Here is a 58950-nt window from a genome sequence, read left to right on the forward strand (position 1 = left end):
CCAGAAATACCATATTGCTGTAGTCTTCCTAATAGCAGTTAAAGTCAAAAATAGAGTCAGGGGTCTCTCTCATAATTTCTAATAACTGTGCAAAGATTCTGGCCTCTATCCCTTTGAATCACCGTAATGTTAAGGACAGATAGTAATCTAGAGAGATTTTCCTCGTCTTAATATAATGTTCATTTGAAAAGGGCTAAAGCATTGTCCTTATGTTACTTCTGAGATCAGGCAGGGACACATATATCATGATCCAGCCTGATCTTACACGCAAAACATACATATGTAGACGCAAATTAAAACGGTCCAATGTGTATATAACTTTACGTATTTACAGTGCCATAGAACCTGCTTTGACCAGTTACTTATTTAATAACAAGACATTTGATTATGAAGTCACCTTTAATTGAGCATCTGCTTATAATACTTTGTTCACCATGAAAAAAACAATTATTTGCGTCGCCATAAATAACCGTCGTTTATTTGAATAAATGATGGCAGTGGCAGATTTACACACAAGCGGAGATGTGGTGTTTGAACCATAGCCAGTTACAGTTACAGTTCTGTTGAGTCTACCCAGGAAGCAGAAGAGCAGGAGAGGGCAGTCACGGCCAAGAAAGAGAAAAAAACAATCAGATCCTCTTCTTGAGCTCCTGAAGGAAGACGTGGCACGCCAGAAGGTTCTGTTTGTCAACATTTCTCAAAATCTTTAAAGTAATGAATTCTAAATGGCTTAAACAATCGTTAATGAATAAATATCTTTGGTTACACATTAACAAAAATAAAAGATAAGTCGTGAAAAATATGTGTTGTGCCGTGTTGTGTGAGCTCTCATGCTGACTTCCTAGTAAGCCCAAGAACAAAAGAAGTGTTAAGGATTATAGGTTAATAAAGCTGTATAAACTAAATTAACCTTAAGTATACTGTAGGTAAGTATACATTTAATTTTAAAATAAGTATTGGTAGCCAAATTAAATTAAATTGTATTTAGTTTTCAACTTACTATTTTAATTAGGATGATTTCTGTAGTCGTGGTCCTGGTTGACATCCTTTAAGGCAGACACTTGGTTGCACAATATATATACACAGACACACAAATATGAAAACATAAATTGTCACCATAATTAGTAAATTCTTTTATCTGATATTGTGTGTTAAGTAAAGGTCAATTATAGAGAAAAAGAATGCAGTCTTTGGTGCAAATGTTGGATGCACTTCAAGTGCCTGAAGAAAGATGGCTCTAAATCACGTCTTCATCATTCCAAAAGTATGCTCAATAATTGAGCGGATGTCATGGTTGCGATTGGCTTCTCTGTGCAGGGGTACCCACCATCACAAGGAGGAAAAAGCCCTGAGCTGGATATTTTGCCTGGTTGTAAATGGGGCTGTTCTGAAGCCCAGTGAGTCGTGGACACTCCAGGGGTACCCTACAAAAATGTCTAAAAATGGTCGCATATCCATTGAAGCAGGATTTCAGTTTTTATAACACTGTCCATCAGGGCCAGCTGGTGGTTTTATTCTCACATGACATCCATCAGTTGCTCCAACAGCTTTACCAAATGCCTGGTGATTGGTGAGAGAAGCAAAGCATGCACCAACCTGGAGCAGGTGTTCTTCTGACTTTGGTTGGGCCACAACCTCTGGCAGAATTGCCATGACTTCATCAGCCACTGGCCATGGCACATCCCAAAATCTGCGACACAACCCTGTAAGATGCACCACAGGCCAACCAATACAAAAACACCAATGTCTGGAGTGCTGTACCCCAGCCATGTCTCCGTTGCTGATGAGGCAGCTCCAAAAGTTAACAGAGGCTCTCTCTCGTCAGACGAAAGTCTGCTTTTGTATCCCCTCTTCTCCAGAACGGGGACATGAGGATTGAGCCTGCAATACTTGATGTCTGTCTGTATAAAACAAAATAATAAAAAGTATATTTACAACTACATACTAATGTGTACAATCATGTATATATAATATAGGTTTTCAGTTCATTCTTTGTGTTCAATATTCAATATTGCTTTTAATCATGAATATATAACAGATCTACAGCATTACATTGGGTTAATCTTTTAATGTGCTGTATTGTGTTAAAACGTATTTATAATCTAGTTTTACAGCATTACATTTAATTCATGTATGTTTAACATGTAGTTTAAAAGACATTTAGTTCAGTATTTATTTTTCGGATTTTGTTTTTTGCTTAATAGCTTTACTAAAATTATCTTAAAATTGTGAATGCTGGTTTAAATCATGATAAATGATGTAATTTGTAGCACTTTTAAAGACAGTGGTATCACAATAATAATAACATTGGGTTTTTAATGGGAATGCTGCATCCCCTACAATGGTGAATGGCATATTCCCCAGATGCTCTGCTCCTGGTAGCTGCTGATTATCTGCCACCTCCAGCTTTTTTGCATCCAATGCCTGCCCTATGGCTGAGCCAGCAAAGACACCCCCATCACTTGACCGTCCATACTCTCCAACATGGACTAGACGGAAGCGATACTCAGCATCGACCACAGCCAATAATACTACCAAGAATGTTTTTTTGTAATTGAAAAAAAAGAGGTGCAAAGAGGAGGATGTGCTTCCTGTCTATCGCTCCTATGCAGTTAGGGAAATTCCACCTAGAGGAAAACTTCGAAGCAATCTTCCTCCACTCCTGCTCAGTAGGTCTTGCTAGGTGTGTATCCATCATGCACCTGTTAATTGCAGCACATTTGTCCTTGATGGCTTTAGCCACTGTGCTCTCTCCCATACGATAGTGGAAGGCAAGCGTTCTGACAGAATTTCCTGAGGCCAGATACCTGTAAAACAAACATTAATATAAACATTAATTTATTTTTCTTTGCAGAAAATGAGTGCAGGACAAGATGGAAGTCACTTCGAGACAACTACATCAAGTGGAAAAAAAAGACAGCAATTGCCAAGTGTTTCTGGAGCAGTGCGTCAAAAGGAATGGAATTATGCTGCTGTGATTTCCTACCTGAATGTATTTCTACAAAATAGAAGGTTATATTTGTAGTAATTTGTAGTAATGCACTTTCAATTAGCTTTGTAACAAAGTGCATATGACTAAATTATGTCTTGAAGAACACTTTTAAAAGGATAGTTTACCCAAAAATTTAAATCCTGCCATTAATCATTCACCCTCCTGTCATTTTATTAAAAATATCTTAATTTGTGTTCTGAAGATGAATGAAGGTTTTAGAGGTTTGGAACAACATGAAGGAAAGAAATCAAGGACAAAATTTTCATTTTTGGCTGAACTGTCCTTTACCTGGTGGTAAAAATAAAAAAATGTCCCTCTGTCTTTTCACCAGTACAATCAGTAATGTGGATTTCGAAAACTTTATGGATGGGTCGATCCATGAAGGTGATTTAGACACACAAATTATATCAGAAGAGGAAAGCCCAGTACCAGAGACAGCAGGGACTGAAAGTGAAGAAGTTTAAGAACGGCCTCAGAGACCCAGAAAAAAGAAGAAATGACTCAAAAAGTCCAAACACACAAACTAATGAAAAACTTACGGACTTTTTAGTAACACCAACAAGTGCCACCAAAACAAAATGATGAAACTTGAGCTTTTCCTTCTTTTCCCTCAATTGGTGTCCAGTAATTTATAGACATCCCTGTGATGTCAGGTCCAATTATTGACAGCAGGTCAAAACTTAAACTAAAATACAGTACATTTGTTTCATTGAAATAAAACAAAGTTTTTGGTTACATTTTCATGCTTTTTGTCAGGTAATAGCTAGTTTTTGGCTGGTAATCGAAAAAGTGCATCAACTGAAATGATGCTAGGTTTTGTGATTCCTGTTAATTAATGATTCCTGTTAATTATAAATCTAATATAAATGAATAATTATTTGATGCATTTTTTGTGTTTATATGTTCTCAAATCACATGTTATTACACTATGGCACATACTGACAAAGAATGAATCCAGTTTCTCAGAAAAGGACGCAATGTTGCGGCATCCCTGGGAAAAGGACTGTCTTTGGACATCCAAATGTCCACTGGGAAAAAAAAAAAAAAAAAAAAACCAAAATGGCCCAAAGGTCAGTCTTTTTTGAACATCCAAACTTTGAAGCAATCAGAGTTTATAAAAACAAAGATGGGTGGATCAAAGGATATAATTTATTTATGCATTTATATTGTGTTATTAATTTTATGATTAGAACAGTAACAATCATTTTCAATCTTGATGTGCAAAACAAAATGTCAAGTTTTTGTAACAGAATATGCATGGTGCATAGAAACGGTGTAATGTTTGAAATTCACGGGCAAAGAAAAAAAAGGATCAAGTCCAATGCTAAAATCAAACGTCCACAACAAGCAAAACCTTTTACTTCACATGGTAGGGTTATTTTGACCTAAAAGAAAATAATTGATTGTATTGTAAAGCATTTGTTTTGAAATAACAAAGATGAATTGACTCACTTTTACATAGTTTTTTAGAATATACATGGTCTGAGAGCTCTCAGATGAGATCAAAAATATCTTAATGTAAACAGAGTAAATAGCAAGGGGGTGATATTTATTGGCTTTACGAACGTATTTCATCACACGAACAAAAGAAAAATCTGGTTGAATGTGTTTTTGACTGCTTCTGGAAGTGGTCAAAAGTCAACTATTTTGTACATTTGTAAACAGAAAATCATTGTTGAATGGTTTTGCACTGTTTTGGTTGAACATGGAGGTCCATGATAATACTATTCTGGCTGTTTAATGCTTTGGTCCCCAGTATATTTAACTCATAGAGGATTATACGATGAACTAGACTTGGACACGAAACATTACACAATTCTAGACTTGTTCATTGTAAGTCCAACTGTTTTATACTATTATGACCTAATGTTTTATGTCAGTAATAGAAAAACCTTGGTCACAGCATCTTTGAATTACCATAAAATTATTCTTACATTTGTGTTCACTGTTGTTTAGAAATTTGATCTAAAAGAATGCTGCATATTCCATTCTGGAAGAAGTGGAACAAGGGAATAGCTCTTCATCAAGGATATATGTATCAGCTCTAAGTTCATGACCAAAGAAGGTACGTGTTATTTAAATAAAATAATTTCCACTCTGTGATGGCTACAGTCTTCTTGAAAAACTGGAAAACTCCCAAAACCCCTGAGCTAAAAGAATGGGTCAACATAATGACTAAGACGTCTTCGTACGAACGTTTGCTCTACAAACTACGTAATACGACCAGAGCAGGGGTCACTGTGGGTTTTCCGGTTTGGGAAGATTTCTGGTCTTACGTGACGCTGTCTTTCCATGTAACACAATCATTTAGATTTTTTTTTCAATCTCTGTTAGTTTCAGCCACTGTATTTATCCTGGTCATACATGCAGTATCTGTATAAATCTATATTCTGTGTCTTGTATGATATTGTCATATAACGAATAAAAACAATAAAAACTTGAATTATTAAAAAAAAAAAAAAAAAAAGGATATCCACTCTGACCTAATCAGAGCTAATTAAACATCATCTTAATTGTTGACCGTGTTCGAGATTGTTTCGGAAAGCTGCATCATGCTGATTTGGTGTTTGGATAACATTAGCTCATCTATGCAGCTAAGCATTTTAATACAGCATTAGATTTGAAAGATTTCAACAGATCGTAAAATGAGAAAACACATATCAAGTGAATACCATTACAGATTAACTAATATAGAAATACTAAATGTATACTGTAGTTCACTTTTAATATGATATCAGGTGACAAGTATTGTAACAGAAGCAGAAGTTTTCAATGTCATGTCTGTTAGAAACCAAACTTGCCAAGACCTTTTTACATTTTCATTTATCAGATAATAAATCAGGCCAATATGTATGATTGCATGAATAAAAAAAGAATCCACCTCATAAACTTTGTACGTAACAAACTTTGATGCAATAAATAGGGTATGATTTTAAAAATTACCATCCCTCCAAAACATCTACATTTCTTCTCTTTTCATGTGTTGGTGTATATAATTATTTGTATTTATAGGGGTTATTATAGCACAATTCTATAATAAGGGGGTTATTATAGAATCCCCCTGGACCTCACTAGTTTTCAAAACCTGGCAATGGCCATGAAATATATGTTTTCAATATGTACGTTCTTGCCTAATCAGTGTGATTGAGCTGTTGAAAAGCGCCATCTTTAGGAGAAACACCAAAATACAACTGCAAGGGCCAATCTCAGCCATTTTACAAATGTCAACAATGAGAAAGATTCGATTATTTTAACTAGTCCACCTCAATACATTTTAATTGTAAGATGACTTGTAAAGAGCAACTGTAAAGTATTACTTCAACTAAATTACATTTTGACTTTATTTTAAGTTGGGGTGAAATATTATGTATAGTATGTATGTAAAAATAACCTATGTTTTTCTTACATGATTATTGTTGTAAAATACTAACACAGATGATGACAATAGGGTACCCAGAATCAATAATTTATATACATTATGATCAAAATGTTTGAGGTTGAAGTACAGAGTGGGTCAAGCACACATTTTGATTTTAGGACAACTTCAATGAAAGGTTATCATCCTCTTCAAATGTCGACTAGTATATCTGATTTGATTTATTCTTGTAAATTAAAAAAAGTAAAGTGTTACTTTGTTACTTGAAAAATAAATCTGATTACATAACTTGCGTTACTTGTAATGCGTGAACCCTCACACTGTTCAGCTGAAGAGAGAAACAATCAATGATGCATTTCTTGATCTTGATAGCCAATCCAGCATTTATTACACACCAGAATTCATTTCTGCTTTGGCCGAATACCTCGTCCCAGATGCCACCCTGTGGTCTGGTATGATGCTAGATAGATTTAACTCAAGTACCTTTCATTGATTTAAGACAAGTGGTTATTAATCAGAACACCAGTACAGCATTAGCTTACTTTCACAATGCTTAACTTGCTTTTAGAAGATCTAGGACTAATGGGACAAGTCCAGTCTACCAGAACTTGAGTACATCTTGTGAGAAAGTCTGAGAGTCACAGAAACAGGGAAATTGTTGCAAGAAACATCTGAAATATATTATATTTATAGTTGTTCTTAGAATGCGAACAGATAAGAGATAAATAAATTTTCTCAGAACTTCACACAAGATAACCATACACAGGGGTTAAGGGAGAAAAGCCAATGGGACCTAAAGACAAATTAGGTTCCAATGAAAAAAGGCTGAGCAGACTCGATGACTCTGTGCAAATTTACAAAAAGATGCATGATGCGCTGCTTCTTGAGTAAGAAGTTGTGGAAAGATGCAGGAAGAGGTTGTGGCTGTGTTTTAAAATGTTTAGGTGTTTGTTTTTGTAGTTATGCATTGTTGGGATTGTTGGGTAACCCAAAAAAAGATTTTATTTCTATTTTGTTAAACAGAAAACAAGAGAGGACTCTGCAAAGCCACAATTACCAGATGAACTTACTTAAATACTCATGCAAACACGTGTATATTATATCAGAGCACATTAACAATGTCTACATAACTTAAATCTGTCAAATACTTGTGTATATCTAGAGCAAATGTTTTCTTGACCCTCAGCTAAATTAATTATTAGGAGGGCGGGGGGGACAAAGAAGTGTTTGTTTTGGTGGTCCCCTCACAAATAAGAGGGAACAGTTACATCATCCATCACTCTGAGCTCCGATCACTTAGACAGCACGATTGGCTCCCTTTTGTTTTTGTTAATATTTGTGGAATAATCCAATTTTCTTGTGGTTACAGTACATCAGTGCAGCAGAAAGCAGAGTGTACTTAGTTGATCCATCATACAAATCTGCATAGCAGGCAGAATCGGACCTTTCTGACAATAGATTCAGGTACTTATGCAATTTCAGCTGATAAACCTAAGCCTTTACATTGCATTGCATATGTCTATTTATCTATAGGCATCTTTACACAGCAAAGGTGGCACAGAAACCTATTCTGAAGCAGCATAAAAACATGAAAATTTGCATTTGCGCAGACCGTTTAATGCAGTAGAGCATTGCAGTAGTCCAGCCTAGAAATGAGAAGGGCCTGAACAAGAAGTTGTGCAGCATGCTCTGTTAGAAAGAGCCTGATCTTTCTGATGCCAGCCAGCTTGAGATCCATTCAGCTTCCGTTGGATCATCTGGTTGAAATTAAAGATAGAGCTGTGGGTCATCAGCATAGCAATGTTAGGAGAAGCCATGTGTCTGTATGATGGGACCCAGTGTACTGTATATGGAGAAGAGGAGGGTTCCAAGGACTGATCCCTGAGGAACCCCAGTGACAAGTTGATAACCTTTGAATAACTCCCCTCCCTAAGCCACCCTGAAAGACCAACCATTGAGATGGTCAAACCAGTGAAGTGGATTCCCTGTGATGCCCAGTGATGAGAGGGCAGACAGGAGGATCTGATGATTGACAATTAGAATGCGCTAAAAGGCTAAACCCATTACAAATTATTGGACAAGAAAACAAGTCGATCAACATTTTCGGGGTCCAGAGCAGAGCGTTTTTTATTTCACTATATGTCCAACTGTTGAGAAGACGCGCTCCGACTGCACTGATGTCCCAGGGAAACTCAGGTACTTCATTGCCAGCTGCGCAAGGTGGGGGTATTTCCTACTGCCAATCTTCCACCACAAAAGAGGGTTGCTGTCAGCTGGCAATGGTGGCTTCTTTTCATAACTCATCATCTCCTGTAAGAGGTCGCTTTCGACGTCATTAGGTCTTTTTCTTGGGTGGCGACTTTGAAAGGTTTAAGTGTCTCTTGCACCTGTTCAACCAGGCACCTCTCAGTTGTGGTCAGTTCTAGATTAGACATTTTTTTGTCAAATATCACGGCTGCCACGGCTGCTTGTTGCTCAGATGCCCTACAAAATCATATCGTAGGTAGAGTTTCGTCACACAATCAATGATTAAATTATCTGGCTTTAGACCTAGCATACGCTGCTTATCCTCCAAGAGGCTGCTGCCTGTAGTGAATCTGTGAAAATGAGAGGCAGATTTTCTTAGCCTTGCCAGAGTTGTGTCTATGGCTCTGACATCTAACCCTTTGCTGGCTCTTCCCGCTCTAGGTCTTTATATTCATCTGGATGATAAAGCTGCATATGCTCCCTCATAGGTGTAGTGCTGCTGTGATATGGGAACTCACGATCGCACAGTTTGCATACCACTTTGTCCTTCTTCATATTTTGATTTTCAGTCCAAAACCCGAAGTGCTTCCATATCGAACTCCTCAAGTTATTCGGGGTTATCACTCGTCTCTCGTGTTGCACAGGTTTATTGCCGTTGTGCTCCATTTTCTTTGCAAAACACTAGATGCAGTGATTGAAACCGGCGTAAAATTGCTGGGTATTTTCTGTCTAGCTTTCGCAACGCCTACTTTACTTTTGGAATTATTTTTTTTCTGCTTGTTTGTGAGTTTTGTTACATATATTTTTTTTATTGTTTAATTATTTTAAAATTAATAGTGTATATATTTTGTTAAAATCGATTCCCTATTAAAACACCCAACGCGACACGTCTTTGCATTACAGAAATAAATTCAGTTAGCTAATTAAGATTGATCATTTAATGCAATATAACATTGTGAAATAAAACCACAACACAATTTCTACAATTTAATTAAGTATTAACACTCTATAAAGGAATCACATTGAGCTGTATGGGCTACCTGAGTTACTTGGATAGGTTAAAACGAAATGCACAAACTGTAAAATTTTATTTGAGCCTAAAGTCCGTACTGCTTGTTTAAACGTACGAAAATAATGTTTAAGAAGGTTTATGAACTGACGGTACGGATTGCAAAAAAAAAAATTTCTCCTACAGGTGACGTGCGGGGGTCCGTACATACGAACCAGAAAGACATAGCTCAAATTTGACTAAAATGTTTTTGTCTTTATGCTGAACTAAAGTAAAATAGTGAGCATATTTCCACTCATCTTGCACTCACCTTGACTAGTCGACATGATTGCCGCACATACTTGAATAAACGGAAACACGCCCACATTGCGTCTTCGTGTTCACAGTGGTTGGTATCCACCAATCCTGACCTACAATGCGTCGCTGCTGAACACAGGTTAGGCTGTAGGCTATACTTCAGTCAAAATTAATTAATTTAAAAAAAAGTAACGGACAATGCACCATGTAGTAACGGTAACGGAGTTAATTTATTTAAAAAGTAATGCGTTACAGTATTTGTGCTTTATTACAAATAGTAATCAGAAACTTTGATCCAAAACAAAGCATTCTGGTGCATTATGTTTACATCTAATTAAGGTTCTCTTCAAAACTTCACGCATGGAAGCCACTAACCTATGAACTAATCCAAAGAAATCTGCAAAGGTATGTGCAGTTTTGTGTACTTTTTTTTTTTTTTTCATTTCAGGTACTTGTAATGATGGATTCATCCACTGAGCCAAGAAAGACAAGAAAGACTCAACAAAATCTGTAATTAATTAATTTTATTTCTCATTTTTGACTTATAATTAAAAAAACCATCAGCCAAATGTATGAGACATATATATACACAATAGCCATAGATAATGCTGTAACTTAAGCCCTGTCTTCTAAATGAATGGGGGACTACTAAAATATCAAAAACATCTCCCTGTACTCGTAAATGAACTGAAATTAACTTCCCCATGAATGTTGTTTTTTATTCTCAAATAGAACGTAAAAGTCATTATTTATTTTTACTGATAAATATTTAATATCGATTCAAATGCGTAGTTCCAACCTCTGCTTCTAAGGGCCACTGCAGTGATGCAATGACTTTACCAATCAGCAATTGTCTCTTTCATTTAGAAGGTGGGACTCCCATTCATAATTATAGGAGTGAACCATCTTTGTTGTTATGTAATCTTTTTTAAACTTGCATTAATTGCATTTATGGGTGAGGTATTCTTATAATTAATGGATTAAAAAAAAATCTCACTTTGTAGTGATAAGACAAAACAGGCAGCCACACACATGGCTGATGCTCTGAAGGAGGACCTGAGAAAACAAAAATTACCTGATCCCAACACAGCCCCACCACTTTATGACTGACGCAAAAGCTATTGATGCAGAATCTTCTCCCATGATTTTGTGCATTTTGTAGTGCTAAATCAACAATTTGCATTAAAATTGTATGGATGGTAACCCATCTATTACTGTTTTATTAAACACAGAACATGACATTTAAAAAACAAATGAAAGAAATATTGTTTCCTCGTTTCTTTGATTTACAAATTGGTGCTGTAGATAAACCAGTGGAGCTTCTTAAATCAGAAAACAGTGATTATCATAACATAAAAAGTTATTATTTTTGTGTTCACAGATGATGTGATTGCTCGTTTTCAAGGGACAACTCCATCTCAAGTCAGGGCTCTGCTTAGGCAGAAGTGTAACAATGAGAGCTATGCAAAAAAAAAATAAAAAAAAATCATCAGTTAAGTGGTGTCAAATGATGAGAATTAACTGACCTTTATGTAATAGACTCAAGAGACCTACCAAAGGGGTAGTTCATGCACTGCAGTTCTGTATTTGTTGTTTGTAATGTTAGTAGTTCTGTCTGATGTTAAAATTTAAAATTCATACTTTAACTTTAAAAAAATTTTCCTAAGGGATTTAACCGTGTAAGTTTAGTAAGCTAGTTGTAATTTTAAAATATTCCACTCTTAAGATTTTGCTTTTATTTGTTTTTGTTTTTTTTTCTCTCTCACTTTATTTATCGTTATTCATTTATTAAAAATAATGTACATTTATTAAGTTTATGTGAAATAAAAAATCACTTTCCTTAATTTTAATGTTGCAATAATATTGTTGGGTTCATAATTTTACATACAAACTTTGTTTTATTTTCCGTGAAAGCATTGCGGTTTTGTTTGATAGTAATTCAATATATATTTTAATATTTTAAGTTGTTTAAAAAAATCACTCAATGAATTAAATCTGTGATACAGCGGCGAAAATAACATTTAATTTGCACTTATGTGTGTTCTTTTAAAGTATATTATTTCCACAATAAGTACACTTTATTAAGCATACTTAAGTACACTACTTTTTCACAAGGGACTGCCATATTTAAATACTTAATCTAAAAAGTCAATTTCCATTTCTATCTATGTTTGAAGCAGTGTATTCAGCAGCCAAACAACCAAGTAAAGGGTCTTCCATGACTGACCAGGTAAGGTGTTATTTGTCATTTTGCACTTGATTGATTGATTGATTGAAGCTTCTGAGTACAAAGTTATGAACCCAACAATAGCGGGGTCAGTAAATGTGTTTTGTTGTGTGGGCCGCGTGTTGAATAAGGTTGGGAACCACTGGCTTAGAGGAAATGGCTGCTCGCCTAGGTCTTATTTTGCGGGTGGTAGTCTTGCTTCTCATTTGCTGTCCAGTCAGGGGACGCCAGATTGTGATATTCCTCCTAACCTTTGAATTGAAGCAGGCAGTCACATTTATGTTTTCACTTTTTGATTGTGAATACAACTCTCTCTCTCGCTCGCTATATTATATATATATATAATATTTTAAGTTTGTATAAGTAAAAAAATATAAAGATTCCGATAGATTACCGAAATAATCATAAACACACACCTTAGACTGTATATTTTCGTTGCGACTTTGACTAGCGCAAAACAACAAGATAACTTTAATGCGGCCTGTTTTTGAACAGTTACTTTTAAAATAGCCTGTCTCAAACTGCAGGGATATGTTTTGTTCATTTTTGTGCCGTATTTTTGCGCTCTCATCTGAGTGAACACTTCCGGTATTTGAATCCACACTTCTACAGCAAATGCTGTTGTAGTAATTATTAAATATAACAAATCAATTTGAAATAACCCAATAAGTTCATTAAATAATAATTATTGTTTCAGATTTCTGTCAGATTAAAAGTCTGGGGCTGTCCTAAATTTAAGAATTATTTACGATGATTTTTAAGAAGATTCTTTTTAAGAATTTGAATTCTAAGGTTTTGTCTGAAAAACTATTTTAAGAAAAAAGATAAGAATATTCTTAGAATGAATTTTTGGGAATAATAAATATTCTTAACTTAAAAAAAAAAAAAAGCTTAAACATGCCTAGCAATAAATATTCAATAACGTGTGTCCACCAAAGAGTTTCCAGCCAGCTGAAAAAACATCAGGCGCTCTTCTGTAAACGATCAGCTGATGGCGCTTGAGAATGCTTTTGTGGCACAGTGTTTTTCCAGCTGAGACGCCTTAGTTGCTATGATTTGGAATATCCATGGCTACAATGTATTACTATAGTATCTCATTTTAAAGAATGTCACTAAATACAGAAAAGCAGTAACATGGAATTCTTCATTGTTGTAGGCAGTTGTTGTACAAGCAGAATGGCTGGTAGCTATTTGTCCCATCTGTCCTCTATTTAAAAGTGAAAGTCATGACATTTGCCAAGTATGGTGACCCATACTCAGAATTGGTGCTCTGCATTTAACCCATCCAAGTGAACACACACCCGGATCAGTGGGCAGCTATAGATCCAGCACCTGGGGATTCAGTGCCTTGCTCAAGGGCACTTCAGTCATGGGTATTGAGAGAGGAAGAGATTACTGTTCATTCACTCCCTCCACCTACAACTCCTGCCAGCACCTAGACTCAAACCTGCAACCTTCAGGTTACAAGTCGAACTCTCTAACCATTAGGCCACAGCTGTCTGTACTGCAGAGTAAATACTGACAGTGACAAGCGTTGTTTTACAGTTATCATATAAAAAACCAAAAAACGGGGGATGGGCTATTTTTTGTAATTACTATGGCAGTGCATCAAAATTCAGTGTTTGCAGTTTGCCAGAAATAACAGAGTTTTACACACCATTTACACGTGGTAGGGAGCAGGTGTGTATTTCTTTTGTACCAACTAGTTTTTAGTACCAACCTCATTAATGAGGCCCAATGTCATTATAATAAAGTACACAGTCTAAAAATAATGGGAACACTTTCACCCAAAATATGGTTAGCAGTTAATTTGATATCAATGCAATTAATCACTAGGCTACTGAAGATTTTAACATAGTTGAAACAGACATTTGGATTTCACTTAATCTAAGGCAGCAACCAATTATTGTACAGTGTATAAAGACAGATAAAAGCTAATTTACCAGTGCACCAAGGAAGAGCTACTCCCTCAACAATGGGTCGGTGGACATTAAAGCTGTGGTAGGGAACTTTTGACGCTCTAGTGGTTAATAAACATAACTGCTTGCGTCTTGCGGAAGAACATTGTAGCCGGATCTACTTCTCTCTGTTTATGTCTATGAAGAATCACAAAGGTACTGGGTTACTCCGCCGCGGTATCCCCGAAGCAATCTAAAATAGTCCGAATATAAACACTTATTATAGGTGCACCCTAGTGATTCAGGACAAGCCAAAAACACGGTTTGGAAAATGGATTCATGGTGTACTCGCTTATTATATACATTTTTCTACATTTTGAAAACAAACAAAGTTACGGACCGCAGCTCTGATTGGTTGTTTTTTACCGGGAGCGGATGGAGTTTCTGCAAATGGCAATAGGACACTGGGAGGAGCCAGAGGAGCTTGATTTTTTCACAGATTATCTGTCTCATATTCTACTGTCAGGACATAATGACAGGTTTAACAAATATGTAAAAAAAATATATTTTTACAAAAGTTACCTACTGCAGCTTTAAACCCAAGGGCCAGCTCTTCAGCCGCAGTGTAACATGGGGGGCACCACCACTAATATTATTATGTTTTTTTTTTTTTTTTTTTTTCTTCAACCTTTATCTTAGTGGCTGTTATAGGTGACTCTTACATTAGCTATAAAGTAGTATTTTTTATTTACATTTTAATTAGTGAGACAAACATATAGTATCGTTAGTACTTCATCATAATTGTTCTGTAACTTTTTGCCAGCCCTCTCTTCTGGCTTTTACAGTTTTTGAGGTGTTCCCTGGCGTTTTAAGTAAGGTTTGGTAAAAGTCTTTTCCAGTAAAAGCTATTGCTCTGCTGAAGAAAAAAGGTGACCTTTTAAACCAATTATCTTAGATAACTCAATCCAGCCATGATGAACAGTCAATAACAGCGTTGCTGATCAGTTACTCTACTATTGATACATAGCCCCTTTTAAACAAACCCATGAACACACAGTTATCTCATATAACACAATCCAGCCATACTAAACATCAACAACAGGTGCGTTCGAAGAACCGAATTAGCCAGATCCTGATTAGCGTGATGATATCATCTTGGCTGTGTAGCGATGTACGAAGAACGGGTCCCTGGCCAGTGAACGTGATTTCACAGAGTGCAAAATGTTCCTGGATCAACATCCTTGTTGAGGGATAAGCAGGGGCGTAAATTCATCCCAGGGGTCTTCATCCCTACTCCTGGAGCGCTACTGTCCTGCAGAGTTAAACGAAACACATCTGCACCAGTCTTCAGGGTTGCTTGATAATCTCAGACAGGTGTAGGGTTGGGACTAAGGTCTGCATGAAGGTCGATCTCCAGGAGAAGACCTCAGATGATGCTAACCCTAGAACAACATATAATCCCAATCACAAAGTTTAATCACAACATATAATCATAGCAGTCAATAGCGTTTATCGTCTGTTTATTTGATTATGTGTCATTTGTAACGTTTCTGCCTTAGCCACCACTAATAACTACTCCTAAATATAATGTAGAAACTTAATATATTCTGTTAAGCTGCTTTTAAATGATTGGTGTTGTGCATAGTGCTATACAAATAAATCCTTTCTTCAATACACTTACTGTATGTGGCAAATTTAGCTTTTAATATCTGGTATGTGGTCTTTTTATTTTTGCAATTACAGTGCTTAGTTTTTGTAAATATAATTGTGGCCAAACAACTCCACCTTTGATTAATCTCTTCAGAGCACAATAATGAATGTTTCTTATGTAGGTGTTGGTAACATTCTTTGTTGAGATCAGGATCTTTTCAAAAATATCAGTAGATCAGTTCTGGCAGGGTTTTTTAATGTGCAAAGATACCAGCGATAACTGCTATGATATGTGAATCAAATATAGGCTTTGCCTCAAGCTTAATATTGGTGTCGTTTCAGTGTTTGGTGTTCAGTTTGCTCGTGGTGTCATCTTCTACACCCACTCCATCAGGGCTGGGTCCTGCAGCAGGACTTTCTCAGGCTGTGTGGTCCAGAACAGTGGAGAACCTAACCCTTTATCAACAGAACATCAACTCCTTCTGGGGATTTCAAGCACTTCCCTTATGATAGTTCAGATCTGAGGCGTCCTCCATACATGCTGGAGCTAGTCCCAGATTGGGGTCACAATGGACTGAAAGAGTAGGCAGGAATGAGAGGAAATGCAGAGGTTTATTGATGATGCAACAGCAGGAAACTGCACGGTTGAGGGGATCGCCGAGCACAAGAAATCCTGAGCAGATTCAGATGTCAGGGAGGAATTGAGAAAACCCCAGACCAGTGGAGGTGTGTCTACAGTGACCCTAGAAATTATTTGAACCTTGCAGTAACACTTGATGATTTCTGAGGCTGCAATATAATAAAACAAGTGTCATTCATCTTTACAGAAAGATATCACAAGCGCGCTTTTCACAGTGAACTTAGTTCTGAGAAATGCGTTTTACATTTTAACAGAGGTTTAGCTGTAGTGAGTAGTGTTGATGTTTTATTGATAACTTCATTTGAAGTCCCGTTTATGGTGATTGTTTCTTAAACGTAAGACATTTGACTTATATTGAATTAAAATTAAGCAGAACAAAGTACAAGTAGGGTTGTATTACTGTATTACTGAATTATAAAAAATGTAGCCACTATCATCGGCTGAAATCCTCTTTCAAAGATACAAAAATGTTTTGGAGCAAGAATTTTCAACTAGACACCGAGACACATTTTAACACTCAACATGCCTCAAAAATATTGGCAATCAAAACGTTTACATTAAAAAAACAAAAAAAAAACAAAATGTTATACAAGTCAGATGCACATTACAAAACAAGCTATAAAAAGGCCCCCAAAAGTTGTTTCTTTGAGAGTGCTGCACCAGTGACAAGCTGGTTTATTTTTTGAACATTTTATTTTCTTAGCGTGTAAGGCGATTTAGCTGGATAATTTATTCATGCTGCAATGCATCCTGGATGTCATGGATGAGTTTTAAATCATGCACGCATGCAATCATGCATGAAGCTTTTTAATGATTGTCACCACTGTTGAGATTCATTTATAAAATCCTAAAGAATAACTGATTGCTGCTGGATCTTACATTGAAATATCTTGGGTGATGGTGTAAAATCTATAGAGATTAAAGACAAATAAGACAAAGACAAATAACAACACAGTCAACAACAGTGATTTTACTTTAAATGAGATCAGTGAATCAGGCCACTTTATGATGACTGTTGACACCACCCATAAATAGCCAACATTACCCAATCTAATGTCATCTTGGTATTTATTTGTTGCAAAACGTGTTACTAATACAATAGCCAATGACCATTTTTTTTTAAACATTGACTAATCGTACTGAATTCAAAAATGTTAAATGTTGACTAATCGTACTGAATTCAAAAATGTTAAATGTTGACTAATCGTATTGAATTCAAAATCCAAATTAAATGAAATGAAACACTAATTCCCATACTGGTAACATGCAGATTTCTGAGATGTGGTATATATATATATATATATATATATATATATATATATATATATATATATATCCACCATCCATCTGATTTGAACATAAAATCACACTGTTTGTATTTGCCTTGATGAAATTCACACTAGCCATATATGCTTCATAAACTCAACATTGCATTACTTTTTTTGATAATCCATCTAATTAATTATATTTTATTTTGTAATATAACTTGTATGATTCCATAGAATTCATTATTCCATAGAATTTTCCCATTGTTTTGAATAAGGAATTTGGAAACCTGGAATGAAAACGGTATACTATGACAGGATCAGGAAATACAGTGATGTAGCAGAACACAAAAAGCAGATTTCAAAAAAAGGAAAAAAAAAAACATCGTCTAAATTGACTAGGGGCTTTAAGACACACCAAGCAGAGACTTTTAAAATTAGGTGATAATATATGTTCATGGGAAAGGGTGATTTCAGCTTCCTTTTAAAAACTGAGCCAAATTCCCTGTGAAGAACCACACTACCCATAATCCTTAGCAGAGAATTTGCATGAAAACCATATCAAGCAAGAACTGAGCTCAGCAGTAAGACGCTTTGCACATTATGTAATCACACAAGTCTCCTTGCTCTCTAAAACTACATTTTACCGCAAACCCTAAAAGATCCCCATGAAGAACATGAAAAGGATAGGAATAAAAATAACACTCTGTTCGTACCAGGCTGAACTTTATTAAAAGTTCAAGAGTTCACAACCACTCAGCTCACAGCAATAACACTGCAATTCAACCTTGTTTATAAAATGTTAGATGATTCTGTACTGTAAAATACATTGCTAAAGTGTGTAATGCAAGTTATCAAGAGACTAAAGCGTTACTATTACAAGCAATCATGTTGTGCATCGCTAGAATTGCCGGGGGAAATAAATATCAAATGATGTGTAATTCAAATAATGACAGACTGCAATGATTTCATATACTTAAAAAATTTGCTTAGTATTTTTGTCTTGTTTTCCTCTAAATGTTCTTGAATTAAGTTGCAACTTGACTAGCAGAAGTCATTTTTCCTTTTTTAATAAATGTTTCACTTTTGCTTAAAACCAGATAAAATTATCTTTAAAATATCTAAATCCAAAGTCAAAATAAGATTTTTTTTTTTTTATGTCCATAGGCAGATATTTTTCTTGTTTTAAGCAACTAAGTAACTACATTTCAATCATTTTTAATTAAACAAGACGAAAGGGTAATTTTGCTTATAAAGTAAATGCTTCTTGATTCGTGAATGTTTAGACATTTGTACTGGAAAACAAGGCAAAAATACTAATAAAATCTTTTCATATTTGCAGTGCTCATCTAAACACTATAAAAAGCAGAATATGTTGAATATGACAAGTTTTATGGCGCTGTTAAAGCAATAATAACAACACCGCATGACTAACAGGTGGCATGAAAGCAAATATGCAAATCTTTCACTTTTTGCATGTCACTTTGCATCCAAAACATCCTTGATGGCTGGGATAACTTCCCCGGCAAGGGCTCCTGGGAGTGGGGAAAACGGAGCAGCTTTGAATAACAAATGAGCCCTATTTTCACTTGAGCTTATCACACAGTCATAGACAGCCTTGCGCGGCCCGTCATTTGTCCATGCAAAGCGTCTCCACTTGCTCACAATCATTATCATCAGACTGTATCATCAGTGACAGTTTCATGTCATTTTGTGAACTGAGCCTCTAGCTTTGCAGTCCCATAGAAATCCATAAGTTAACTCAAAAAGAGGAAGGAGACATGAAAACAAACCACAGTACACTGCTTAGATGGAAAAATGTATGTCTTGACTAGAGGTGTAATGGTACACAAACATGACGGTTCGGTACGTAACACGGTTTTGACGTGACGGTTCGTTATGGTTTCTGTAAACTGTACAAATTAAATTAAAATAAAATTGCCCTTATCTTTAAAAGTGGTTTACTGAACACATTGCTCTTTCTTTAAATACTGTAAAATCAATTATATTTAAAATTCATAGGGATAAAAATCTACCTCAGCTTAGGCTTATTACATTACCTTATTACATGAGGTTACATTTAACAATAGAGCCTAAACTTATATTTAATTACTATTTTATTTTAAATCAACACTGCATACAAACATTTTATGCAAACATATAATTTGAACAGGGTGAAGTTTTTTAATTTCTATTTGTTGTTGAAATATATTAATTCACAGACTGGCTGTCAGAAGTTGTTTCAAAACAGATTTATTTAAACATACACTAATTAATTAAGAAATTATTAACAGGAAAAGTGAAATATAATGAGTATAGTCTAATATTTTGCGAAATGCTCTTCTCTAGACTTCATTTCTCTAACGAAGCTGTAGACACTGACGACTTCGCCCTGAGGTAACTGAAATGCTACTTGATATTTAGTTTACTAGCTGTTTTATTGATGTATTTCTGTGGTTGAAGCACTGATTAAGTGATTACATGAGTCAAGAGTAGCGATGTTCATTTCTGTTATTTCTCCTAGCCGACACTCGTTAACCGATTATTACTTTCTAATTAAATTAGAAAGGATAAGTGTCTGTGACTACTTAAAAATGCTAACATGTGCAACTTGTAGCCCAGTATGCAGAGTTTTCGGTTTATTTTTGTGCTGTGCGAAAGGAAACCAAGACGACAGAAAGCAGCATCTTATTTTCTTTAGGCCTATTTTACCAAAACACAAAGATTAGTTTTTAATGTGAATGTACACAATTATCTTTATCTGTGCCGTTAATTAGATTTTGTCGAATGAGAGACTGTTGTTTTCAGTCTAAATTAATATGTTTTAGCTTTTATATAGCTATCGCTTCTTTTGTTGTGGAGTGAGGTGAACTAAATAACCTATGTTTACAGTGTTTATTATTTCTAATGAAATAAAAAAAATGTGACTGAATATTTGTTAACATATTTTTTTTGCATATAAAAAACAATCGAAATTTTGTAGCATATTTTAACAGATTTTGCAGCAAATCTTTTAAAATACTTTGATAAATTAGGTCTACTTAAAAAGAAAAACCACCTATTAAACCATTTAACTGATTGTAATAATCAGTCAAAATTCTTATAGTCAGTTTATGGTTAACTGGTTAAAATTAGCATCCTAGTCGAGAGATGATCATTCATGTTGATTTCATGTTTAAACACATTTATACAGCCATCTGTCATGCCACATCAAAGATTGGCAAAATGGCATTTATTATTTGAATGTCCTGTAAAAACATGCGTAGACCCAAGCTAACCATTACACCTTGTACGTTTAAGCCCCATTCACACCAAAGACATAACTATAAAGGTCACGATATTAGCATCCGCACTAGCATACAGTATTGTCAGCTTTAAATTCCTGAGCTCGTAAAAACAGTGCACTCTGAAAGTGATTCAAATGATATCGTTTCTCTGTGCCTTTATCGTTATTGCTTTGGTGTGGAATATTTATATTCTTTAATATTGCGACGATTTCTATTTTTTTACGTAATCTAATTTCGCCCTTAGGTGGCTCCATAAAAAGTACTTTTTTGCTCATGTCTCAACAACCGTAGTTCAGTTTTTCTTCTGGTCATCACATAACTCCCCTTTGATCCTGCCGTTCTACTGAAGCAGTTTCTGTTTATAGGCTTCATCATTAAAGCATGTGTGCGTACGGGTGTTGAGGATGTGGCCTACATCCCCCTGCGAGAATACTAAGTGTGCCGAAAACACTGGAGTCTTTCAGGACCCACAGGGACCGCTGGGCAGGGGACGTCTCTCAGCCATAATGTGAGCAAGCAGAAGTGATGACAGAAGCCCGCTCTCATCACAGATGCCACAAAAAAGGCCGAGCTGTGAATACACTGTGAGGAATTGCTCACGGCCAGCGGCAGAGACACTGCTTACACTGGTAACTGGTGAATGGTTAAACACCCCCTAGCCACTTTCCCTGTTCCTCATTTCCATTGGCTTTTATAATTATCAAAGAACCGGCTTATGGCTAAAAAGTGCAGAATATCTGTTAAATGGGAACAACTGTCCTTGTCTCATCCAATCCTTTGACAGCATCTCCTGTTGTTTGAGACTGTGTTGAACATATTTAATATTTAATTTCACAATACAGGTCTTGTTAGCCATCTCTCGTCTCTGTGCAACCCTGCAACTTGTTAACATGCCAAATTCACCTGACAGACTGTTTTGTTGATACACAGCAGTGACTGCAGTTTTCCTAAAAGTGAACGTGGGTAACCAAACAGTTGATGGTAGCCATTGACTTCCATAGTATTTTTCCCCAGTTTCTACCATCACTTGTTTGGCTACCAACACTCAAAATATAATTTGCATTAGACAGAAGAAACTCATACACGTCTAGAATGGTTTGAGGGTAAGAATAAAAAAGGATAACATTTTTGCATCAAAGGCCCAGAAAGGTAGCAAGGACATCATTAAAATAGTCCATGTGACATCAGTGGCTCAACTGTAAGTTTAAAAATCAGCAAGAATATTTGAACCAATGAAGTTCCGAAGATGAACGAAGGTCTTATGGATTTGGCTTGACATTAGTGTGATTAATGACAGAATTTACCTTTTTGGGTGGACTATCCCTTTAAGATTCAAAAAGCATTTAAGTTTAGAAGAAACAAACGTGGTTTCTTCTGTAGACTCAAAATGATACATGTTTGTGTTTACTACACTTAGCTAAAAATGCCTTACCGTAGCCTTCATTTAGGAACATCTTGGGTAAAAAACAACAACAACAAAAAAATATTCTAGAGGCTGTTTTTTTTCTTCTTCTCCTTCTCTAGGGCATTGGGTTTTGGAATGGGTCAGTATGTAGTCATTATAAATAGCTTTATATGTAAACAATAGGTGTCCTCATTTAGATAACTCAGTTAACGTTCTATTCTGTTCCACCGCATGTTTGTTACACCATGGTAGGTGTGTGTGTGTGTGTGTGAGTGCAGTCTGATATTCTGGGAACGGAGGGGTCGTGTTGTTGACCCACCTGCTCCCATCTCTCTTCAGCTGGATCTTGTCGCATTTCAGCAGCTGCAGCCGCTCACAAAGCATGTCTTTGTAATCCGTCCTGAGTGGACACAAGGCGCAGAGGAAACACAGAGAGGCAGAAACGGCTCATCTTGCCTTCTTCACTGAATTTACACTGACCGTCCTTCATGAACACATACCCTTATGCCTAACACACACACACACCTGTTACATGAGCTTTATGCAGAGGGCCAAACTAACGGACATATCCAAGTAACTGAAAAAAAGTGCTGCACATAATTTCACATGCAGATGACAAATATTCAAACCTGTGTTCCTCCAGCAGCATGCAAAGCACGTTTGCAAATGTGACCAAGGCAGAAATAGCTGAGCAGCCTGTTTGCTGCACTTTAGTCAAATTTTCTGAATGTGGCCTACGATGTGTAAGGTGACCAAACCTGAACCTTCATAGAGGGTAACAACCTGTGAGTGTGTGTGGTGCAGGTTTTGCCACCACATGTTATTACTCTACTGACACAAATGCATTAAAAAGTATCTTGTTACAAATTACAAATACCTGCACAACAAATCATGGTTTGTTTATAGGATTCAGACAATATTTGGCCAAGATACAACTATTTGAAAATCTGAGGGAAAATCTCCTTTAAAGTTGTCCAAATTAAGTTCTTAGAAATGCATATAACTAATCAAAAATTGAGTTTTGATATATTTACAGTAAGAAATTTACAAAATATCTTCATGGAACTTGATCTTTACTTAATATCCTAATGGTGATTTTTTGGCATAAGAGAAAAGTCAATAATTGTGACCCATAGAATGGCTATTGCTACAAATATACCCATGTGACTTATGCCTGGTTTTGTGCTCCAGGGTCACATTTAACATTAGAAGAACACCACTAAGTGATTAAATCATGACTGGCTTTTCATGTTTTTTTTTTTGTTGGGTGAACTGTTCCTTAATGGCAATTTACACCAACCACAAATATGAGTTTCTCAGTCAGAAAATGGACATGAATGGCCATAAAGTCATAAACTCAGAGATCATTTTGACACCTGAGATGGGTGGGTCATAAACTTGGCAGAGAGGTTTATTGCGTACATTGCGTCAACAACATTCATTAGGAAAACAGAAGAGAACCATGGTTAGTTCTGTAAAGTTTTATTTGTTTATCCAACAAAATATGTCTTTCCCCTGCTATTATAGTTATTTATGTATATGAATAACCATTTAATGCATCACTGTACCTATTGAGCACAGCAAAAATAGCCTTTATTTGACCAAAATGTAGAAATTGTAAGCCTGTTGGATATCTAATTTGGACACGGTGTAATAATGAGAATTGGGCCTTTTCCTAAAGTGTACTAAACATATAAAAAATTATGGTGGACGGTAAAAATGAATGGGACGCAACAAACTTGCTGGATATTGAATAAAAATCTTCCACATCTATTGCTTTTAATGGGATTTCCCTGAGAAACAGGCAAGAATGAACTCATGAACCACCATGACTTTTTATATCAAAAACACTTTAGTAAATGGCCCAATTCTCATTATTACACCGTGTCCTAAGAATCCGACAGAATCAATCAAACATCACAACCAATCAGAAGTGCGTGTGGGCGGGCTCTCTCTGGAAGCACACTGCACTCGCAAGGAACTTGATATGCTTATAATTAACTATCTTACTAAATACTAACAAGCAGCAAATTTATTGAGGCAAAAGTCATAGGTAATGGTTTGTTAATAGCGAGAATTGGACCTTATAATACCACTGAGCTACTGCCACACATCTGAGAAATGTCGTGAAGTAGGTAGTGACTTTACTTTTAGCATTATTCTTCTAAACCATTGTTGTCACAAAGATGGGTTAAATTGAACAGTATTCTGACACCTTCAATTAAAAACGTTTGTTCATTAATAAAGTTAATCCATGTGTACTCTGAAAATCTAATTTTAACCCAGCATTTTATCGATTTAATATATTGGTTTCTTCACTTTCGAAATGAAGTCTTGGTCACAAACCGATTGATAGTAACTAGAAGAGTTTACAAAATAATGCACAAAATGAAAGATAACTGGTACTGAAAAATGCAGAAATTTAAAAGCATTAAATGATATTGAAGAAAATGTGGATAAATCAGGAAACACGTTGCTTGTCCCTTGTATTCATCTCACCTCCTAGCAGCTCACAGGAAATGTCCAGGAAGTGACATCTCTCCCACACATGTCAGCTGGACTGGGCTGCCGCCAGTCACACACACACACACACACACACACACACACACGGACACCATGCTTCATCAAAAGACTTTAATATCACTCTTAAGAAGGCTCATAATAATGTCATAAACAGACAGAAGACCTCTCTCACAAACACTTTTCAGGCCCTAATGAAAATTCCTCGATGCCTTAATGGTCTCTCCACAAGCATGTGCCAATTTCTTTTTTCCATAAAAGGTGAAAAGCAGAATTTGTGATTCAGTATGAGTCAACTGGTAAATGCTTTGAATACTGAAGACAGGCTGTGACACACACGCATATGTTTCAGGTAAAGATTTGCATCCAGTGAGAGCGACCGTCAGCAGTTCAAAATAGTGAAGTAAGAGCAGCAGTATACCGTTTGAACCAACTGACACATTTAACTATCCCTGATGCAGACCACACAGAAGAGGAACAAACAATACGTGATCATTCAAGCAGGAAGTGTATCTAGGACCAAAGGGGTCTAACTATACCCAAGGAATAAACTCAAAAACTAGTGAAAGTCTAATAACCCTCCAATAGAAGATATAAAACACATTTATACATAGAGCTCTTTTTTTTTCTTTGTTAAATGTACAATGTGTTCAGAAAGATTTTCTGAAAGCTTTCTTTTTCACATCAATATCCATTTCATAAAGTAATGCCTTGGGATATATTTAAATAACATTTATTCCATAGTAAGTATATTTTTAAATAACCAAACATTTACTGACGTATCACTATAGCAATCTAGTCTCAACTGAATTATACAGTTGAGTATAATTCAGAAGTATAAATGCAGACACTCATAGGAGGAGTTTTGAAGAGCTTCAAATGTTATTTTCGAATCTGAAAAATAGCTGGCTGAAACCAATAGTATATTGACCCCAAGCACACAGCCAAAACAATGCAAGAGTGGCATTAGGACGACTCTGTGAAAGACCTCAAGAAGAACCCAGAACCCAACTTCTCTTGAGAGTCTTCATCCAACTGGACAGAGCTTAAGATCTGCAGAAAAGAAGGGGTCTAACTATACCCAAGGAATAAACTCGAAAACTAGTGAAAGTCGAGTAGCCCTCCACTAGAAGATATAAAACACATTTATACATAGAGCTCTTTTTTGGATCAAATTATAGACAAAGAATTCTTTGTTAAAGGTACAATGTGTTCAGAAAGACTGTTGCAGCCTTTATTTTTCCACATCAATATCCATTTCATAAAGTAATGCCTTGTAATATATTTAAATAACATTTATTCCATAGTAAGTACATTTTTAAATATCCAAACATTTACTGACGTATCACTATAGCAATCTAGTCTCAACTGAATTATACAGTTGAGTATAATTCAGAAGTATAAATGCAGACACTCATAGGAGGAGTTTATTTTTTTATTATGAAAAATAGCTGGCTGAAACCAATAGTATATTGACCCCAAGCACACGGCCAAAGCAATGCAAGAGTGGCATTAGGACGACTCTGTGAAAGACCTCAAGAAGAACCCAGTCCAGCTTCTCTGGAGAGTCTCCATCCAACTGGACAGAGCTTAAGATCTGCAGAAAAGAATACCCCCCAATCCAGGTAAGCTTCTCCTATCATATTCAGAATTAATTGCTCAAGCATGCTTCAACTAAACACCAAGTTTTCTCCTTCTTCTTCTATCTAATACATTCGTATTTTAGTTTAGCGTAAGGCTGCTGATAAGGCTGTTGATGGGAGTGCTGGGTTTGCGATGGAACGAGACAAGCCTGTGGAAAACCCAGCAGTCCCTTGTGATCGTGTGTTTGTGCGGAGACATCCCGTTTCCCGTAAAAAGCACAGGGGTGGATCGCAGTGCTCGGAAACAAACGTCCCATGCAAATTAAATTCAACATGAAAATTAGGAAGTTGATTTATGAGAATATGAGATCAAAAAGACAGACGAGTTGGAAGACGGAGGATGCCGCAACTTTTATCCGGACCATATGGAGTGGGTGGGGGTGGGGGGGTGATGATAATATGTGTCCTTAGCTGTCCCACTGACGCTGAATTTACTACACTCTTTCAAGGACTTAACCTGTAACATTTGGAAAATAGAGCGGAGGCCAAACATCTTTCAGATATCGGAAAATCAAATGAAAACTGCCGACTGGATGTCAACGCAATGCGAAAACGTTTAATTAGTAAAGAAAGAGAACATGTCTGCAGACGTCTTTCCGTCGATTCACGGTTATTGATCGGAGTAATCTGACCTGTGGCTGAACATGATCCCTTCAGCATGAGCTTGAACAAACAAGACAGTGAAGTATCTGGGAATAAACACATTCAACCAATAAAATCTGGAAGTGGTTAGTAAAGTAAAATGGCTTGAAGCCCGTTCACACTAATTGTTTCCTTCAGTCTGAATCCTCAATCCCCTCCCGCTCCTCTTAAAGTCTCTCACTAATATGCTTAAACAAAGCCTCTAATTAGAACAGTAAACCTTTCATTACGACGAATGAGTTTAGGTTAGTGTGAGGTCAGAGAGCAGTGTGAGGGTCAGACACATGGCTCACTATAGTTTGGGCAGTATTTACTGTATTCTGGACTTTTTCTATGCAGTAAATGAAACGGTAGGTAGTATGCAATGATAAAAATGAGTAATATATGAGAATCTTTTCAAAATGGACAAACATGAGGGTTTCACATTACAGACTATGACCTAAAAGAATAGAGTAAAAGAATAGAGAGGGAAAGACAGAAAAACAAGGACATGCTAGTGTTCAGAGAACGGGTGACCTCAAATGATGCGGTTTGGCCTGAAAGAGCAACAGTGACTTAGTTATGTCACAAACCTTTGTGTTTATATACTATCAATGCAGAGATGCATGCTTACAACATGCATGAACTAATGCTTGTGTTATACTTTCGGCGTCCGCTAATGTCCACTATGGTATGTGTGATGTAAAAATTGTCATCGGACTTCAAAAGCATAATTGCACAAATTATTCTGGGCAATTGTTTGTTCAAATGTTTGTTGCAGAGCGTACCATCATTGTTCGCTTTCGGGAGTATAAATACAAATCCACATCCGTGCTGTCCGTGTACTCATTTAGATTATTCATGCTAAATTTATAACACAGGCTTTAAGGTTCTCTAAACAATCAGAAAGCAATCAGAGAACACAAAAGGAGAAATTCAGCAGAACGTTCTCATTGCTCTTTTCCATACAGTGAAAGCATACTGTAACCAGGAACCATCCAGTAACCAAGAAGTTTAAATAAAAATGTGTTTTATTTAGGTTGAAACAAGATACCTTCATATGTTCATTCATGTTTATTTCAAGCTTTAACTAGTAAAGAGAAAGAGATCGGTTCATGTACCATTGAACTGAGGTGCTACAGCGATCCGACGTATTAAAAGCCACAATAAAAAGCCACAAAAAGGTATTTGTTTAAATCTCTTTAAAAATGACAATATTTTAAAGCCGAGACTTTGTTTTATACCAGAAGAAACCTGATCTTTCTTGACTGACGGTAGGCAGTACCGTTCCATTACTCTTCAAATTGCTCAAACTGAAATTGAAAATATGCCTACTGGAAATCCTTCAATTTTGCAAAAACGCCCATATATCACGAAAAAAGTTTTTACGCTCGCATGAGGGCTTTTTCCAGGCAATGCAAAAAAGGAATAATTTGGAAACTGCAATGGATTTTGATATTCATATGATAATTCCTCAATGTACTGTAACCTCCAAGAAACACTTCAAACACGGCCACTCTCCAGTATAAGTTTCTGAAGCGGCTCTCTGTGCTGCTTCTATAAAGATACATCCATACGCCTCATTTGAATAAATATAGACAAAATCCATTGCCATGAGTTATCACGAGAGACAAAAGGTTAAGTTTTAGTCCGATAAGATTGGTTAATGGAAACACCATCATTTCTCAATACTTTTTTTATCGACATTTATAAAATATTGCCAAAGTTTTGCACAAAGCTTACATTTGCATTTATTTATGCATTTAGCAGTGTAGTGTTCAGGAATGGTTTCCTTGCTGTAAACAAAAGCTTGCAATGCGTTTTCTCATTGGTTGCACTGTTTTAAAACTGACAGCATCTTAAAAATATGGTACTCGTGTGAGACACTGCAAAAGACGTGGGATGCAAAGGACAAGCACGTCTGTCTAAAGAGTTTACATTGAAAAACAATGGTAAAGTAGTGCAGTGGAATGGAAACATGTTCTGTGTGAATAGCCCCGTATGTCTTTGGATTTATATATGTTTAATTGTGGGGTTAAATATTAGTTTAATCTCTGCAAAAAGCAGAAACATAACTTTCTGAACAAAAGAGTAACTGCAAGATAAACACTTCCATCCACTGACTGAAAATGGTTTTGATTGTCGGGGTCTGACAGGAACTGGTCAGGACAAAGACATATAGCTGGCAGACACAAAACCAAGACCATCCCCTGAGAAATGAAACCCTTCTGTCTCACTGGGACACGGTAAGTTCATGCACTCCTCTTTTCCTCATCTGTTACTCTTTCGTTCTTTCTTTTTTTCTCATATTATAACAATAAAGCAGAACTATTCCCCACAATACAGAGCGCTGTGACGACTGGATTCATTGTTGTCTCATGTGTAACCTCTATTGACACTCGTACTCTTAGACGCTTTCAAACCAGTTCCAGCGCTTGTCATCGAGTGAAACCAGCTGTGGCCAGTGTTTCCTTTCATTTCCAAGACTCTGAGCTGAAGCTGAATATTCTTTCTTTTTTCCTCCTGTGTTTGAACATAAATATGTGTGAACATGAATTGACTTTACAAGCATGCTGCAGAAAAACTTCTACTTTTTTGGTTGTACTCTATAATAACAGTTCAGTAGCTCATGCACAAATAATGAACATGTATTTTCTTAAACATACATGCCACTGAAAATACATAAATCATCTGAAAATCTGTTTTTGAGTCCCAATTTGCATTCAGTGTTTCTTAAGCTATTGCAACATTTCTTTAGTTGTGATGATTGTCTTTTGTATTCTGAAACGGACCAACCGTCTTTGCATCTGGGACTTTCAGTGGATTTATCTGGAAATTTTCAATGCTCTGATGCTCTTGAAGGAATGGGATCTAACCCTTATACTAATGGGTTATTATAAGGCATATGCAATGGTTTAGGATGATGTAACTTATTCTGGCGAGTCCTCAAAAGATTCATTTAAATATATTTTAATATTTAGTTTTGCAAGTTTTAAGACATGTCTATAAATTAAACAAATGAACAACAATAAATTGGACAACTTGTCAAAAGACCAGCTAATGGGGTGATAGAAACTGTGCTGCATTTTCACGGTAAGCTAGAGAGCAACTCTCATTGTCTTTTATTGCTCCCTTTCTACATATATTGAACTGTATATAAAAATGATGACCAGCCAAATACATCACAATAGTCCCATCTCACAGAAAACAAAACCTGTTAAACACACGTCTCTCACCAAAGACGTAAATAAAGACTCAAGATGGTTCATTCATTGCATCACTCGCTTTGGACACCACTGCTACGATAAGAAAAGATTTCCATGTTTTCTTCTCTATCGTGTGCAATGATATCAGATTTACAACAGTACAAAAACCCACTTACCACACCTCAAGCAATCTCCAATTAATGTCCGCAAATGAATAAATCCAGCAGTCTCCCATACTCAAACACTTGTTGTGGCTCAGAGCAAACTCAAATGTCGGACAAGCAAGGCATTGTCTTTCCATGAGAAAGACGCTTGATAAAATCATTTGCAATACACTGGCACAAAGACAGTGATTTAGCCTCTGCTATTATCTACACATGTCCCCCATAATACACATAGTATTAAGCACCAGTTTCATAAGTGTGCATTTAATGATGATTGTCAGATTTAAACTTTCTGTAGGAAAACCTTGAGTTTTAGAGGCCTTTCATATCATAGACTTCCAGGTTACCTCATTCCTTTGGAAGAGTAATATTATTTGGCTCATTTTGTGAATCCTGGTCCTGTCTAATTTTTTTTTTATTCAAATACTGTGTGAACCACAGAGGAACGTCTCAAGTTCAACCCTGCTATCATATAAACAGAGAGAGAAGAAAGGAAAGAGAGCAGAAAGAAAGATGAGTTATGAGGTTGAATCTGGATTTAAAAACTGGGATGAGAGGAGCAAAATTTGGATGCAGAGTATAAAGCTTCAAAATATCACAAATTAAGTTCATTTAAAGTGTTTTTAGGCTGAAAAAAAGTTTTCAAAATGTTAACATTTTAAATGCTCTTATCAGTTTTGGGAGCCTACTTGTTGTTGCATGTGTATGCGTCACATTTCTAAGGTATTGTAGATATCATTTTCAGCAATACTTTGTCAGATTTAGTCAAATTTAATGTCAACACCAGTGTTGGGAAAGCTACTTTTAAAAGTAATGTATTACAATATTGCATTACTCCCTAAAAAAGTAACTAATTACATAGTTACTTTTTGTGACAATTTACTTTTTTTTGGGCAGGGCTTGCTTGTTTGTTTTTAATCTAAAAAGTTCTTCTTTTACAAATGTAAAAGACTACACACCGAAAGTGATATAAATATGCCTCAGGCTGAAGGAAATGTAAATTCACGTCTGTACAGTAGAGGGCGCAGCTCAAACAAATCGCAAGAAGAATATGATGCAGGAGAAGAAAGTTCAACACAATTCAGCAATCAAAAAAATAAAACACGTGTTGTTTTTTCTTAGTATGGTTGAACTGCATCACCGAAGGTCAAAAGCAAAGACATTGGTAAGTATTTTGGGATTAAATGCATAAATGATATTTGTCTTATTTAAATATATTAAGTTATCGCAGATTTGTATAATAGTTTGTATTTGACTGTTTTTAATCATTTTGAGGATTTGAAGGAGCATGGGCATAACTGCCACAGAGCGCATAAAGTTGTGTTCAATTTCAGCAGCATCTGATTGTAGTGTAGCTAGCCCATCAGTAGGCTAACACAAGAGCGATTCGCGAACAGATGCAAGTTTCAGTCATAGCAGTTCTCCAGCGCGAGCTGCACAAGCTTTGATGAAGACAGCTAATTCACGGTTTACCAGACTCACTCTCTGTATTTCATCCTGTGGTTTAATTGGGTTACAGACTCTAATGCATATTGTGGTTATCAAAGTAAAATCGGCGTTGGACCCCAACTGATGTTCCCTGGTGCTGGTCCTGGTCTAGAACTACAGTAAGCTTCATGTTCACACAGTGCACACAGCACCTCTGCACTTACTCCTGATTTCTCTCAACTTGGCAACACGAGAGCTGTCAGTCAATAAATGGGAAAATAATGTAACTCGCGTTACTTATTTAAAAAAGTAACTCTGATATCTCCTAAATCAAAAAGTAATGCGTTACTTAACGTAATCTGATTACATAACTTGCATTATGGTCTATCGGTACATTTATGCATTTAGCAGATGCTTTTATCCAAAGTTACAGTGCATTCAGGGTATATTTATTACATTTTTTACCAGTATGTGTGTTCCCTGGGAATTGAACCCATGACCTTTTGTGCTCGCGAAAAAAGAAACGTTAACAGGATGGGAAAACTAGCAATCATTCATGTAAACATCCATATTAAAAATAATGCGATCATCAGCAATAGAAAGCCTATAAATGAAAACTGCATAATGTTATGGAGTAAAATGTTGATACACAAAGTAATATTTGTCTGTGCAAGCTTTGGAGGTGTCGATGGAAGCGATTTACTGGATTTATGCTTCGATAATCATACTGAATATTATCCAGATGTAGTTTTTGATTAAAATGTGCTTTTCTCAACTTTTTGGCTCAAAACGATAAATGTTTATGAAACCTATTATTATTCATGTGCTCATAAAAAAAAAGAATATTTTAAGCTTGAATAAAACTGATTGTTTTTTTGTTTTAATTTTTAAAGTAGAGGCACTGATCTTTATTTTGGTGTATTGCATATTCAAATATTCATACAGAAAAATATACTGAAGACCATACAATTTTAGTGAAGATCATCAAAATCACCGTCAGTGCCTGGCAACCTTTTTCAAAAATGCTGGCGGGGCAAGAGTTTTACCTGTGTATAATGAAATTCTTGAAAAGAAAAGAGAACTGGGTATCTAAATTTCAAGTTTAACATCAATTTAAGTGGCCAATGCACTTTACCTGAATTCACCCTACACAGCTTGCCTGGATGAAACGTATCAGATGACCTTATTATTTGTGAAGTGTGCTTGACCAATCGGAGATGATCAGGACTGAAGAGTCCACCAACGAGAGTCTGCGGGAGGAGCTGCTCTTCATCCGCGTGTGGAGGCGGCTCAAAGTCCTGCTGACCGTCATGAGCTCCGTCAGTGCGCCTCTGTGCTCCTGGATGGACTGCAGCAGTGTCTGAAACTCTCGGGCTGCGGGAAACCTCACTGAAGCAGCTGAAGCGGCGATCATGACGGAGGAGCAGGAGAAGTCCGGCGCGGAGCCGCCGTGCAGTCCAGCCGGCTCATGCAGCTCCATGTCCCCGGAGGAGTCCGACTCTGACGCGCCCGCATCCCCCGCGGCGCTCATGATCACGAAGCTGGAGCGCGAGGACGAGCGCTTCCCCGTGTGCATCCGGGACGCGGTGTCCCAGGTGCTGAAGGGCTACGACTGGTCCCTGGTGCCCATGCCTGCGCGGGGCAGCGGCGCGATCAAGAGCAAGCCGCACGTCAAGAGACCCATGAACGCGTTCATGGTGTGGGCTCAAGCCGCGCGCAGGAAGCTGGCGGATCAGTATCCGCACCTGCACAACGCCGAGCTCAGCAAGACCCTCGGAAAACTCTGGAGGTGAGACATCACTTCAGTCACTCTTATACATATAAACAAACATAAACACAAGCGAATCGTTATTATTAATAATGCATTTTAATATTACAAGAAAAACTCGGATGTAAATGCTTTTTAAATAAACAAGCATAAGGATGCACATAAGCAACGCCCTATAATAATTAATCATTAAATAATGAACTAAAAAATTTTTATTTTTGGTTACACTCTATTTTGAGGTGTAATTATACAATTAATTACTGAGTGATATTAATTAAACACATGCACTAACTTTAGAGATAGGATTAGTTGTAATTATGTAATTATGCATAATTGATTGTTATTATAATTGTAAGTACATGTGTAACAAAGACACCTTCAAAAAAAAGTGTTACGAAAATTTTCTGCAAGTATTCTGAGTTCCATAACGAAATGCATTATTAATTAGGAATTATAAAATTAAATATATACATATTTAAATGCATTTATTTAATGTAATATTTGGACTTAATATTAAGCAATATTTGAATAGTTCATATGCAAAAGCCTTTAAGTCCCATCTGAATTATTTTTCCTAAAATTAGAATTTTTCTCATGTTCCTTTGTTTATGTTCAGTTATGTTCACTTTAGTGTCAATGAAAAGAACATTCTTTGCTATTAAAGCAAAACTACTGAACCTACACATAAAAGTATGTAAAAATACATTTTTGAAGAATATTTCAAACAGCACTTAGAGGCTTTTTTATCTGAACTCTTTATTTATACTTTTTGTAAATTATTCAGTATCTTTTGCTCTTAAAGTCTAAAGTTATATTTAGTCATATTATGTGTGTAATTGTCATATTTTGTGTGTAAAATAGTGGGCAGCACTCCAACATATTTCTGATCTAATTCCCCTTTCTCTGTAGTTCCTATCAAATAAAGGTAGCAAAGCCCAACTAATATATATATATATATATATATATATATATATATATATATATATATATATATATATATATATATATATATATATATATATATATATATATATATAAACCTGAATGCACTGATAAATCTCCCTCTGAGTGAAAGTGAATCTTGACCGATGCTCACTCAACAGGCTGTTGACGGAGAATGAAAAGAGGCCGTTTGTGGAGGAAGCCGAAAGACTGAGAGTTCAGCACAAGAAAGATCACCCGGATTACAAATACCAGCCGAGGCGACGAAAGAGTGTGAAGCCCGGTCAGAGCGAGCCTGAGCCCGGCGCAGATCTGACCCCACACATGTATAAAGCTGAAGTTGGGATGGGCCGATTGCCGGGACCATCGGATCACATCACCGATCATACAGGTGAGATACACACTCTCTATGTGATGCATGCAAATATTAAGTAACTACATGTACTTACTATATGGTTAGGAATAGGGCTTGGCTTATCGTTACTTGCATGTAATTGTTGTTGTTATTATAATAGTAAGTACATGCAACACGAGGACACCTTAAATTAAGGCGTTACCAAATTTTCTGTAGTTACCCGGAGTTCTGTAACTATGTTTATTTGTTATGTATCATGGGTGTACTCTGGAAGCTGTTTTTATTATTTTCAAAGTGCATTATTAATTGAATTTATAAAAATTATATAGTTACACATTTACATGAATTTGATCTGGGTAAACTTTAGAGGTGATATCAAGCAATATTTATACTTTCTGTAAAAGTTTCTTTATCTTTTATTCTTAACGTCTAAAATCAGTTGCATTTGGTCATAGTTTTGTGTAATTTTATTCATATTCTATGTAGGGTTGCAAAGGGTTGGACAATTTCCAGAAACTTTCCAAAAATCCCTGGAATATTTATTATATATAACATACTGGACATTTTCCACCTTTTTTCAACCTTAATTCTGTGTAAATACTGATAGCATTTAGTGGGCAGCACTCTGACATATCTCTTCTGCAGTAGTTTTTGTCTGTTTCCTAACTTTCCAATCAAATAAAGCTAAAAAGGCAAAAAATATGATTCACATATAATCTGATAAATATATAAATATAATTAATCTTGATTGATGGTCACTCAAAAACACAGTTGACAGAGAACGAAAGACTCTATGTGATGCAAGCAAAGGTGTAACTCGTTCATTATCGTCCTCAGGCCAACCTCATGGACCCCCGACGCCCCCTACAACGCCCAAAACGGACCTCCATCACGGAGGAAAGCCAGACCCTAAGCATGAAGGCAGGCGTCTGCTTGACGGCACGCGACAGAACATCGACTTCAGCAACGTTGACATCTCAGAGCTCAGCACAGACGTCATCAGCAACATGGAGGCCTTCGACGTGCACGAGTTCGACCAGTACCTGCCTCCGAGCGGCCACTCCGGAGCCGCTCCAGACGGACAGAGCACCAGCTCCTACGCCTCGCCCTACAACCACCCTGCCAGCAGCGGGGCCTCCTGGAGCCGCAAGGGGCCCGTGGCGTCCTCGCCGCCCGGCACGAGCGAAGCCAGCCAGCACAGAGCTCGCATTAAAACTGAGCAGCTGAGCCCGAGCCACTACAGCGAGCACTCGCCCGAGTACGGCGTTTACAGCACTCACGGGTCTTCGGCTGCCTCTGCCTCATTCACCAGCGACTATACAGACCTTCAGAGCTCCGGCTACTACGGCCCATACGCCAGCTACCCATCCGGTCTCTACCAGTACCCCTACTTCCATTCCTCACGGAGGCCATACGGGAGCAACATCCTCAACGGCCTGTCCATGCCGCCCTCCCACAGTCCCTCCGCCAGCTGGGATCAGCCGGTTTACACCACGTTATCCAGGCCGTGAGGCCCGGGCACTCCGTGCTTTGTCCCTTACTATTATGAAAGGAAGTCACCATGATTTTGCCGAATTAGACACATTCCTGCATGGGGTTGGGAATCAAAAATCAATTCCGATTCCAGAATCTGATAATTTAGGTCAGGAATACTTCTGATATCAATTGAAATTGCCCTTACCAATTCCTGTGTGCACATCTTTCTTTTTTTAAAAAGGGGGTGTTGAGAATGTAGCTATTTGTCTTTGAGTCATTCATTCAAGAGATTCGTTCAAAATCACTGATTCATCCAGTAATGAAACAAGTGAAACTTGAGTGAGTCGTTGAATCGTTTCATTCATAAATTCCTTTAGATTTTGTTTAGTTGTCATTTTTTTCTTCAGAATTGTGAGAGAACTAAAAAAAACACTAATTTGTCCAGAATCGTGCCGCTCTATTTTGCACGCAAACAGCTCTTAGTCGAGACCATTTGGGATTTAGCATGGGATTTAGCAGCGATTCAATGTTTTTGCAAAAATAATATGTTTGGTATCTAAATGTTGGACTTAATTTTTTTTACCACATTGGAATCAAAACAGAATTGATGAGAATTAGAATTGATCTAATTTAAATGATACTCAACCCTATTCATGCATCAACATTATTTTCCTAACTTCTGCCCTACCAATAAACCTAAACCTACCCATAATTTACCCCAAATTTAGAAGGAAATGATAGTTGAATAACAAGGGTGTAGAAGCACCTAACTCTGGTTGTAAGGCTAAATCTGACGTTTTCTGTAAATGTATCCCTCAATTCTGATTGGTTGCTGGAAATCTTGTTCCAGGATCAATGAGGACGTTGATCAAGGAACATTTTGCACTCTTGTGAAATCACGTTCACCAATGAAGGACAGCACTAGCTGAAGGGGTTTGTGCCTGCTGATTTTTCGACACATCAGGACATTGACGGTTGGTGCTAAACGTGATGAATCTGAAGAGCCAGCAGAAATCCTCTGTGAGGACTGCCGGATGCTCCAGGATCGGGACCAATGAATATTCAGGAAGCATTAGCTTCATTCAGAATCTCTTCGGTTAATCCTTTCTTTTTTAAACTAAAACGTGTTCATTTTTAACTTGCTGTTTGATATATATTTATGTTGTGTCGTCATTTTTATCGTTTGTTTCTGTTTTAAAGTACTTACAAAAGCTGAAAGGGTGGAGGGCTGAAATGATTTCTATAAACAGCCAGATCTTTTTGGACATTATTTTTGAAAGCATTCCTGTGGGGGCGGGGGGTTGAAAAATAATAGAAGACATTAATTGCTAGCAGGTTTTTTACTGTTATTTTACGTATGCATCATTTTAGTGAGCACTTTAACACCTCAAAGGCTCTTCGTTTGCAGCAAGCTCATTAATAATCACATTTTTAACACACTGCCAGTCATTAATATCACGTTTGTTGGCTTGAATTAAATCAGTTTTGTTAATTATATAGCAATCTGTTGAATATTTGTATTACCTTGTAGGTTGTGAAACACAAACACTCAAAACAGAGTTTACTCTACGTTGTTTTATTCTTGTGTATAATTTAAAAAACGACTCGGCTGTGAATCTTCTCTTTTGTTAACAGGTTCGTTCTTTCTAAAAGCTAACAGCGATTGCTGGCAATATGTGTGGAGGAAAATAAATTTATTTTAAAAATGATTGTGTAAACTGTGCTTGTGAGTACCAACTTTCATAAAGCAATTGTGGTTAATTCCTTCTGATTCCTGTTTTTGTTAATAAAAAAACACATTTATACAGTTTTTTTAGTTTGGCTATAAATTAATGAGGTTTTCTGGAATACAGAGCAAATATGAAAAAGATATTAAACGATTGTTATACTTTGGGAAGTAACAAGTCTCTGTTTGAAGCAGCTGTTTGCCTTACATCTGCATCTGAAGCAGCTGTCGGCGTAAAGACAGGCTGCCATGATTTTATTCCACAAATGCTTCTGTCACTTTCAGGCCATGTCTAATTGTAATAACATTTTAGTTACTATTTTGTAAGACATAAACAACGCTAACCGCAAGGACAACACGAAGAGGAAGTCATGTTCATGTTCCTCAAATATATTTCACTTTTTAATCTCGTTGTGGTCACACATGAAGCTTGTTTTTCAGGACAGAAACTCGGATGATCTTTACATGGGAAGAGAGATTCAGAGCGTCCGGGGCTGTGCTCTGCTGGGTTGAATTTCAAAGCGGGGTCTTGCATTCATGCCAAGTAGTCCGGGGAGGAAACACGGTGCCACCGCAAAGAACGGCTGAATTTTAATGATCTATTCTATTATGTGCTGGAGAGCTCTATTGTCTCTCTTTCTCCGGGAAGCAAGAAAAGAATTAATTGGACAGAAATTGGAGGGGCAGGAAAACGGACAGTCATTAGGAGGATGTGAATGGATGATTACATGCACACGGCTGGATTTTCCCCCCATACTGTACTCTATAACAGGACTTCAGTCCGATGACCAGTGCGGCAATTAGCAAAACTTCAGCCCATAATCACGACAACAGCCATGATAAGAATAAAACTGATAATTAATGAGCAGATGGGATGTGGGTGGCTTTAGGAAGACTAGTTTTTCTCTGGTTTCCTCTTGCGTTGGCCAGATAGTTTGAGGAGGAACTCTTAAGAGAGAGCAGACGTGACTCATTTCACTCTCAGACTAATCCTTTAGAAACCATTTCTTACTAACAGATTCTGCACGGTGAAGCACTAATGATGGATAACAGTCGACCAAAGCGTTTACTTATTTGGTTTATGGAATGTCCCCATTAAATAACAATTGTTTTAATATCGAATAGTTCCACAGAAAACTTTTTGCATCTTAAATTTTCAATTATCATTGATTATAATAATACAAAATGTAGTTTTTGAACATTAGGATAAGGAGATATGAGAAAGTACAGTTTGTACAGTAGAAAAACCATGAAGTCTATGGAGAGTATCCGTTAAACATGGAAAAAGTGTGTGTGTGTGTGTGTTTTAGGAGGACGAGCCCGGTGGATTTGTTGTTGATTCTGGGAACTTGGGACTGATTTGCAAGGGAAATGAAATAGACATGAGTGTGAATCAACTTTCTCTTTCTGGTGCCACCTTTTGGATTTCATATAGTGTTTCTGCATTGAATTATTACCTCAAAACCACAACAGAGAAAAATAAGTGTGTAAGTCTCACTAACTAAACATCACTGTGTTTGAAACGAGATTTGGCGATAACTATTTCATATTGTCATTGAAGCTTGGCTTTCCTCACTACATTTTTCTGATCACAAATTCTCAGAACCATCTATTCACACATTTACACACAAGTGAAAGGAAAAGAAAGAAACCGCTACCTCGGTATACACGTTCACATGGATTCATTACGTGTTTAGTTCTACACACTAACAGAAAGATAGTGAACTCTCCTTGAGGAGATGGAGGGATGAACAGAAGATACAGCGGAGGTGTGTTCAGGTATGCTTCTATTGTTCAGACCTCCATCAGCGTGTAGGACTTCTTTCACTGTCCCGCAGTGCTGTGTGTGGGAGGAACATTTGCTCAGAGTTTACATGTTCTCACAGAACAAAGAGAGAGACCAGAAGTGAGAAAGAGAGAGATCTGAGAGAGAACGGGTTAGAAGTAAGAGCAGTCTCTCCTCTCTCTTGCACTCCAGTCGGTTTGGCACACAAACACACGGGAAGGATTTTATGTGTAAAACAAAGCAAGTGTCAGCTATTGTTAAGAAAGAAAGCAAGTTTGTTGGAAAGAGATGTTTGTTACTTTAAAACTAATGTTTTGACAGAGCGCCTTGATCTTCTTTCTGTTCATCATCCTGAGGACTGTTTAGAGAAAGCTCTAATGCATTAGTGCTATAGGATAATTGTCTTCTGTGGACACACAAATTATATATATTTTTTTTTAGTTGATATGAAATATGAAATGAGTTGATTGTAAGATTAATTCTGCTACAGTTACTACTGGCAGCTGATATAAATAATTATAATTAATTTAAATTAAATGTTATTAGTTTAATACATTTCCCTTTTGAGTTAATTTGGTAGTTTAAATATCTCAGTGTGATCGTTGATTTGGACCCAATTTTAAATTGATCATGATATCTGTTTAAAATGTAAAATAACAATGTTCTCCTATTGTGGTTACTTGGTGTCCTTTCAAAATATCTGATAATCATTTGTTCATATAATTGCAATGATACAGTTTTAGCTGATAAATTAAATGAACACACGGTTAGACTCTGTAGGACCCTAATGAAAAAACAATTGAAGAGTAAGAGAATAGAATAGAATATATAAATATCCAAATTAAAATGGAACTAAACTGATAAATATCTCTGTCTAAATTTAAAAATAATCAGAAATAGTCAGACTTCAGCTGTAAGTTGCTTTGGCAAAATTGTCTGTAATTGTAGGTTAAAGGAGTACTCCACTTTTTTTGAAAATATGCTCATTTTTCAACTTCATTAGGGTTAAAAAGTTGAGTTTTACCGTTTTCTAAACAATTCAGCTGATAACTTGGTTTGGCGGGAGCACTTTTAGCTTAGCAGAGATCATTGAATCTGATTAGCATCTCACTCAAAAATGACCACAGAGTTTTGATATTATTCCTATTTAGAACTTGACTCTTCTACATCGTGAACTTAGACTGACAGAAAATGAAAAGTTATGATATGTTTCAAAATGGCTAATATACTCTTATATCGGCGTAATAATCAAGTACATTTGCTACCATGTGCAGCAGGCGCAGTGATATTAATAATCCTTGATTATTACGCTGGAAGACGCAGTCTAGAAAATCACAACTTTTCATTTTCGGTCGGTTTTCGTACACGAGAGTCAAGTTTTAAATAGGAAAAATATAGAAACTCTTTGGTCATTTTTGAGTACGATGCTAACGGTCTAATCAGATTCAATGATCTATGCTAAGCTAAGCTAAAAGTGTTTCCACCAGACCCAGAGATTAGTTGAATGGATAAAAATCCAGAAAAAAATCAACTGTTTAACTCTAGAGAAGTTGGAAAATTAGCCTTTTTTTATTTTTCTTTTTTTAAGTTGAGTGTTGCTTTAAGCTGTGCTAGAATCAAACTGAAACTAAATCAACAAATAAAGTGAACTGTAAAAAAAAAAAAAAAGCAAATAAAAGACCTAAATTCAGCTTCACTTACACCATTGAATTTTGTCCTTGGACCAATGGCTGGTTTTTACAATAACATCTAATGCCATAAGACTTTACCATAAAGCAACTGTTATATATTTATACATTCCAGGTGTACATTTTAACACTAAAGAGTCAATTTAACAGTTACTTAAAAACGTAGATTGTTTTCACTTTTGAATCCCCATAAAAATTTTAATTAATAAGACTTATTACCCCTTGGTTACCTGCTAGTTGGTCAGACTAGTTTTTAAACAGTCATAACACAGTTTACGCAACTTGACACAGCTGACAGATGTTCAAACAGATGTACAAACTTTTGTCAGTGTTAAAAAGTGTTGAGAGAAAACAAGACATTTATCAGATGACATATCGATTATGAATCAGTGTTGTAGTGCAGAGCGGTAGCTTTGAAGTAACTTCTGGTTTTAGTCACGTGTTTATGTTTGTTCCGTTATCTGACAACAGAAAAATGAGAACAGCTTTATTCAACTATATTAACATACAGTTCTGCATGTCAGAACAAGAGTAAGAGGGAAGCACTAGGTCGAGTGCAAATGTATGAACATTGTGAATATGCTGAGTAGCATATGACATCATTTAGCAACGTGTAGCAGCTTTTCAGGCGAGCTCTAGTCGGCAACAGTTGCCCCACGACGTGCAGCTGTAAGCGCGGGAAACAGCTGCAGCCGAGCTAGAACCAATCTCAGCTGTTGGGGGGCTTTAGGGGCTAAGCATGGGGCACGAGGAAGAGGTGTGGAAAAATGCTCGACACATGGATGAAGTCAGGGAAAGTGTTGAAGTGAGTCTCTTTCAGCTGTCACCAAACATCTCCTACAGCTTGTCTGCTGCTGCTAGTTTTGACATGTTATTGACTGACTACGAGTCAGAAACGCTCCAAGTTGTTGCCCAACATTTACACATGTGGCATGATATGTCTTGCACAGGTTTATTTCTATAGAAAGAGAAAATACAGCCTCATGTCTGTGCATTTCTTTCACAGATTTCTATTTCATGAAGAGATGTGAGAGTGTGATATTGTTTCTATACAACAGTTCGATAAAGAAGCTGATTTCTTTCATGTTTGCTCTTCCATCAACAAAAAAAGTGTAAATCAATTGTAATATTAAATGAAACTGTATTTTTGAAACAAAACTCATATGTATTGTATACTTTACAAAAAAAAGCTATAAGGATTGTAAAACCAGTTGACTATTATGAACCAACAAATATATTATTTATTAAATTAGATTTTATTTTTAATTTGTTGATTTGTTGACTCTGCACAGATAATGTATAAAGTGTTTAATAATTTGCTTTTAAGTATTATTCAAGTTTTTGTATAGCGCTTTTTACAATACGAATCGTTAAAAGTATTATTCAAAGCCGTTTATAATGAAAGAAATCCAGAAAAAAAAATAAAGGGAATGTACATGCAATATAAAAATAAATAGGTAAGAAGATAAGAGAAATAATAATTTTGAAAAGAAATTAAAAATGTGTTGCTCACTTTGTAAATTCGAGAAAATGTTCAGCAATCGCGTGATGATTATGACTCATTATGAATAATTTGTGCAATATTTAAACTGTTGTTTTCATGTAACTTTGTAGCATTTTGAAACAATTTTTTTCTATGTAAATCTTTTTGTTTATCTTGTGTTAATCAAAACCAATGCGAAAAGTGGTAAATAAATGAGTCATTTTAGTAAATGAAATGACAGGAAAAGTTGTAGGACTGAAGCCGTTGCTTATTATGTTTACCCTTTCTACATGTTTTCTTATTTATTTTTATTATTATGAAAAATTGTCTGAGAACCAAACATTTGTTGAACTGAAAACAGTTTGAAAAAGATGTAAAAGCAAGCAGCTTGTGAAGCTACATTAGCTACATTATTTATGCAATATTAAAACCTGTTCTACTGCAGTGGTGACTGAAGCAAACAATGTTCGTCATCACGGTCCTGGAAATGTGTTTTTGGTGCCCTCAGCTGGTCCCTCATAGAAAAGTTCTTTCAACTTTTTACAACTCAAACAGCTTTAGACTGAGAACAAGAAATAGATTGTGCACAACATGCCCCAGTATATTGATGGGGACACTATACTGTCACAAAAAGCACCATCTTTGAATTGAAGAATACAAAAAATTGATGGCACAGATGATAATACACTGAATTATAGTAATTAAGTCTGTCTTCTGTTAGGTGATCATTATAAGTTATTTTTATGTTTACATTTTATCAAATGTTGAATGTTATTGTTATTTTAAATATCCTCAGTAGGTTTGACATTATTTTACTGATAATCTATGGGAATTATAATCATTATAACTTTATTTTACAGTATTACTTACTTTATTAACAAACATTGTTTATTTTTGTTTTACTTTCTAAAGGGGCCATCGGATGCCTGTTTTCCACAGGTTGATATGATTCTTTAGGGTCAAGTCAAGGCAAGACACCTTTATTTATATAGCGCTTTAAACAAAATACATTGCGTCAAAGCAACTGAACAACATTCATCAGGAAAAGTGTGTCTATAATGCAAAATGACAGTTAAAGGCAGTTCATCATTGAATTCAGTGATGTCATCTCTCTTCAGTTTAAATAGTGTCTGGGCATTTATTTGCAATCAAGTCAATGATATCGAGAGAAACAGACAAATATTAGCGTAGATGCCATTCTTCTAATGATGTAGAAAGTACGGTGTTATGTGAAGTGTTCTCGGTTCCGGTTTACCTAATTAATGCAGCCTAAAAATCCTTTAACGGATTTGGATATTAAAAGCATATTAGTATGTTATGTGTAAACCAGGTTAAAGAGATGGGTCTTTAATCTAGATTTAAACTGCAAGAGTGTGTCTGCCTCCCGAACAATGTTAGGTAGGTTATTCCAGAGTTTAGGCGCCAAATAGGAAAAGGATCTGCCGCCCGCAGTTGATTTTGATATTCAAGGTATTATCAAATTGCCTGAGTTTTGAGAACGTAGCGGACGTAGAAGATTATAAGGGTCTGAAAAGAAAAGTCTATAACACACTTTGGTTAACCCTCTGGAGTCTAAGGGTATTTTGGGGGCCTGGAGAAGTTTTGTCATGCCCTGACATTTGTGCTTTTTTCAGTTTCTTATAAATATCTAAATGGCTAAAGTTTGATCTCACTGTAATCAGCAAAAACTGGGCTATAATAATATGTGAAATGCATGTATGTACTTGATTTTGTTTTTGAGAAAAAAATGTAATGCATGGTTAGTGAAAAACTAAGGCTAAAACGGGCATAGCAACCCTCAAGCACATGAAATCCCAACAGTTCTCCTACCGTGGCACCTCAGCCTGGTACCAGTGCTTCCTTTGGGGTTGGCCAGGATGTTAGTAGGCCAAACACAGTTCAGCAAGAAATGCAAAGGTAAGGAATCGTGTACTCAGAGCTCTCAGTTGTCAATATTTCTAAAGTAAAAAACAAATTATGGAGGAAAATTTACAATTATATATATGTATATAGCAATTTGTTGGTGTGATGTGGTAAAGATGTGGGCTAGTAATCAATGGATTAAATGAACCCCACAAAGACCCATCTGTGATTTATCATCAATACAGCCCTAGAGGGGAATTTTGCCACTGATTAGTGCACTGGGAGTTGTTTTGGTTGAAGATTTCCATTAAATGTTGTCAATGAAAACACATTTATACACTGTATCTATATAATATTGTATTTAATAACAGCTTAAATCATATTTTATGTTTTCTTCTATTTTAGCCTACACTGGCAAATGGTCTATTCCTGCAAGATTTACATTTATAACAATAACTTTGCTTATTTGCACATGAATTTTTTTTATTTTATTAAAGAGCTTTTCCAGCATTTTGCCATGGAAGCCGTTAACAAATTTAAAAAAATGGCACCTGAAACTGCAAAAGTTACATCTGTGAAGTTCTTAGAATTCCAGTTCTGCATGCTGTCCAAAGACTCCCAAAAGACTTGAAGAAACAGTTCTCTTACAAGCTGAAAAACTGAAAATATTCCAGACAATGCCGATCATACTGAGGTGAGCCATGGTGTAAAACTTGATGTTCAAATATGTTTTGGACAAAGGATTTTACAAGTCTTTGTTCCTGTTTTTTACATTATGTATTATTACTTTTATTATTGTTTTTAGTATTATTCAATTTTAAAAAAGGAGGAACAATATTTCCCATTAATGTTGTCCTAAAGTATTTGCCTTCTAATATCCAAAGTACTGAAGTACTAATTTAGGAGTACCCAAAGCTGCAAAACTTAAGGGGTGGTTGGCTGCTCCAAAAAGCCTAAGGTAAGTTTATGATACCAAATGCATTTATATGTTTTTATCCTTTTACCAAAATGGTTATTGTTTTTAACATGTCTATTTAAAAGGGAGCAGTGGACAAAGGTAAACAACATCTCTGGCCCAGGATTCCCAGGGCTACACAGTAAACAAAAAATAAAAGCGTCCTCTAACAATGGGAAGAATGTCATCTACATTGTCCTCCTCCAAGAAGAAATCGATTATAACCCTGTTGCCATATGAGGCACCTGAATTTCATAACATGCCCAATAACATCTGCATGACGTGGTACATCAGTCCCAGTTGCTGCCATGTCACCTTGAGGATTGTCGAAGTAATAATGCTGTAAGTGATAGTTCAGTGTCATTCACAAAAAATGAAAAAGTATATTCTTTAAAATAGATCTTGATAGATAATTGGTTAGTTATCTATTTTATGCCCCAGGTCAGATGTATTGTTACACTGTAAAAAAAAAAAAAAATAATTAATAGAAAACTTTCAAGTTTGAGGCAACCAGCATCAGCATCATTGTTTTCTCAACTTATTTTTGTAAATTTTTGAGTTTACTCAACTTTTGGTTATATAAAACTGAAAACTGAAGTTGGCATTGACCTTTTTAAGTTTTCTCAACTTTCTCAACAGTGCTGTTAAAATCAAAAAATCTAAAGTTGAGAAAATTTTTACATCTACAAAAATAAGTTTTTGTTTTTACAGTGTGGGTTTCTTCACTTATCACACATTTATGCACTTACTGTATATATGGTGGGCTCAGCTGCTACCCTCAGTCACACTTCTTGAATCCGAAAGTCTTCTTAAATATAGCCATCTATTATTTTTATATATATTTATCTTTTCCAGATGGAATAAAAATATAATCTGAATTATTTTTTCTTTATTTCAGACATAATCTGAATCTGGCAAGGAAAAAGAAAATGAAGAGGCCCTGAAGAGTTGTATGTAATTTGTCTGGTAAGAGACCGTCTTGGTTAAAAAGTGATGAAATCACCAAAAGTAAAGACAAAACTTAAGCTAATGCAATGATTGGTAAATTGAGGATGTATCCTGAGAACATATTTACCTCTGGTTATAAATATTTATACAAAAATTAAATGATTGACCACCAGTCATTTTTATGACTTTAAACTTTAAACATTTTATTTTTTAAACTGACTTTATCTGTTCCTCCTAGTCTGTATTTGGGAACATTTAATTTAAAACGTAAAAGTGACTTTGTGCTTCTTTGGGATGGCACAATCAATCGACGTTCACTTGCATAACGCAAGCTTCTAGAGGGCACATACCGTATTTTCCAGACTATAAGTTGCACTTTTTTTGTAGTTTGGCTGGTCCCATAGTCAGGTACGATTTATTTATCAAAATGAATTTGACATGAACCAAGAGAAATGAACAAAGGGAAAACATTACCGCCTAGAGGGTGTCCTCTCGCGGCTGTAGACCGTAATGTTTTCTTTTGGTTCTTGGTTCTAAATAAATGTGACTTATAGTTCAGTGTGACTTATATATGTGTTTTTCCTTGTCATGACGTATTTTTGGGCTGATGTAACTTAATTAATAAATAGGAAAAGGGGTGCAGAGCCAGTGGTGGTTTTGTAGGCAAACATCAATGCCTTGAATTTTATGCGAGCAGCTATTGGAAGCCAGTGCAAATTGATGAACAGAGGTGTGACGTGTTTTCTTTTTGGCTCATTAAAAATTAATCTTGCTGCCGCGTTCTGAATTAATTGTAAAGGTTTGATAGAATTGGCTGGAAGACCTGCCAAGAGGGCATTGCAATAGTCCAGCCTGGACAGAACAAGAGCTTGAACAAGGAGTTGTGCAACATGTTCCCAAAGAAAGGGCTTGATCTTCTTGATGTTGAATACAGCAAATTGATTGTAAAATCGATTTTGCATGTCTAAATAAGTTTTATATGGCAAATAACACTCAATATAGGTAAATCCAAGGACAACAGGCAGGACAAATGTAAAGACCAATATTTCTGTGAAGATTTATTGGCGTGAAGTTACGTGCGCAATGACAAACAGGAGTGCAACATTTTCGAAAAACAATAAGCAGAGTGGACTGCCATAATGCAAAACATTTACGGCAGGCTTCAACATGGCTGTGTTTATGATTAGAAATAAATCTCGAAATAAATTTGAATATTTATCGAATTTTAAATAAAAATCCACATTCGAATGCAAAAACGTTGCATTCGAATTTTAGGTGTGCATTAAGGAAGCTGCCTTATGAGCCCCAGTACTTCACAGTCCGTGTTCCACTTCATCGCGCCGTGCGCACAGCCGTGTCTACACAAGATTCAAGATTCAAGATTTTTATTCGTCACATACAACATTATATATAGCATATATAACCAGCAGTGAAATGTGAGTACAAGAGAGCCGCATGTTTAGAAAGACATGTAAAATTAATGTATTTAATTTAATTTTCAAAAAATATCTCGAGACTCTGTTGGGTTTTTGTTCCCCATCCCACTGCATCTCATGTTTTTAAATGAAAAAATGTATTCTGTGTGACTGGTTTTCCGCCCTTTATATTTATTTAACAATGCATGCATACATGACGCTGTTTTGTTTATAGTTCTTTAAGCAACTTAATTAATAATAATTGGTCATTTATTCTAATGCTTTGAATAAATGTGCATTAATATCTAAGTAATAAGTAATCTTGAGGCCTCAGAAGAGAAGCGAAAAGCTTTTCTTTCTCCCTAACTGAAATTATGCATTTTACATTCGAATACAATTTGAATTTTGATCATATTTAAGTTAAAAAAAAAAATAGATATTGAGGTATTTTGACAGCCCTAGGCGAAAAGAGTCTGAATAAAGGCAGAATTCACATTTCTGTTGTAAAAAGAGAAACATTGTGCAGAAGTATTATTTGCTGTAATGCGTGTGTCCGAAGCTGTAGTTGCTGTGTGACATGTTTTCCAAAAAAAACCAAAAAAAACTGGACATGCTCCAAAAGAAATGAATAAATAAATAAAACCTGGACGTGCTCAGATAAAAGTTGTTAAAATCAATTTCCTATTTTCCTTTTCGAAACTTGTGTTGCTTGGTCCAATCGATTTGTGCAATAGATTTTCGAACATAAAGTGACAGTCGACACGGTCACAGTTTTAGACTAGACGGAAGAAGGGATGGGAAAAGATCTGGGCACAGTTTTTCCAGAACTTCGTGCCAAGATAAAGCGGTGTCGAGCTGTTTTAATGCATTTTTTAGATGTATTATGGTGCCCGAGCCTGAATGACTTTGAACAGTGACCGCGAATATTTTGTTTACTGCAGCCGCAGCCATCATTACCAAGTGCGAACCGTTGACTCTGACAATGAATGAGAGGAGAGGAAGCGAACGCACAGGCCATAGTATGACATCCGTTAACCAATAGTGTAAACATAGATGACGTCACAGGTTTTTTTTTTTTTTTAATTAAGGAAGACAGCCTTTGTTTGCATGTATAGGCCTATGAAATGTATATATTTACAATACTTACTTAAATATAATTTATATTCTTTTATTGCTTTTGTATTAGTTGTTAGAAGAGTAAAAAAAAAAGGTCAGTTTTAACGCAAATTTACAATCGGCAAGTCGGTCGGACTAAAAGCAAAAAAACTAAAAAAAAATTTAGTCTGTCCTAAATTGACAGGATCGGTTGGGTTACGGCAAACAAGATTATTTTTAAGGATGGCCTGCTGACAAAATCCGATATAGCAGGCCAGACAAGATTGAGGCTATCGAAACAAGAGCAGTATCTGAGATTTTGAATATGGAGCGAGACCAAAACCCCATTCCACTTGACAGGCTTCATACAGAACAGAAGAAATGGAGGCAGAGGGGGGAGCTGCTGCAGCTGTTCCTGCCAAGAAGCAGAGGAAGTCACTTGGCAGTTTTTTAAGAAGCCATGCCCCAGCAACACGAGACTCACTGACAATGAGGTAGTGAAGGGGTAGCTGGAACACTTCTCATGGCTCCAGACACTCAATGAAACAGAACCCCTAGATTGGCGTAAGAAACCCAAAAGTAAAGTATCCCTGCTACCAGCTCCCCTTCCGAAAGGCTTTTCAGTACAGGAGGGAACATTGTGACCTGTCATAGGGTAGCTGTAAAACCTGAGACTGTAGACAGACTTGTATTTTTTGCATGTGACTTGTAGCGTAATGTTTTTGGTTGTTAAACAAAATAACAATCTTAATCTTAGTCACCATTTCCTGTTAAATTTTATGTATATTGTCAGACAGCTAAAACAACTTACACAATGTTTCAAATCAGCTGTACAAAGGGATTTGCATGCTGGCATGTGTTCTTTATTGTTATTTTTGTTTATTGACAAATATACTTAAAGCACTGTAACTCTGCATTTGGACAATTGGACATGTTACAATTTTTAATTTTTCTAAAAAGATATTTTATATGTTATATTAATATTAATAATATTGTATTCTATTGATATTGATCATACTAGTAATATTGAAATCTGTATTCGACCTCAATAAAGAATTTGTCATGTTCTGACAATAAAAAGTTGTTTAAAACCATAATTTGTCATGATCCTGGCTCTTTCCATCTCTTTTCTCATCCCTTGCCTCCCTCTGCTGGTTGTTGTGTCCTACTTTCTCTTCTTTCACTCTTACCCACTATCTCTACCCCTCATTACCTTCAGCTAGATCTCATTCTCTCATCATCACACCTGTTGTCTATCTGCCTCTTTTGCCCTCGCTATATCTAGCTCTCTTTTTTGTATCTGTGTTGTTGGATTATTGTTTGACCTAGATGCACGGAGCAGAGTGTAACCATGACTTCTCTGTAGTTGTTTCTTGTTGTGTCTAGTCTAGTCCAGTCCTGTCTAAGTAGTGTTACACATAAAGCTGTTGTGTTTACTTCTTCTGTGCTGTACCCAGCGGTCTTCATTAAGGATTGCAGAGAGCTTCTCATCTCGCCAGTACTCCAGATCTCTCTGTTCAAGAGCTGCCCGGATCTACGGCTGATATCCTCTGTTACCATTTTGAGAAGAAGCAGTTAAGTACCTTTGTGTATTTTCTGTTTATCAGGCTTGCGGCGCATCCTTATTTGCTCAATAAAAAGACTGTACCTGCCATCATCTTTGGACCCCTCTGTCTCATTACAGAATAATCCGACCAGAAGGAATGGATCAGGCTGGGGGTCACTCTTTCTAGACCGCTGTAGAGATGCAGGGAGCGTTTCTGGGAAGGCACGATGAGGAACTCACCGTGGCTTGCCGTATGGTGGACTCGTTATCCATTCAGGTGACCAATTTTTCGCAGCAACTCCACTTACTTCGGAGGGACGCTTCCCAGTCCGTTCCCTAGGATTCGCCCGAGCCGGATAGTCTATGTCATCTCACTTCTCAAGGGAAGAGCCCACGAGTGGGGAACGGCTGTATGGAATGCAGGGGCCAAATGTCTGACCAGTTACATCCAGTTTACAGAGGAGATGTTATGTGTTTTTGACCACTCCGTACATGGCCCAGAAGTTTCTTGCGTTTTTTCCTCCTTACGGCAGGGACTACGCACTGTCACCGACTTTTCTGTGGAGTTCCACACTCTCGCCACTTCATGTGGCTGGAACGAGCCAGCCCTCGTGTTGCTGGGGCATGGTGGCCTCGCCGTGCTCTGATCACACCTACTCCGTCATCCACTGGCAGCTCTCCATCAACAGCCTCTATCGCACATGAACCGATGGAGCTGGGAGGGATCCAAATCTCAGCTGTTGAATGCCAGCGTCGGATTGTCAACCGCCTCTGCCTCTAGTGCGGCTTGGAGGGACACTTCGTCACCGCGTGCCTGGTAAAAGCCAGAGCCTCTTCTCTGGACCCTCAACCATGCTTCCGGACCACCTTCCCTGTTCTTCTCTGCTGGCCCAGGTTAACTGTTCCACAGCAACGGTGAGTCTCAATGTAGCCGGTAACCACAGAGAGACTATTTCTTTTTTAGTTTATAATTCCCCTGATACCCCTGTAGTTTTTGGCCATCCATGGTTGACTGAACATAATCCTCATATTAATTGGGCTAAGAATTCCATATTCTCCTGGGGTGTCATGTCAAATGTCTTGTGTCTGCTGCCTCTCCCGTGTCTACTGTTTGTTTTTCAGGAGGAGCCAGGGGATTTGTCTGGGGTTCCTGAGGAGTACTTCAATCTGCGGGCAGTTTTCAGTCGTTCCCAGGCCACATCTCTTCCTCCGAATTGGCCATACAATTGAAGCATAGAGCTTCTTCCGGATACGACTCCTCCTCACGGGAGGCTCTATTCTCTCTTGATCCCCGAGCGTAAGGCTCTTGAGAAATATCTCTCAGAATCATTAGACGTGGGCACTATCGTTCCCTCTACCTCTCCTGTGGGGGCTGGGTTCTTTCTTGTGAAGAAGGATGGCACGTTGCACTCCTGCATAGATTACAGAGGCTTGAATGACATAACGGTTAAAAAACGGTACCCATTACCCCTTATGTCATCAACTTTTGAGAATACTTCACAAAACTGGACCTTCGCAATGCATATCATCTTGTAAGAATCAAGGAGGGTGATGTGTAAGACAGCATTTAATACACCCCTGGACACTTTGAATATAGTGTTCTTCCATTCGGGCTAGTTAAAACCCCCTCCGTATTTCAGGATCTTGTTAATGATGTCCTTAGAGACATATTAAACATGTTCGTGTTCATTTACCTTGATGATATTTTGATTTTCTCTCCGAGTCTCCAAGTTCATATGCAACATGTTAGACAGGTCCTTCAACGACCCTTGGAGAACCATCTTTTTGTCAAGGCAGAGAAATGCATCTTTTACGCTCAACCTGTCACGTTTCTCAGTAGAGTTGGGTCCGAGTCCACCTTTGTCGAGTACGAGTCAAGACCAAGTCCACAAACATCGAGTCCAAGTCCGAGTCCAAAAGGGGTCGAGTTGGACTCAAGTCCGAGTTCTTAAAGGCCGAGTCCGAGTCGAGTCCGCCCGAGTCCAGAAAGTAATTAAATTATAAATTGGTATTGTACTTTTTTACATTCTATTAATATTTTAACCTTTCAACCCATTAAACCAATGGCAATATAAAAATGCAGGTTCATAGCCAGCCTATTGAAAGGGGGGGTTCTTTTTTTCAAAAAGTGGACTGTTTTGCAGTTTTTCTCCACCTTTTGTATTTAATTATGAGGTTGAAATACTTCATTTTGATGACGTTTTATGCACTAATTTGTGCTGGATTAGTTTATCTGCTGGTATCTTAACGAGCACACTTTTTGATGCACCTAAAATATTTACTGCATTGTTGTCAAATTGCTTCCTCATGTAACAACATCCCCTCATGTAACAACTCTTTTATTATTGTATCACACTATATTGTCCTCCAGTTAAAGATGACATTTCAGTTATTTAATGCCTCTCGCCCACATTTGACAGAGGTAAAGTGCAGCCAATGAGGAGATCCTTAATGATGACATTATGAATTTCTTGTTGTCTTGGAGAACTTGCATCATAAAGTTGCATTGCTTGTTTGGTCAGTTCTGGTCTTGCAAATCCTGCAATGCTAAGCTGTGCAGCATCTGTTGGTTGCTGCTGCTGTCTTTGGTAGTCGGTTGCATCGGTTTTCGGATCACCAGTACACTGAACCGAAAACCGTTTCTTTCGGGGGCGTCCGATTTGATAACCGATGAACTGATGATACTGCGCATGCGTGTAATTTTTCAAGTATTTTGTTAAACATCGGAAGGTGTGACAAAACTATATATATATATATATATATATATATATATATATATATATTAGTGCTGTCAAAATTAGCGCGTTAACGCATTCGATTAATTTGAAATATTTAACACGTTAAAAAAAAATAACGCAATTAACGCGGTTGCAGTTTTTTTTTATTTCCAGTTGTGGCCTATGTGTGTTCAACGTGCAAAGAAATATGGATAAGACCAAGGAAGGACTTTTAGACGGAAAGTTTCAGTATAAAACACGGATTACTCTTCAGTCTGCCACAAGAAACATTACTCTTCATTTAGTCTGCCACAAGAAACAGCAACATTAAAATCATGAACTCAAATGTCATTGTTTAAAAAAACAACAAAAAAAAAACAATGACTGTAACAGTGCGTAAATCAGACCTTTCTGTAACGCTAACGTTAATAAGCTTAAACGAAAATAACATAATTGTGTAGCGGAGTATTTTTTGTACACAGTGCCGCGAACTGTCAATCACTCCTGTACGCGTGCATCACTGTCCTCCTCAGCTGCAGCAACTTGCGCTCTCTCTCTTCATCAAGCTTTAACACAAAAAGGGGACAGAAAGATCATATTGTCTTTGTGCATAGGCTATAGATTAATTAGATAAATGAATATCTAAATTTGTGCCTTGCCGTCTACGGTATTTTTTTAGAACTTAGAAAAAAGATGCTGCAGCCAATGAACAGCCAGCGGGGGCTGCAGGACGACTCAACCTCCGCAGACAGTTTTTAATGTTTATCATTTATTAATGACAATAAATACAAATAAATTTTGCTTTAGTATAACTCACAACGAGTTTCACACACCTTCTCCGGCCACGTTGAGTTGTTGACACTTAACAGTGGGAAAGCGACACATGCGCTATTCACTTGTGTAAATGAATGGGTGAATGGGTAGTTTCTGCTCTGGGTGGGCTGAATTAGGAAGCTTGCATTGTGAAGGGCGCTCTGAAAATCGGCAGTGCAGGTAAAAGATTAAAGCCTCTATTAAAACAGATGTCCAAATGAGCGTACCGCTTACAAGCACGTTCTGGGCGCACGGAGAGGTGGCGGTACGCTCAAGAGCTATATTTGGAAGTGGCGGTACCAGTGCGTACTGGCCCACTTAAAGCACTGGCAATGACTATACTTTGGATTTTTTTTGCAGTCCACTTAGAATTCAACATGGAAATCATTTTTGTTTTTTATTGGCATTGATTGTTTTGAAATTCAAATGGTACTTACATGCCTGTGTTTTTATTTCTGTAATAAATATGGCTTTCAAGCCAACAGTTAATTTGGAGGATATTGATGGTTTATTGCAGGTATGTTGTTTACATGAGAAAATCTGTGTTACAAGTTAAACAAAAATTCCAATAAACAATCATATTTTGAATTTAAATAGTTTCTTTGTCTTGAGTTTACATTAATTATTTACATTTTACATTTACATATCCAAAAAGTTTCAGTCTTTTAATTGCGATTAATCGCGATTAATTTAAAAAAATTGTGCGATTAATTAGTTAATTTTTTTTAATCGATTGACAGCACTAATATATATATATATATATATATATATATATATATATATATATATATATATATACTTTTTTTTTTTAAGATAGGGGCTACATGTTTCTAATCTGTATATTGTAGATTATGTATTGGCCAAAGGGGTTTTCAGGGAAGTTGGACAATAATTAAGACTCTAAAGACTCCATGTTTAATATGAATAAGGGATGATTTATGAAATATCTGTACTGTATTTATAGTTAATGATGACAGATTCACAAACTGAGTTTGTAGTAAACAGAACATGAACGCGAGTAGAGCAACTGATGATACTGAACTGCAGCATGTGCCGGTGTCCTGACATTTTATACTACCCTGTCAGATTTTCCTACCCGTGTTTTGAGCGATTCTCGTTCTCGAGTCAAGAACCGGTTGTATCAGTTTTCAGATCATCAGTAAACTGAACCGAAAACCGTTTCTTTCGGACGCGTCCGATTCGAGAACCGAGGAGCTGATGATACTGCGCATTCGTGATTCAGCATGAAGCCGACTGACTCACAGCGCGTCTGAACCGAACTGATTCTTTTGGTGATTGATTCTGAACTGATTTTGTGCTAATGTAATGAGTGCGGGTAAACCGAGGGCTTGAACGAAGGGCAATCTGACGAAACGTAAGTTCATTTAATAACAAATACATCGCAATGGATTATGTATCCGGTGAACTGTTTTTTTTTTCAACCGGTTTATTGAATCAAACCGTCCGAAAGAACCGGTTCGCGGAAAAGAATCGAACTTCCCATCACTAATCCACACTGATATCCAGTGACTGGTGCGTGTGTTTCGTCTACAAGCATGAGACTTATGCCTGCCGGTGTGGTGCAGTAAAATGACAGAAGGGGAGACATTCATTAATTTATCATTTCAATTTTATGCTGGTTTTATTGTTACACATGACGTGGACTCGACTGTACTCGGAATATTTTCCGAGTCCAAAATGTTCAAGTCCGAGTACAAATTCACCCGAGTGCGTGACAAGTCCGAGTTCATTCAAAATTGGACTCGAGTCCGGACTCGAGTCCAAGTTCGAGTACCCCAACTCCATTTCTCGGTTCTGTTATCTCTTCCCAGGGTATTAGAGTATTTTTATCAACGTTTTATTTGGAATTTCAGTCAGGTAGCAGCCCCCCTCACAGCACTTACTACTTTCAAGACGTAAACTCTGGTCCGCCAGCGAGACCGCCCAGACTGTCGTAGAACACATTTTTAGGATTCAGCCAGTCTCCTCCAGGTTTCACCCACAGACGAACGGTCAGACCAAATGCACTAATCAAACTATCGGTCGGCTGTTGGGAAGAACAGCTTCCATGGGCAGAATATGTCCACAATTCTGCCCCCACGTCTGCCACCGGTCTGTCGCCATGTGAAGGCTGCTTAGGTTACCAGCCCCCTCTCTTTCCTTCTGACACTGAATCCATGGTGCCTTCTGTACGAATGTTCATCCAGCGTTGCAGATGAACTTGGAGAATGGTCCAATCCACCCTTTGTAGATTGCGCTCCGTCATGTGCCGGTCCGCTAATAAGTGCCATGTCAGAAGCCCCCGTTATATCCATGGACCGAGGGTTTGGCTCTCTACCACTAACCTTCCCCTGCAGTACCCCTCGCGTAAGCTGGCTCCCAAATTCATTGGACCTTTCCGCATCATTAAAGTTCTTAGCTCGGTCTCAGTTAGACTCAGTTTGCCTGCAAATCTCTGACGTGTTCATCCTGTGTTTCATGTTTCGTTTGAAGCCTGTTATTCGCGCTCCCCCTCGTCGTGTCATGTCGAGGGCTCTCCCGTCTCTCATATATATTTATATATGAAAAAGCAAATAGCTCCCCATCTGAGATGGAGATTGCCAGTGGGAACATAGTTTTATGCAAATGAGCATCAAGAACTTGTATAAAAAAAAAAACAGATCCCAGTTTAATTATTTCCCCCAGTTTATTTTTTATTATTACTTAAATGCAAATGAAAACATATCGAGATATATATTGAATATCATTAAAAAATACCCTATGATTTACTATCATTATACCCTTTAAAAGTTTGTATTTCTAGAAGTAAAGGTGTTTTCCATTGAACAAAATTTTAAAACAATGTTAAACTAAATAATTGTTTTGTTTAGGCAACTTCTGTATTATATTTTGTAATGTAATGTGTGACATGTCATTTGTTTCTGCAGAGCTGGACATGTTATTAAGGATCAAATGACTGAGTTCATCTTTGAGAATAAAAACTAACCTGTTTGTTCCTCAGTTTCTTCTTGTTTCAGACTGAATACTTCTTTAAACTTCAATCTCCTCCTTAATGAACGGCATCTTTGGCATGATTATTATAAAATAAACTAGCACAATAAATAAACTATCACAAATAATGTTTAAGGTAAACTGATTCACGATAAACGAAGCAAAGTGAACAGTTTTCTGTTACAGATGTGTGGATGCGCTTTGATCACAAATTAATGCTCATTAATGTTAGATGAAGCCCTGCAGTATTACATTTAAACAATAATTAAAGGTGTTTTCCATTGAACACAATTTTAAAACAATGTTAAACGAAATAATTGTTTTGTAATTAATAAATAATTGTTTTTTACATTGCTTATAGAAAACTATGAAATTGCTACAACGGGTTGAATCGTTTGAATCACTTTACTTTAAATGGCTAAAAACACAAACCTTTCTTCAGCCGAATCACGCAGTTTTATGCCGTCATACCATTATAACAAAATAAAAATATATAGTGCATAAAAAGGTACAAAAAATGTTTTATGTGGTAAACTTTATATTTGGATGTTTTGTCCAGTAATGTTCTGAAAATAACTACCAATGAACAATATAAGCCTGTGTGAGATTCTGTCTAAAAAGGCAAAAGTACAGAAACCATTTATAAGAAATTAGAAAATTATTAGTTTATCACTTAATATAAAATGTTTGTCAACCAATTAAAAACTTTTATTAGGGCAACAGACAAAAACAAACATGGAGCAATCATTAAGTAGCATATATTTCAATGTTATTATTGATGGCATGCAGAATATGAATCTTATACATTTCAACTTGACAAAGTGTTGCTAAAGTGTTGGTTTTGTGAACCTTAGTCAAACTGAGGAACACTGCACTTCTTCCCAAAATATGGCCGGTTTCACACCACAAGCACAAGCGGCATTAGAGCACCGGACGTCATGTGACACATTCTGTTTACACCACATGCTGGGAGCGAATATGAAATGGTACAAGCGATGAATGAGTTTCAAGGCAACAGAGTTCACTGTGCACTTTAATTCAAAAGGCATAGACTTGTACATAGCAGAACTTCATAGATTAAATATAACAGAACCCTATAAGATTGCTTTTTACCATACATATCAATAAAGGAACAGACTTTTCTGAACTGCAGTACCCTGATATATACAACTAATATTACCTCACAACTTTCCCTCATCCAGAGACTCTTTAAAGGCCCACAATCGCCTGGAGCGGTACAAATGGAAGCAAATGTGTTGTTAGCTAACATAATCGACCCTAGCTGTCCTTGTAGGTAGCCAGCATAGCTATATTACTGTGAGTACAGCAGACATCATAAATGTCATGAAATCTTAACCAGTTTAATCCCAAATTTTGTGTTGAAAATGTTTAAATTTTTTATTGTTGTGAACCATTTTAGTTTCTAAGGGATCCTAAGGATTAGAGCCCTGCATTTCAGCCTGAGCCCGACGGGGCCCCGACTTATTTATGCCCCTCGGGCCGGGCTT

The 58950-nt window shown here is 36.8% G+C and overlaps 2 protein-coding genes across 2 annotated transcripts in view; both read left to right on the forward strand.

Moving 5' to 3' along the window:
* Positions 1-1942, forward strand: part of sstr2b (somatostatin receptor 2b) — a 6144-nt gene extending 4202 nt beyond the window's left edge. The window contains exon 2 of the mRNA XM_052550714.1: positions 1-1942. This exon is cut by the window's left edge and continues 2126 nt beyond it. The gene's annotated coding sequence lies outside the window, so the exon portion shown is untranslated.
* A 31211-nt stretch (positions 1943-33153) lies between these two features.
* Positions 33154-38224, forward strand: LOC127952316 (transcription factor Sox-8). Its single transcript, XM_052550706.1, has 3 exons — positions 33154-33664; positions 34747-34976; positions 35778-38224. Exons 1-3 carry the CDS (start codon positions 33288-33290, stop codon positions 36449-36451), a joined length of 1281 nt encoding a protein of 426 aa, XP_052406666.1. The 5' UTR covers positions 33154-33287; the 3' UTR covers positions 36452-38224.
* Positions 38225-58950: the final 20726 nt, after the last annotated feature.

This window comes from Carassius gibelio, chromosome B3 (genome assembly GCF_023724105.1).
Source record: "Carassius gibelio isolate Cgi1373 ecotype wild population from Czech Republic chromosome B3, carGib1.2-hapl.c, whole genome shotgun sequence".
NCBI lineage: Eukaryota > Metazoa > Chordata > Actinopteri > Cypriniformes > Cyprinidae > Carassius > Carassius gibelio.

Bases quoted from the DNA above. Each gene is read 5' to 3' on its own strand.
- LOC127952316 (XM_052550706.1), top strand. From the start codon at position 33,288: ATGACGGAGGAGCAGGAGAAGTCCGGCGCGGAGCCGCCGTGCAGTCCA. The intron at 33,665-34,746 runs GTGAGACATCAC...CTCACTCAACAG, and splicing joins ACCCTCGGAAAACTCTGGAG to GCTGTTGACGGAGAATGAAA. The intron at 34,977-35,777 runs GTGAGATACACA...TATCGTCCTCAG, and splicing joins TCACATCACCGATCATACAG to GCCAACCTCATGGACCCCCG.